Below are 72089 nucleotides of genomic sequence, written 5' to 3' on the forward strand. Positions count from 1 at the left end.
TCTTCACAACTAGAAAAATAAAACTAGTAGAGAAAGTAGAATCAAAAAATATTACAAAAAATATACAAAATACTTTTCATATAGAAGAATTGTTGTGTCAATCTGTGTTTAAAGAATTTTACTTATTCCAACAAACTTTGCAGAAACTCGAAGTCACCAATGTTTGATGAACTAGTGAAGAACAAAAGAAAAAAATTTAATTCACAAATCTAAAATCTGTAACACATACCCAAATCTTAAAAAACAAAAACAAAATCAAGATCAGTAATGCACAATGTCCCCGTAAGAAAATTATGTCCCTCTTGTATGAGAGGTTTGATTCAGAATATGTCCTCCCAAGATAGAATGATCTAAGTCACCACTGTATTGATATCAAAAACGTTGGTGTTAACGAGTAACTCAACGACAGTATAATACACTTAGAATACTAGATTTAGTAGTAGTAGTAGAAGTCCACAAATTGGTTCTTAAAATGAGAGGAAATCACTCAATTTATAGAAAAAAAAGGGTATTATGAAAAGGTTCTTATTGTGCCTTACCGGAAAGGTCACAAACCTTTGGAAAAGTCACAATCTTCAGGAAGGATCACAATCTTTCATAAAAATCGCAACTTTTCGTAAAAGTCGCAACTCTTCATAAAATTCACATTTCTTCATTTTTCATTCACACCTTTTAAAACTCAACAACCCCCGCATGAATAGTGAATGACTCCAAGAAAAAGAAACGGAAAAGTATGTGTACTCTACAAGCAAGAATTTGTTGCATCTAGATAAGTAGGTTCCCCTTAGGCTTTTTGTAGTGAGCATATGTCGGATATACTCGTTGAATCGGTAAATGTTTTATCTTTGTACCGTCGAGCATGGGTCTATACCTAGACAACCATATGTCACCATATTCAAACTTCCTCTCTAGTTTGTTCTTTTTTTGTACGTGGATCTGACACATTATTCTTTGACTTTACATAGTCAATTATGATAATTCCACTAGAGAGTAGTTTTCTAACGGTACCATGTCTATGTCCTGTACTACAAGAATTTCTTTTATACATCATGCTTCATGCGCTACCTATTGAATCTTGAGTATCAAAGTGTATGCATTCTAATATCAATGGTTTGTGTCACGACACGAGTCGACACCCTAAACATAGAAGGCACTCGAAGACCAATAGTTGATACTCAAGCAAACCCTTATCCAGGCTAACTACAAGTGAAAGACTAACTTAAGCATACAAAAGATTTAAAACTAAAAAATTCATGAAACTGAGATAGAAATCTTTAAGTAAATTGAAAATCATTGAATAAAATAATGTATTCAACCTGTCATATAATAAAAAAAACGTAAGTCTTTAAAATTATTTAATCAAACAAAAGAATAATATAGACTCCTCAACTGCAATGACTATTTATGAATCCTCTAACTTACAAGGATTGAAGTTAGGACAAGACCCACGACATCTTGATTAAACTGAAAAGTAAATGATATCCTCGGGAGGAAAGCAGACTTATCATAACTAACTCTAATTCTCGGATGTATCAAAGAAGCTCTTGTTGATGATCCTGAATATTTGTGTCTGCATTATCAATATATGCATTCTAAATGGCTCAGTACATGGAATTTACGAGCATGAGGGACATTCTAAAGCATAACATAAGCTTGAACTTGATAAAAATGGAAACATACTTACTCTTTTCAAAATTACTCAACTCAAAGAATACTCAAGGATGTTCAAAACTATTCAAACTTCCTCAACTCAAACATAGTTTGTTAATGAAAATGCAATAACGAACTCAAATTTACTTATATAATAAAGTAATATAATTTGTGTGGGAGATTCTCTAGTCGACAATAATCATTTAAGAGCTATAGTGATGATACAACACTTGACCTCACGCTACCAAGGACCATCCTATACCTTGCCATCAGTGTAGTACCTAATTTAACTTAGTGGATCCACTAGTCTATTGTGAAAAGTATTCATATAAAAAGTATTACCCTTTCTACCCATTGTGGCTACATGGTTTTATGGAGATAGAGTTACTGAACTCATGCTTACCCCCAATTCGGTGCTCAATACTACTCCAAAAGTATACTATCTCTTATGTATTGAAAAATATACTTCTTCTGTAATTTGAGATTGGTGCTCAAAAACGTAGGCAATCTTGGAAAGCTTAGTTTCACATCTAGTATCATTAAGAAAGCTAGTACTCTTCTCTGAAAATAAGCTTGAAGGCTCTTTGGGTTTCTAAGTTTCTGTTCTTATTTAAATGTTAAAACATTTTAAATATCTTTGGGAATACTTAGTCCCCCTATACTTTTGAAGAAATGAACTTCAACTTTACTCTTTCTCAACACATTGCTTAAGTATTTAACTCAAGTTTTCAAACAATTTTTAAAAAGAGTTCTTAAAACAAGGTTCATGTAGAATTATGAATATAAACGACTCAATTCAAGGTTTTCAATAACAATGCATAGAACTCAACACTTAGAACTTAACAATTCTAGAATTCAAGGATTCAATGATACTATTCATCTCAAGAATGCTCGACTCTGAGGTATTTATACAAAATTATGGGCATGAACAACTTAACTCAAGTATTTAAATTCCACTCATAGGGTTCATGCGGAATTATGGACATGAACTACTTAACTCAAGGACTCAAGTTCGACTAATAGGGTTCATGCGGAACAATGGGCTTGAAATACTCAACTCAAGGACTTAATAGGTAATATGTAATAGTCACATGGCTAAGACTTAATCTCAAAGAGAGATTAGGAAGTCGACACTTAAAGGCTTAGAACTTGAAGACACCACTTCTTTGTAAGATGCTCAACTTACGAAGTTCATGTTAAGTTATGGGCATGAAACAAATCGACTTAAAGGTCTACCAAACTAAATGGAGCTCATGTATACGACTATTCTTATTCTTTTACTTACATCCTCAAAACATAGCTCAAATTGATAGTTGATCTCAAAGGATTCACAATTGAACTCAAAGACTTTCTTGAAATATACTCTTTAACTCTCTCTTGAATGTGAATTATAAATTCAAGAGTTATGGTTTATATTATTAAGGATCTCAATAATAATAAAGCAATTTAATAATTAGGGATAGAACTTTTAAAAGAAACATGAACTCAAGAACTCAAAATGAACTTATCTCAACGATACTCAAATTTTGAAATATAATCCTAAATTATTCTTTATTGATCTTAAAGGAGTTGTACGCCGTGATGACGAATTAGTCCAACCTTATGATAGACTTAAATACCTAGAAGAACAATATTCTTGAAGAATCCTTAAAAATCTTGAAGAAGAACTCGATTAGAAGCCTTGAAACCCTAGTTTAAAGGTAAACAATAAAGAAAACCTTTTTTGAGATTCTTGAATTAGTTTCTTGAATTCTCTATGACCAAGGCTTACGAGTTTAATAAGCGATCAAGAAAATCTTATTGTTTTTATACTTTTATTAGTCAAGAGATTTGTTTATGGTTTTCTTGAACGTAAAAAACCAAAAACAGCTATTTTAAATATTTTTCCGTTGGCTAATTCATAACAACACTGTATACTATAATAGTCATAACATTTTAGTCAGAAATTGAATTGACGCAAAATTGATGACGTTGCAAAGTAGATTCAATTACCTTTAATTGTATAGGATTTGGTGCACGTAATTCTTAATATTCTAAGAGATATGGTCACTTAAAGTTGACCCAAATAAAATCTTACACCAAAACTTAATAAAACTCTAAGAACACTTATCCAGAACTTATCAACAACTTAAATCATTAAATTCCAAGAACGAAATTAATCTGAATATATCATGATTGAGTTGTTAGTGAACGAACCCAACACTATGGAAGCTTACTTACCTCAAAAACTAGGTTTCTGGCGAAATCTTGAATTTCTTGAACGAATGCTTTGATCCTTTCCTCCTTTGTCCTCTTTTCTCTTCTTTTATCTTCTTGAACTCTCAACTAAAACTCTATGCGTATATTAGGATTATAAATCTAAACCTAAAATTATTATACTCTTAAAACCTTACGAAAAACTAATTAAATCGGATTGGGTAAGGAAAAGACCAAAATACCTCTCACTATTTTTGACTAACTTTCCTTAACTGGACAGCCTAACTTGAAAATGTCATATCTCACTTATCTAAACTTGAAACTTAGTAAAATTGGTGGTGTTGGAAAGATAACTCAACAATCGTTCCAATGGTATCTTGTATTACACATAACTCATCCTGTTCTAGGAGTTATGGTTGTTTCAAGTTGACCTAAAAGTCATACTTAGCTTAACCCTCAAAAATTTCAGATGTCACTATTTCCAATTTAGTTCTTCTAGAACTCATGGTGCTACATCTAGTGACCTTAACACTTCTGAAATTTTTAATTCCTTGGTAAAATATCACTCATTACGAAGAACGGTTCGATTCTTAGCTCAAAAAATTTCTAGGGTGTTACAGTTTAGGACAAAAAATAATGTCTATCGAAAAATTCTAAAGTCTTTCAACTTATTCACCAACCTTTCTAGAGAACCTAGCGCAAAGATCATTGTAGAGTTAGAAATTCATGTCTCGTCTGAAATATTTCGAAGAGACTACTCCTCTACCAAGTGTAAATACATATTCACTTGTGGATTTTACTTCATTTTTTTTACTAATCTAATTTGCATCAGTATATTCTTTCAATACTGTTGGATATTGTTATAATGCAAGATATAGTTTTGAGTATTTTTTAAATACTCTAAAACTCAATTTATTTCCATCTAATGAGCTGATTAGGATCACTCGTGAATCGAGTCAGTTCATTAATAGCAATTGATATATCTAATCGCGCACACTTAGTGAGATACATCATTCTTCCCAATACGCTTGCACAATCCAATGGTTAGTCACTTTCGTCTTCACTCTTGTTGAATTTAAAGCTCATATTTATTGGAGAATTGACAATATTGAAATCCAAATATTTGAACTAGTCAAGTACCTTTTCAATTCAAGAGACCGTGAAAATGCTATACATTATGGAGTTCTAAGGATTCTTATACCTAAGATCGCATCAGCAACTCCAAGATATTTCCAAACTTGCTTTCTAGCATATGTTTAGTAACATATATGCCATTAGTATCTTTATTGATGATCAATATATCACCAATATACAAATAAGTGATGTCCTATGTGAACACATTGATCACATCCATCATTCTTAAATCCATTTGCGAACATGGTTTATTCAAATTTCTTATGTCATTGTTTAGGTGCTCGTTTTTGTCCATAATGTGACTTACCAAGTTTACACATTTTCTTTTATTTACCCGGAACTATAAAACCCTCGGGTTGTTCCATGTAAATTTCTTCCTCCAATTCTCTATTTAAAAGAGTTGTTTTTATACCCATTTGATGAATTTGGAGGTCATATACGACATCTAACACAATTAACATCCAAATGAATGTAATTCTAGCTATTGGTGAGTATGTGTCGAAAAGATCAAGACCTTGTTTTTTTTCTAAAACCTTTGACAAAAAGTCTTGTTTTATGTTTGTTATTAGTTTCATTGAATTTCATTTTCCTTTTGAGGATTCACTTTGAACCCAAAGGTTTCTTTCTTGAGGAAGATCAACCAACTTCAAATAGAATTGCTCGAGATTGAAACAATCTCACCATTGATGATGTGAGGCTAAAACTATATAGTTTTAATCATTATTTGTCTCACATTTATCCTTTATATTTTTCCTTTTAGAATAAATTTTATGAATTTTTCTAAATTGTATTTTATTTGTAGGATTAAATTGATAAAAAAAAATTAGAGAAGTTTGAAGCTAAACAGAATTAAAGACGAAAAGTTGAAGAAGGAAATCAAGTAGGTAGCTTAATGAAAATAAGTTAATATAATATCAATATAATTTATATTCAAATAAGGAAAGAAAAACATACCTGCTGGTCCTCGTGCCAGGCAGCGATATATAGAGTTTCTCCCCCAAAATTAAAAGCTACACGTGCAAACAAAAAAGGAACCCAATTCCTTTTGATTTTGGATTCCTAATTTATTTGGACTCAATTATTTTATTTAGGGGTTTACTACATTTATAGATAGTGCATATAAATAATTATTAGGGAGGAGGCCAAGAATCAAGAAACAAGACACAAATAAAAATTTCCTCTAGCTTTGGAACTTTGAAAGAGTCGTCGTGAAGGCCGGAGAATTGTGGTTCATTCTTTCTTCTCCTTTATTATTTATTTGTATTCGTTATTAATAAAAGATAGTTTAGCTATTGTTCTTAATTTTGTATCATTACACAAGTGTATTAATTTTAATAAATTTTGATTCTGTTTTTGAGTAATGAGTAGCTAAATTTCATAACTATGGTGGGAACCATAGGCAATTAACAAAATATGAATAGTAACTAAGCAATTCTCAAATAGGTTTTTGCATGAATTGATAATTCTTTCGTTCAGAAGTCTTTTAACAAGTGCACGTGTTAGAACTTGCTTTGTTGCTACTTTTCGGACCAAGGAGGTAATTAATAAGAAAAGAAATATCAACATAGATCTAATGTGTTACTATTTAATAGACTACTGTCGATTGATTCAAACTAATAACTAAGACATACATCGATTATCATGTCTAACATGAGGTAATGGAAAGGGTTAATAAATAATACACACGTAGTCGGACCAAGGTGCGGGGTGAAATTCTCTAGTTGCCGGACCAAGGAATTAGATATACCTAACTTATCACTCTGTATGTATGGACATAGAGACAACTAAAGGAACCCGAAAAAGAAGTCCCTTTAGCTGTCGGGTCTGTTCAAACAGACCTCGCCAAGAGAATTTTTCTGTTCTTTCAACCGCACTAAAAAAATGCATTATTGTTTTCATAATAGTGTTGTAATTTTCTTTAATGCTAACATCGTAAAACACCATCATGTTTTTTATAGCCCTATCTCTCTTATCCCTAGAGGGTCTTCCTCCACTAGCAGTTTTTTTCGGAAAACTCTATTTATTCTGGTGTGGATGGCAGGCAGGCCTATATTTCTTGGTTTTAATAGGACTCCTTACAAGCGTTGTTTCTATCTACTATTATATGAAAATAATCAAGTTATAAATGACTGGACGAAACCAAGAAATAACCCCTCACGTGCGAAATTATAGAAGATCCCCTTTAAGATCAAACAATTCCATCGAATTGAGTATGATTGTATGTGTGATAACATCTACTATACCAGGAATATCAATGAACCCGATTATTGCAATTGCTCAGGATACACTAGAAAACAATTGTTATTACTAGAATTACCGCGTTATGATATTATGGACACATTCCTAGTTATTTTTATTAATTTGGATATAAAAAATACTTAGTTCAAAGCTATTTTTATTGCTTTTATTTTTATTTCAATTTAAATCCCCCCATTTTTATATGACAACTATCGAGTTAAATATTTTCTATTGATAATATTCTACCATATTCTTTGTGGGATCGACCCCGACTCATAGTTGGGTAAATATATTGCATACAATCGTTTATATTTCTTTTCAAGAAGTATATTTGAACGTTATTAAGAATAACACCATTGCAAGGGAATATGGCTTAGAAATTGTCTTTAGTATTTATTTTAACTTGTAGTTTATTTTTTTAGGATTAATTTTGAATTTATTTTTTTTAGTATTGTTATTATTATTATTATTATTATCATCATATTTCATCTACTCTTCTGGAGATGTCATTTGAAAAAGGTATGTAGTGATGAGTCTCCTAGCTATTCCTTCCCAACAAATTTTATGTGTTCTCGTAGGGTAAATTTTTTTTCTCACCTAGATAAGTTGTATGGGGACATGGAAGATTCATTAACACTATACATTAGATCAATATAGGCGCCTTAGTGAATATGTCTTTGAATTTGACCTATATTATTTAGATATTGAGTTGAGTACACAGATTAAATCATATGACACCCAACAATTTGGTAATAATATGTGTGAGAAATAAAAAAAGTTATAAATCAACTTGAAGAGCTAAAAATTGAGGGTCAATTGCTTGATCATACTTTTATTGATGTTGTCCCTGTTGAGAGGTGTGCACTAAAGTTATGTTATGAAGTAGATAATATTATTTTAAAAAACTCTAGTATGTGTAAATAAGAGGATGTAAATAACCAAATAACTCATGAGTAAGGACGCATTGACCTCATTGAAAACACTTTTCCAGATGAAGTTTAGATGATGAGAAATTCATTAAGTCATCTGAGCCTATAGAAGAGTGTATGGAGGAGGAAAATTGTGTCCATATTTATTAATTTATTTTTCTAGCATCAGAAAATTGCATACCTCACATAGGATTCAAGAAGTGTGTAATACGATATCTGTTATTCGGAACCTTTATTTTTGTACCACCACCCCTTGAGCGTAATAGAAAAATTGATTCAAAATTGGGGGTGCAATTCATATCTTCAAAGTGGAAGGAAATATAGTAAAATTGATTGTGTCGTGCCGCAACGTTAAAGTAAGTGCTTATTGGAAGACAACCCAATTAGTAGGGTAACTTCTTTTTTATAATTATTATTTTTTTATTCTAGTAAAACTTTATTTTCTTGTTTTTGCTAATTAGGGGAAGACTGAGTGCAAAAAAAAAAGGAACATGTTTCAGCTTAAGTGTGGGGTGATGACCCTTGATATAAATTTAGATAACATGCTACTAGGTCGGCGTAAAGACCGCATGGAGTTTTACTAACCCTTGTTTTTATATTTTATTTAATGTTATGGGGACATAGAATCTTTTAAGTATGGGGTGGAGGAATGAATTCCTAGTTATTACTATTCTTTTAAGTCCTTTTTTTTAGGATGGGTTCCTTGACTTTTATTTTCGGTTCTTTTCCTGAGGATAGTCCCTTTGAATCGAGTTTCTTTTCTTAATTTTTTTAAGGAATAAATTTTATTTCTTTTATAATTATTATCATTTTGGAGAGAAAATAAAAGACCCTTTGGAAGTATGTGATACTTACTATTTCGGCCTACTTTCTTGTAAATGCTAGATTGCTAGTGAAATAGCTAACTTTTTGACATCTATGTTAAGAGTTGTGACTCTGTATATAGTTTATTTATTTTATAGTTTGTTATGATCATGTCTCTCTTAGAAACATAATTGATCCATCTTGATTGATACTTTTGTCATGGACGGTGAGATTTTATTTATTCCATGTTTTGTATCTTAGTCTGGAGATTTCCCTACATATTATTGAAGCGAAATAAAAAGTGTTACTTTTTTTAGAGATGATAATAGGTTTTTGTTATTTGTCTTGTAAGTTTTAGCCCTTTCATATATTTTATCATTAGTTATCTCGTTTGAGCCTGTAACCTTTTGTTGGTAGTCATATGTTTCCCTATCCTATTTTGTTGAATCCCTAGTTTTTGCACCTTACTTCCTTGAGCATCATAGCATAGGCTTATTCGATTTATCAATTTTGAGAAAAAGGGGATGGATGAGTGAAAAAGTAATCAATGATAACTACAAGTGCTTAAAAGTCCTCTTTGAAAGAATGTGACATGAAAAAAGAAGGAATGCGACATGAAAAGTAAAAAAGAAAAAAAAAGAATGATGACATTGGTCCTTCCAAGGACACCGTGCACAATAACGCATGTAAAATACGTAAGTTGAGGGTGACTATTATGAAGGAAAACCAAAAAAAAGAGAAAAAAAATAATTACTGAAACATTCTTGAGATAATGAGAATTACTTGTGAAATAATTGTTGAAGAGAGGGATAACAATAAAGAGAAGAAAATATGGGTGATGAAGTCTAAAAATTGACAAGTGCTTATATAGTTTTCCTACCCGTCCCATATCCTGCACTACAACCCATTAAAGTCCTATTTGATTCTATTCAAGCATGATTAATTAGTGGAGATGTACATAATGGGCAAGCATTTGGTTCTTTGTGCATACATGTGAATTTTATTTGTAAGTGTGAGAATTGTTCTAGATATGAAGTCTTTAATTTTATATTTTGTCTTTTGAATTGACTTTGTGGACTATTTCTTTTTGTGACAGTTGTTTCAAGATAGATAGGTTATTTTATTAACTTTCTTTGATGAGAGTAGGTGAGCAAGTTTAAATTTGATGAGTTCAAAGTCCTTCCTTGAGGTTAGGAAGTTAGAGGTTTGTTGTTTATTTGGATGTCTTGCATAATGATTGAGAAGTCTACTTGATGTTATGAAATTGATATATGACCTAATTGTTTGCATATATCAAAGTGATGACATTGCTAGTTGCATTTTCTTGAGATGAGCTTCAATGCTTGCTCGAGGACGAGCTAAAGTTTTCTGTGTGAGGTGTTGATGTTAGGCTAAAAACTATATATTTTTGATCATTATTTGTCTCAAATTTATCATTTATATTTTTCTTTTTTAGCATAAATTTTATGTTTTATTTTGTAGGATTTGACGAAAAATTGGAGAAGTTTGGAGCTACAACAAATTAAAGATGGAAAGAATAAAAAGGAAATCAAGCAGGCACCTTAATGGAAATAAGTTAATATAAAAATATAATATTAATATAATTTATATGCAAATAAGGAAATGAAAACTTACCTGCTGGTCTACGTGACAGGCAGTAATATAGAGAGTTTCTTGCCCAAAATTAAAAGCTACACGCGCAAAAATAAAAAAAAATTAATCCAATTCCTTTTGGTTTTGGATTCCTAATTTGTTTGGATTCAATTATTTTATTTTGGGGTTCACTACATTTATAAATAGTTCATAGAAATAATTATTAGGCAGGAGGCCAAAAATCAAGAAACAAGACACAAATATAAATTTTCTTCTAGCTTTCGAACATTGAAAGAGCGGCCGTGAGGGCCAGAGAGTTGTGGTTCATTCTTTCTTCTCCTTTATTACTTATTTGTATTCGTGATTAATAAAAGGTATTCTAGCTATTGTTCTTAACTTTTTATCATTAACACAAGAATATTTATTATAATAAATTTTGATTGTGTTTTTGAGATAATGAGTAGCTAAATTTCGTAATTATGGTTGTGGGAACCATAGGCGATTGACAAAGTATGAATATTTACTAAGCAATTCTCAAATAGGTTTTTGCATGAATTGGTAACTCTTTCTTTTAGAATTCTTTTTAACGAATGCATGCATTATCAACATAGATTTAGTGTGATACTATCTAATAGACTAGTGTCGATTGGTGCGAAGTAATAACTAATACATACATCGATAATGATGTCTAATATAAAGTAATTGTAAGGTTTAGTAAACTATATACACGTAGCCATACCAAGGTGCTGGGTGAAACTCTCTAGTTGCCGGATCAAGGATTGAGAGATACCTAACTTATTACTTTGCATGTAATAAACTAGGAAAGAGTTGTTATTACTAGGATTACCGCCGTTATGAGCTTATGGGAAACACATTTCTAGTTATTTTTATTAATTGGGATATAAAAAATACTTAGTTCAAAGTTATTTTTGTAGTTTTTATTTTTATTTCAATTTAAATCCTCCCATTTTTATGTGACAACTATCGAGTTAAATATTTACTATTGATAATATTCTTTCATATTCTCTGTGGGATCGACCCCGACTCATAGTTGGGTAAATATATTACAGACGATCGTTTATATTTATTTTCAAGAAGTATATTTGAATGTTATTAATTGATACCATCTGTCCAAAAGTATTAGTCTACAAAAGACACAAGAAATGTTACAAAATCATATTAGAAGGAAGTATATATCCTTTGACATATACAACGCCTCTGAATATCGTTATTAAGTACAATCTCCTCTTTTTCTTCCCAAGGTCGTTTACACCTTTCACTAGACTATTCAAACCTAAGTTTATTGTAAACAGTCCTATGTCATATTTTAATCATTTAAGAAATTTGAACTTGGACTTTGGACAGTTTGAAATATTTTGAACAAAATTGCTTTCTAAAAAGACAAATTTTTTTGTTGTTCCCTTTTTCAGTAAGGATTGTCCTCCACACAAGTTTTGTGGTAAACTCGAGCTTATAAATAATGCATCTATAATTTCTTTCAAAGATCGTTTTTTCACTAGATTGAGGTGAATAAAGCAGAAGTTTGATGGATGATTCCACTTTCGAAACATATTTATGCACAAGGAGATTTATACTCTCCATTATTATCACTTCTTATCTTTTTTCCAACTAATTTTCAACATCGATATTATATTTTCTAGACATTTCTATTGCTTCATCTTTCCTATTCAGCAAATAGACATAGTAATTTTAATTCAATTGTCAATGAAAATTATGAGATAATTTTTCCCATCAACGAGATGGTGTTGACTTCATATCACAAATGATAGTGCAAATAAACTATAAGGGATTATAATTTCTTTCAACAAATATATAAGAACACTCAGCATACATAGATTCCTCACAAACATGACATTTTTATTATTGCACTCAAAGTTAGACAAACTTTTAAGTTGATTAGTTTTTCATACAAGGTTTTGTAATTGACATGCCCCAAGTGTTCATGTCACAAACTTTGACTCAAGAAAATAAGAACAAATAAAAATATTGAGTTTGAAAAGCTCTTCGCGAGGAAGTCTTTTTTCACTTATATTTTATTCCTATTTCTTACAATGTTTTGTGATACAACCATTGTTTAGAGTAATCACCTTGTCAAACATATTTTCCAGAAGGACCTTTCAATAGCTTTCAATTTGATTTTTATAGAACACCAATGAATAAAGTTTCATCTGTTACAATAAATGCAATATAGTCAAAATGTTTTTTTTACTAAACATAACAAATGACTATTCACCAATATTTACGTATAGGCAAATACTTCTATTATAATCGACATATCTTTTCACGAAAAATCACAACATTTTAAGTGACCCTTTTGCATAAAAGAACACAAATATTTTGAACAAGTATATATATAATTTGATAGTTGCATACTAGTCACGACATATACTGGTAATAGAGAAACTCAACAACCACAATACTGAATATAGTCCAAGAATTTTGTTGTCTAACATAATACAAAAGTATCACTGAATTTCATATCTTTTGCTCCATAATTAAATTAGACACCAAGTTTAATTTTATCTTTATCATAAGCGAAGAACCCCCATATTTTCAATGTAATCTCAATAATATTTTTCATGTATTTGAAAATAGTTTTCCACATATTTTCCGAGACTATTAAAATGTCATTGGCTTTATGAAATAAGTTTTGGAAATATTATTCGACAAAAGAATTATATTGCTTCAATCCCCTTTGACAATCTTAACATAGTGTCAAAGTGCATTCCATAGAGGCACAAAATCACAAAGTCTAAGTCATTGGTATTTTTTTATTTATCAAAAATAGACATACCACTTAGTATTTATAATATTAACAATAAAGACAAAAAAATTTGTACAATTTGTTTCTATATAACAATGAAGTTTATAGTACTCAAAAGTGCAACATTGACTTACTATGTGAAGATTTCATATTTTTCAAACCAATTGCATAGTATGGTTTATTTAGAGACGAAACTACAATGGTTTTAAGTCTAAAAAAATCAATCACAATTAAATTTCACATGGAGTGCAAAATTACAAAAGTTTTGTAGTCTCCAAAAAGGATTAAACATATTTTTTATCACATAGAAATATTTTTTTTCAATAGTCTTCCAACTATAACATTTTGATATACTATTGTATCAAACAATAATACGCATCTCTCTTTTGTAAACAAAAGAATTTTAAAGGCCATACTATTTGCCAAGCGAAATTCATTCCACAACATATGATTTGCAAAAAAAAATATCCAAAGGTAAACATGATAAAAATCAAAGTTGTTAACTTTTATAAACTATTTTCCTCCTTAAACAAAATATTAAGAAGGTTACCTGATGTAATCTGTAACCGGAATACAACAAAAAAATGTTTTCTGTAAATCCTCACTTCGACCTTGCCAAGCAAATCACCGAATTATGGAGAGATAATTCATTGATCTTCTACTTCCACAATCTGTTTCTCTCAATCAGTAAAATACAATAAATACCAATAGTATAATAATTTCCTTAAGATTGTTGTTCATCTTGTATTCCTAATATACATTGAACAAAACTTTGAAGAACTTGGTAAGACACAACAAAGTTTAAGAGTCACAACTAGAAAATTAAAACTATAGAGAAACTAGAATCAGAAATAAATTAGAAAAAATAAAAGAAATATTTTTCTTAAAGAAGAACTGTTGTCAATCTGTGTCTAAAGAATCTTAATAATTCCAAATAACTTTGCAGAAAAATGAAGTTACCATATTTTAATGAACAAGTGAAGAACACAAGAACAAAAGAGTAATAATTAATTTACAAATCTAGAATCTGTAGCACATACCATAATTTGAAAAGATAAAAAAAAAGATCAAGCACAGTGAATGCATAGTGTCCCTTAAGGAAATTATTCCCCTCCAGTATCCGAGTTTTGATTTGGAATATGTACTCTCAGGATAGAATGATTTCTATCACCAGTGTATTGATATACAAAATGACGGTGTCAGTGAGCCACTAAACGACAATAAAGTAAACTTAGAATACTAGATTTAGTAGTAGAAGTCCAGATATTGGTTCTTAAAATGAGAAGAAATCCCTCAATTCATAGAAAACAAAGGGTACTGTGAGAATGTTCTTATTATGCCTTACTGGAAAGGTCACAAACCTTTGAAAAACTCACAATCTTAAGGAAAGATCACAAGCTATCATAAAAGTCGCAACTCTTCCTTTTCCATTCACACCTTTTAAAATTCAACACATTGTCTCTTTCTTTAAACTTGAAACACAACATAAACTTCTACACTCTAGTTTTGGTTATCTTGTCTTTAAAATGAGAAACACCTCCATATATTTTATGCAATGGTTTTCTCTCGACTGCACGAAGTATAGTGACATCTAAAAATGATTGAGTGTCCTTAATTAGTTCGAGTACACAGACATCACTTGTTTTTTTAACTTATTGTCCAACACTAACGACCTCCAAGTAAAGAGAATTGTCCCTTTAATATCCCAAGGTCATATTTGACAAACCAAGATTCCATACTATTAGACCCGTAAACTACTTGATCTAACTATGTGCAGACATGTCAAGGACTTGGGCATTTGTCTTGACATGGATGGGGGGAAAACAGTGCAACACAGGTTCAAGGTTCTTGGGTGTTGTCAAGGCAGCTTGAACATGCAAGGCTTACGTGTAGGCTAGAGTCATTAGCAAAGCAGCGTGTTGGGTTGACAAGGCAAAGCTGTGAAGACTTGACGATGGCAAGAAGAAAGGCAGTTCACGTGAATTGTTGAAATTAAACTAAGTGTTGGAGGATAGCTAAAATATTCTAAGTGTTGGAAGCTGGCTGAAATATTCTAAGTGTTGGAATGTAGCTTGAAATACTCAAAGTGTTAGAATATTAGAATTTCGTATGGATAAGGATGTAATTTGAATTAGATTCTATCTGTTGGAAATATAGCTGTTGGAAACTTAGTTTGAATCCTGTGATGACAAGTGTCAGACAGGTGTCATTTGTAACTGCCGCATTTAACTGCCATGTACAAAAATTTTATTAAGGGTGGAAATTTTGTCTAAGGCTTGGATAGTGTTTTCTGGCCTTAGACAAATTCGTGAAGCCTTCCTTTGTATTAATTATAAGATTAATAAAGGTTGGGATGAGTTCCTGTAAATGTTGTTTGTTGTTTAACTTTGTTGTTTAAGTATTGCTATACTTAGTTAAATTTTTTAGTGTAAGATAGACTGAGTGTTGCAGGCGTTTGCAAGATTGTCGAGGGTGGTGTTCGATAAAAATAAATCGACCCTCTTTCAATTGGTATCAGATCATGGTTGAACGATGGTGAAAAATGCAGAACTGTGGGAACTGGAACCAAAAATTAAAGCATTCATTGGGCTTACAGATGATATTTTGGGAGACCCTTCGTTTATGGATTTATTTACACAAGTCATTGATTTGAGACTTAACGCTGAGAAAGTTCAAGGGGAGATTGGTGTATATCGACAGTATGTTGATAATCATAGCACTGAAATCTTAGATTTTTGTACAGCAACTACGCAACAACTTGAGGGACTGCAGAAGGAAAATGAGAACCTTCTGGCAGAGATCGTTGTATTGTGTCGAGCTATGGCTACGTTGAGTTCAAATCATATTGAATCATCTAAGGTTAAAATTCCAGAACGTAAAGCCTTTAGTGGTGCAAGAAGTGCTAAAGAACTGGAAAACTTCATTTGGGATATGGAACAATATTTACTGCTGCAAGGGTGCCTGACGCCGATAAGTTAAACATTACCATAATGTACTTGAGGGGTGATGCTAAAATTTGGTGGAGAACATGAAATGCAGATGATGTAAGTATTGGTTGTCCTAGAATTGATTCATGGGATAAGTTAATAAAAGAAATTTGTGATCAATTTCTTCCTAGCAACGCATCATGGCTTGCAAGGGATAAGTTGAAAAGGCTAAGGCAGACGGGTTCGGTGAGGGAATACATTGAAGAATTCACCTCTGTGATGTTAGACATTCAAAATATGTCGGATAAGGATAAATTACACAACTTTGGAGGCAGAATGTTAAAAGATCTGCCTGGCGCAATTGCTGCTACATATTCGTTGGTTGATTTCCGGACGACTCGTCCTTTGACGGATGTTCCCTCCAATTCAACAACTAAGAAAAAGAATGATAAGAACGGGGAATGGAAAAAAGATAGTCGTAAGGACTGTACAAATGACAAAGGAAAGACACAAATAAAGGATGCAAAAGACAAACCATAGAACAAAGATGGTAATTCTAAGGGCTGTTGGACTTGTGGCGGTCCACGTTTGGCCAAATCTTGTCCGAACCGAGAAAAGGAAAATGCTTTGCTTGCTGGAAATATGAATCAAAGGGAGGAGGATGAGGAAATCGTGGCTACAATGGCAAACCCATTAGGATTGTTCTTCAACCATATTACGGGGATTAATAATGTTGGAGAAACATCTAGTACTTCAAATCCTCATGATTCCCTAATTCATATAGAAATGACAGTGAAAGAACAACGTGTGATGACAATGGTTGATACAGGAGACACTCATACGTTTGTAGATGAGAGAATTGCTACAAAATTGGGGTTGAAGTTGTCTAAAACCCCTTTATACGTCAAAACAGTCAATGCTAAGGCAAAAACCATTGTGTGTATGGCTTATGGTGTGTCTATGTCGATTGGATTTTGGGTGGGAAAACATAATTTGATGGTGATGCCGCTTGGTGAATTTGAGATCATACTTGGGATTGATTTTCTAAGAAAATTCCAGTTTGTTCCGTTTCCTCACTTAGATGGAGTGATGTTCATGAATAGAAGCAATGCTGGATTTCTTAAAGGAGTTCATCCATTTGGGAACATTAATAAAGTTGCAAAGAAGAAAGGCAAGGGAATGTTCTTTTATGATATGTCAATCGACAAAGGGCTGAAGAATGGTGCTGACACCATACTTGCTGCCTTGGTTGAAGTGAAACAAGATTATAAGATGGAAGTGCCTAATTGTGTTGCTGAATTGCTTAAACAGTATGCTGATGTTATGCCGCCTGAATTACCAATGAAATTACCACTAAGGAGGGATATCGATCACAAAATTGAACTGCTACCTGGTACGATTGCTCCTGCACAAGATCCTTATCATATGGCTCCTAAGGAATTCGATGAATTGCGCAAATAATTGAACGAGTTGTTGGATGATGGATTGATTCAGCCATCTAAATCTCCATATAGTGCCCCTGTTTTATTTCAAAAGAAACAGGATGGGACGATGCGAATGTGTATAGACTACAGGGCGCTGAACAAGGCAACTGTAATGAACAAGTATCCGGTTCCATTGGTGCAGGATTTGATGGACAGGTTGAGTAAGGCATGCTGGTTCACAAAACATGATCTCAGGGCAGGCTAATGCTAGGTTAGGATAGCAGAAGGTGATGAACCAAAAACAACATGTGTAACGAGATATGGTTCATATGAATTTCTTGTAATGCCATTTCGGCTGACTAATGCTCCGGAAACATTTTGCAACTTAATGAATAATGTACTGTTTGACTATCTTGATGACTTTGTAGTTGTCTATCTATATGATATTGTCATTTATAATCGAACATTGGAGGAACATGTTAATCACTTAAGTTTGGTTCTGTCTCAGTTGAGAAAATACACACTTTATGTTAAGATGGAAAAGTGTGAGTTAGCTCAACAGGAGATAAAATTTTTGGGGCATCTTGTTAGTAAAAACCATGTTCTAATGGATCCTAAGAAAGTGCAAGCCATTGTTGATTGGTAGGCACCTCATCATGTGAAGGATTTGAGGTCATTTTTTGGCTTGGCTAACTATTACAAAAAATTCATTGCTAGTTACTCAAAGAGGGCAACGACTTTGATAGACTTGTTGAAGAAGGATACAAAATGGGTTTGGTCTGAACGATGTGATGAAGCATTTGAGAATTTGAAGAATGCTATTGCATCTGAACCTATACTCAAATTACCTAATTTTGAGTTACCATTAGAAGTGCACACTGATGCATCAGACAAAACATTTGGTGGCGTATAAGTGCAGAAAGGTCATCTAGTGGCCTTTGAATGTAGGAAATTGAATGATGCTGAACAACGATACTCAACACATGAAAAAGACATGGTTGCAGTGGTACACTATTTGCAGATTTGGAGAGTTTATCTCCTGGGTACTCGATTTGTAGTAAGATTTGATAATGTAGCAAATACATTTTTCAAGACACAGAAAAAGTTGAGTCCTAAACAAGCATGGTGGCAAGAATTCCTGGCAGAATATGATTTCGTGTGGGAACATAAACCAGGAAAACACAACCAGGTTGCTGATGCGTTGAGTAGAAAAGAACTGTTTGTTGCAGTATATTTAATTTCAAAACTAGAAACTGATTTCTATGATATAATTAGGTTGTGTGCTGCAAATGATTCATTGTATGTTAAATGGATGGGTCAAGTGCAAGATGGCAAAATGAGACGGTATTGGATCGAGGACGATCTGCTCAATTTTAAAGAGGGGAGAATCGTTGTACCAAATCAGGGTGGACTACACAAAGACTTAATGAAAGAGGCGCATGATTATGCTTAGGCTGGACATCCAGGTGTTGCAAGGATGTTAGCCTTACTGTCTCGTGTTTATTTTTGGCTAAAGATGGAAGATGATATAGAGGCATACGTCAAGACTTGTCATGTTTGTCAAGTTGACAAGACTGAACATAAATAGGAAGCAGGTTTGTTGCAACCTTTGCCTGATCCTAAAAGGTTGTGGCTATCAGTAAGCATGGATTTCATTTTTGGATTCCGCAAAGTGGACGACAAAGCATCCATCATTGTGGTAGTTGAAAGATTTTTAAAATATTCTGTTTTTGTTGCTGCAACTAAACTATGTAATCTGAAATTACTGCTGATTTGGTCTACAAATATGTGGTTAAGTATTTTGGTGTTCCTGCTGATAGCGTGAGTGATAGAGATACAAGGTTTACTAGTAGATTTTGGACAACTTTGTTCAATGTGATGGGAGCTGAGTTAAAATTTTCTACTGCGAATCAACCACAAACATATGGACAGACTGAAACAACTAATCATTTGTTGGAAGAATACTTGAGGCACTATGTGACAGCATGTCAACGGAATTAGGTGACATTGTTAGACACTGCGTAGTTCTATTATAATCTGCACAAGTCGTCTGCAACAAAAATGACCCCTTTTGAAATTATTTTAGGCAAACAACCTATGACGCCACTAGATGTTGCCAAATCTAAAAATCAGAAAAAGTGTCCAGCAGCTTACAAGGTTACAAGGGATAGACTTGAAATGTTATCTGAGGCACAGTATAGGTTGCGCAAGGCTCAGCGGTGCATGAAGAAGTATGCTGATCAACATCGTCGCTCAGTTGAGTTCAATGTGAGTGACAAAGTGTTATTGAAACTTACTGCACAAATCTGGAAAAGATTGTAAGTAAGAATAGATCGGGGTTTGATTCCTAAATATGATGGTCCATTCGAAGTGGTGAGAGACGAGTCGGCGAAGTTGCTTATAGATTAAATTAGCGATAAAGGTTAAAAATCCATCCCACTTTCCACGTGAGTTTCTTGAAACTTACTTTGCAGATGCAGATGATCTGGATAGAAACAGATCAAAGAGGGCTCCTCAAGAGTGCAACTGATGCAGTTTGGGAGAAGGCAAAAAACTTATGGCAGTTTGATGCTCAAATCGAGGACTATCTTAAAACAGTCTCGATCAGGACATCGAGTTCAAGTGGTGCGGGTGGTCTGTTAGACTCGTAAAATAATTTATCTAACTACGTGTAGACATGTCAAGGACTTGGGTATTGGTCTTGACATGGATGGGGGCAAAACAGTGCAACACAAGTTGAAGGTGCTTGGGTGTTGGCAAGGCATCTTGAACATGCAAGGATTACGTGCGGGCTAGAGTCATTGGCAAGGAAGAGTGTTGGATGGACAAGGCAAAGCTGTGAAGACTTGACGATGGCAAGAATAAAGGCAGCTTACGTGAATTGCTGAAATAAAACTAACTTTTGGAAGACAACTAAAATATTCTAAGTGTTTGGATATTAGTATTTCATATGGATAAGGATGTAATTTGAATTAGATTATATCTGTTAAAAAATAGTTGTAGGAAACTTAGTTTGAATCCTGTGATGACAAGTGTCGGAGATGTGTCATTTGTAAATGCCGCATGTAACTGCCATGTGCAGAAATTTTATTAAGGGTTGAAATTTTGTCTAAGGCTTGGAGAGTGTTTTCTGGCCTTAGACAAATTCGTGAAGCCTTCCTTTGTATTAATTATCAGATAAATAAATGTTGGGATGAGTTCCTATAAATGTTGTTTGTTGTTTAACTTTGTTGTTTAACTTTGTTGTTTAAGTATTTCTATACTTCGTCAAATTTGTGAGTGTAAGATAGGCTAAGTGTTGCAGGCGTCTGCAAGACTGCCTAGGGTGGTGTTCGGTAAAAATAAATCGACCTTCTTTCACCTACCAAGAACATGAAGCACTAAATCGCCAAACTTCCTTCGAAAATATTCCCAAATTTGATATATAATTGTCCTATCTTTCTCCAGTATTATCATTCTCTTAGCATAAGTCATCTCAGTTGGTTGTGTGTGCATCTTGAAACTTTCTGGGCTTTCTTCAAATAGAAACTCCAAATCAATATATTGCTACAAAAAAATTTTGGAAGCAGATGATTTAATCTGTTACTAAGCCAGAGTATATATACTTTTCAGTTTTTTGAGAAAGACGCTGAAGCTCCATCCTCTTGTAACTTTTCCACCTTGATACTTTTGGTGTGAACGATAATTGTAACATCATCCATTGCCTCCTTTTGTAGTTTCATTTTTTTGCTTTCACGTCCCAACCGACAATGGCCCAAAATCTTAACAAAATGCTCAATCTCAGTATCTTCACCAGGTTATTCTAAAAAAAATTCAAAGCCAACATAACTTTAAATAAAATGATCAAGAAAATTAATAGTTCAATAAAAATTCTATACTCGAGACTATCTTATAAAGAGATTTAAGTGATATAGTGCCTATTTTTCCATTACTATGTTGTTCTTATTATAAACAACCTTTGATTGTTGCTTGTACATTCCATAATTTCCTCCGCTTTCTTCAAAATAAAAAACAATATCAATGTATTACTACTAAGTTGTCATGTAAGTATGTTATATTCTAGGTGTTTTGATGATCCTCACAAATGCACGGACTTGGTCCTTGGCAGAGTGCTCTCATCCAAATTCAAATGGGTACACTGTAAAGATGTCATGTCAGGTGGTAGGTGACAAATGTAGTGTACTGCACCAACAAAAATAGAAGATGAGACTGTTTGTTTCAGTGTCTGAGTTCTCTCGCCCAGATCTATAATGGGGTAGAATTTTAATGTTTTCTTGTCAGAGGCTGGTGATGTGTCAACGTACTACACCAATCAGAATGGACGAAGTTGTTTGTCCAACGATCAATAACTCTTTACCTTGACTTAATCAATATAACAACCAACAAATTACTTCATTTGTTGAAAAGTAGAGAGAGCTAGCACGTCTTCTCAAGAACTTACTAAGAAATGTTTGCAAGGGACCTAGTCCTGCAAGACAGCATATGTGAAAACACGATAACATAGCTTTAAGAAAAGGTTCACAACTTTTCTGAACAGCAGACTCTCAGCTAATGGGCGATCCCAAGGAGTTGTGTTGATTTTATATAGTCTCTCTCTAAACACACAACTCAAGATTTTGCAAAATAAATTCAGAAGAGTAAAAATACAATTTATCTTTAAGGAAGAACTCAAGCACAAGAATACATATATCAAGGACTTGATAAACTTAAGGAGTGCTTTATGTACATGTTGTTGTTCTTGATTGTATTTGTTCTTACCTTGTAGGATTCGTTTCACTTGTGTTAGAAATGTTTCAAAACTAGTGTGGATCTTTATAAGAACATAGTTAGGAGTAACTTTTTGTCTAACTGTAAAAGTCTATATTAATCAGTTGGGTTAGCATAGTAGGCAGTGTTGTATCTGCTTAGGCTCGGTTAAGTAATCATTGTATTACATAGTTTGGAGATTAGGAGCTTAATCTCTTTTTGTGGTTTGTAAACTAGTTTTTACTTTTTCTTTGAGAAGATTAGTGAAAATAGTTTGAAAAGTCATGTTTGAAAGCTCATGATTTTACTCCCTTGAGCAAGGAGGTTTCCACGTAAAATTCTTGTGCACATCTTACTACCAACTGTTTACATTCTGCACATATCTTAGGAACTGTTCTTGCTGAGTCGAGGGACCTGGTCCCAACATCACAGGTTTTCGTATACATTCGAACAAAGTAAAATATCAATGTATTTCTCCACTTTCTTACTTTTTGTATTTCTTGTTAAAGAAGGAAAATCTATATATTCTCGTGAGTTTCCCACAACATCATTCTCTTCATCATTTTTTGATCTTCTTCTTTTGCTTCCATTTCCTAATGGACAATGACCTAAAATCTCAGCAGAATGCTTAATCTCAGTGCCTTTACCATGTTCTTCTGAAAATTCAAGCGAATATAACCTTAATGAAATGATCAAAATATTACTAGTATTACGAAAGTTGCATACTTCAGACTATCTTATAGAGAAAATTCATCTTTATCTATCACCTTTACTTTTTGAGTTGAGATCATATGAACCTCATGTATGGTTCTTTAGTTCCTTGGGTTGGACTACTTCGGGTTGAGAACATGGAACAAAATTATCTTTTGACAACTTTGCTTTTACTATGAGAAACTCCTGGAACATCTTCAACTATATTGTGCATTGGTGTGATCCTAGCTGCGTGAAATATTATGACATCTACAAAGACCTAGTCGTCCTTAAGCACTTCAAATATACAAACATCACCAACTTTTAACTTAATGTCTAGAATGATGCCTTCCTACAAGACGTAACTTTAGAATTCCATAGTCCGATAGTGCATTTGACAGGCCAAGATCCACTTCGTGAAACACGATGTAAAAGATTGTCATTGTTCTAAGGAAATACTTCCTAGAAACTTTCAATGATATGGACTATCAAAGGAGAGGGCTAAGTAAATAGATTTTGATATAGTGAAAAATGGAACAAAGAAATATTAGAGCACTGCAAAGTCCATAAAGACTGTAGCCTGTAGCTCACCAGACTTATTGAAGTAGAGACATATGATGGTTGCATAAAAGATATAAGTACCATATAGACTTATGAGCTAATAAGTGTCTGATTGTGTAATAGGTTTGCAATGTTAGTGCATAGAACATAAACTCATGGTATTAATTATTAGGTAACAAGATGGATATTGAATTTAGGTCATAGCCAATAAGATCCTCACTTTGGCCTTTTTTTGTGAAAGAAGGTAAAGCTACATCATGTTCATCTCTTTTCCTTTTGCTGGACTTTCTATCGCCTAGATTTTAAATGGATGATCAACCATATCAGGAAAAATTCATTCAATTTCTGGCTTCTTGAATATCCACTAGGATTTCTACAGAATAATCCGACTCTGAAATGTCACTTTTTAGTACAAGGTATGTTTCATGATAATGAAAGGTGCGTAAACTATATGGATATTCGATTTTTGCTTCACCCAAACCAAATAAAGTGGCAACAAAATGGGAATGAGCATTGTATCCAAACATCAAAAAGTTCCACAACTTATTTAATAATAGTTACAGAAATACTCTCATCCTTTGGTTACTCAAATTTAACGTTCAAAATTTTTCACTTCAACCTCCCATACTCAGGGGCCGCTCTTGTCTTTAAAAAATAAGGCTTATGCCTTAGTTTGGGGGCCCCTAATTATCCTTAAGAACAAATTATGTGCTAATTTTTTATAGAAAAAAATTGAGTAATTATAATAAAAAATACATACTATTTTATCCACTTTAACATTTTTTATACTTTGTTAAAAACAAAAATTAATAGTGATAAGTGTTGAATAAAGTAACTTACTAATTCGCATTTTATTTCTTTTTATATTTTAGTTTCAAACATTACAACAAGCATATTAGAATGGTGTATACCAAGTTATCTACTTCTTGAATTAGATTCTATGGTTCTAACTCTTATCTTTATTTAATATTTGTCAATTCATTACTTATAAAATTATGTTAACAATTCATATACTAATTGCCTCCTTGAAGGGATGTTGTCCAATGTTGAGTTCATAAAATCTTACCTAAAATTAGTAACTGAAAAACAATATTAGATACTAATATTTTTCTTCTAATAGAGTAAGAAAAAATTAATAAATATGTATATAAAGTTTGTTTATATTTTAAGCCTCAAATTAAAATTTCACTTTCGGCCTCCAAGTATGTTGAGTCGCCCCTGCCCACACTTGTCCATTGGGAACCTCAAGATACACATAACAGACCAATACTAGATAAACTTTTATCGATATCAGGCACATAAAGAACAATTAAAATCATTTTTCTACATAAATTTGTTTCAATTAAAACAAACCATTTTCCTTTTAAAGGAATACAATCACCATTTTAGATTCTGACTCTCTTATTTTCCATAGAAATGAACTCTTTAAAATGATTTCTTTCATATGTCATATGGTTTTAACAACAACTACCAATTATCCAAAAATCAGATTTTTTTGGTTGAACTATAAACTGCCACAAATAAGTGGTCTTCTTCTTCTTGAGTAGTTACTTGGGCAGCTGTTTCTATTGGAAAACTGGAATGAAATTAAAATAAACACAAAAGAGTTTGGGAGGTGGTTGAACTTGTCACTAAATAAAAACGACGAACAACCTTTATAAAGGCAATACACATCCTACATTATCTAAACCACTAAGCCGTAAAAGAAATAAAAACTAACCTAATAAGTCACACGTTTCCAGTAACTTGAAAATATAAAACATATTACCCTGAAATCTAGGAAAGAAGAAACTTACATAGTTAATTAAAACATCTAACTAAGACTCCCTTAAAATGATAAGTATACGACTTAAGCTTAATAACATTATTCACCGTATCTTTCCCATAAAGTGAAAACTCCAAGTGCCTTCCTTAACTTTCTGAACGTTGCCACCTTGAGGGACTTAGTGAAGTTATCAAAAACTTGGTCTTACATTCTACAGTAGACAACATCAGTAACTTTCTCCTTCGTGAGATCTCTCACAAAGTGAAAGTTAACATCTATGTGTTTGCCCCGTCCATGAAACACTAAATTCTTTGTAATCTTAATCGTTAAGCCATTATCGAAGTGAATAAGAATTAGTTATTGTTCTCGATCATGAAGCTCAGCCAATATCTTATTCAACCAAATTTCATGGGTTACCGCTCACAGTTGCAACTACAAACTATGCTTCTGTAGTGGACAATGTAACAATTTGTTGCTACTAGGAGAACCAAGAAACAAATCAAGATCCAAGCATAAACACATAACCTGAAGTGTTTTTCCTGTCTTCTTTATCTCCACCAAAATCACTATCTATAAAGCTAATCAACTCTGACTTGCCTTCTTTTTTTTACAGAATAGCATAGTCAATGGTACATTGCAAATTCCTAAGAATTCTTTTAGTAACCAACAAATATATCTTTTTTTGGTGATCCATGTACCTTATAAAAAGACTAAAAGATTACATTATGTCAGGCCTGGTGACGGTTAGATTCGTTAGACATCCCACGAGTTATTTTAAAAGAGTTTTGTCGATCTTCATTCTAATAGGATTCTTTTCCAACTTAAGTCTAAACTCTGTTGGTGTTGTGACATAAATATCTGCATTCCAAACCTCTAAAATATTTCCTAGACATATTTTTCTGTGAAATAAAAATTTCACTACTTGATTTCATTACTTCAATGGCCAGAAAGTAATGCATCAAGCCAAGATCAGACATATCAGACTCAGTATCATGGATAGCTTAAATTTTTGAAGAAATATCAGATTACTCCCATCATAAATTAAATTTTCTACATATAATCATACAATCACAAGTTTCCCATTTTCATGTTTGTATAAACTATATGCTCATATGAATATTTTCTAAAATTTCCTATACTAAAATATGCATCAATGTGATTATACCAAGCTCGGGGAGCTTCATTTAGCCCGTATAAATCCCTTTTCAATCTACAAACTTTATGGTCAATTTCAAGCATCACATAACCAAGAGTTTGATCAACATATACTTGTTGTTGCAACTCTCTATGCAGAAAGGTTAATTTTACATCAAGTTGATAAACCGGCCAATTGTTTTGTGTTGCCAATGTCAAGACCAATTGGATGGTATCAAGTATGACTATCTGGGCAAATACCTACTTCTAATCCACATCATACTCTTGTTTGTATGATTTCACCACCAAGCGCACCTTGTACTTATAATCTTAACCAGAATCATTTTACTCCAATGGATCTTTGGCCTTTTGGAATACTCGTAAGCTCCCTAGTTTTCTTCTTTTCAAATGTTGCAATCTAATCGTCCATTGATTTATTCCAGTTAACATATTTTTAGGCATCCTAAAATCTTACGGGATCACAACCAAGAAATAAAGCCAAATATGTAGATGAATCTATAATTTCATATTGAGCATTTCCACTCAGCACATAATCTGTCATCCATGTTGTCCTTCTTCCATTTTGTTGTGGTCGGATGCTGGTTCCTTCTTGATGTACCAAGGTAAAAGCACCTTCATCGGCTACTGGTTGCTCATGCTCCTTATCTCCCTCTTCAAGATCCAAAGGAACTTGTTGCTTGTTTCGATTTTCTCCCCATGACTAGAAATTATTTTCATCAAACAGCACATTACGATTGATAATCACAATATTAGTGATAGGATTGTACAGTTTGAAAGATTTGGACTCCTTCCTAGCACCCATGTAAACACACTTATTGGCTTTTCCTTCAAGATTTGTCCTTTTCTGATCCGGAAGATGACAAAATGCAATTCAGCCAAACATTCTTAACTATTGAAAATCTGGCTGTTGTCCACTCAAAGTTTATTATGGTTTCATATTCTTAATAACAGGAGAAGGACTTCAATTCAACTCTCAAATCCTCCAGCACACTGCTTCAGGACAAAAAGCTTTTGGAACATGGCTGTTTTGTAAAAGGATTCACACAATGTTTATTATTGTTCGGTTCTTCCTTTCGCATACTCCATTTTTTTGAGGAGTATAAGGTATAGTAAGTTGTCTTTATATCCCACGAAACTCACAAAAACTTATAAATCCTTGTGAAATATACTCCCCTCGAAAATCAGTACGAAGAATCTTATTGGAACATCCTATCTCCTTCTCTACAAGAGCGTTGAAGCGTTTGAAAATGGTAAAAGCTTCAGAATTTTCTTGCAGAAAACAAGACCATGTCTTTCGGCTAAAATCATCAATAAACTTTATAAATTAACGTTTTCTTCCGTTGGATATTGTCTTTATTGGTCCACAACTATAGTCAACCAACTCTAGCTGCCTTTTTGCTCTCCATGCTTTTCCTTTTGGAAATCTATAGCGAGATTGATTTCCAATGACACAATCTTCACAAATATCTAAAGGCATATCAAAATTAGGAAGACCCTCAATCATCTTCTTTTTCTGTACATTTCCTGTCCTCCAAATTCAAACGCCCATATTTATGGTGTCAAAGCAATGCTTGAATATTCAACTATTTTGAAATACAAAAATTGGTACAGCCAATAATATGAATTTCAAGTGGGAAAATCTTATTAGCCGTCATCTTAGCTTCAGCGATATATCAAACATTAGAATCTCGGATCCTACAAATTCCATGTTTAATAGACACCTCGTAGCCGTTCACTTGATGTTGACCCACACAGATAAGATTTGTTTTCAGGTTTGTTGAAAAGAAAACATTAGAGATAATCTACATAGATGAAGTCTTTGTTTGGATTTTTACCTTCCGTTTCCCTTTGAAAGCAATATGGGAATCATCCCCAAACTTGACTGTTGTGTGAAACTTTTCATCTAGATCAGAAAATACAGATTTTTCTTCAGAAAAATGGTTTCTACAACCCGTTTCTAAATACCATAAAATTTTATGGTATTGTTTTGAGGATTGGCTCACCATTTACAAAGGGATCTCTTCCTCCTCAGTTTCTTCTGCAAAATTAGAGTTCTCCCCACATATATCTTTCAGATTCGTACGACATTCAGAATTGTAATGACCTTACTTGTGACATCTATAAAACTCGATATGAGACTTGCAATCCTTGCCTTCCCATTGGACGATTGTTGTTGATCACGATCATGCTGACCATTTTGTTTTTGGTTTCTCTCTTCAGTTTTATCTGAGTTTCTTCCCTTCCACTTGCTCCTTTTTTGCCCGGAATCTTTGGAGGTTGTGGTTCCTTTTAATGCTTGCTCTTCTTCATCCTGTTGAAGAATCTTCTGCTCAAGAACCATCAAAGAAATTTGTAATTAATCAAGTGAAAGAGTAACAAAGTCTTTGGACTCTTCAATATAGCAGATAACAAAATTTGAATTTCTGCAACATGGACCACAAGATATTCCAATGGTGACACCTTCAAGACTCTCTCATTGATTCCTCATCTTGTTTGCAGTTGTAATAGTCCGTGAGAAGTACACTGATACCGACTATCCCAACCTCATCAGCAACGTCTCAAACTCTCCTCGTATGGTTGGAATCTTTGTTCGCTTTGCCGTTCCATTTCCCTGATACTTCTTCTACATGGAGTCCCGAATATGATTTGACGTATCCTTGCAAGGAATTGTTTCCAATATTGAACGATCAATGTCTTGGAAAATATAATCTTCCCCTTCAAATTATTCAACTACAGTGCTTCAAGCTCTGTCTGTTGAGCATATATTTGAACAGCACGAGCCGCAGGTTCATGAAATCCACCATCAACTACTTCCCATAACACTTTGGACCTCAAAAAGTGTTCCATAAACATGATCCAATGGTCACAATTACAACAAAGCATGGGATAGAAGGTTAAACAAAAATCACTAAAGACATGGTGCACTCACAATTAAAGAATGGTCACACTCACTGGCTATTGATACCACTATTAGAAAACTCGAAATAAATAAAAATAAACGTAGAAGAGTTTGGAAGGTGGTGAAGTTCTCATTAAACTTAAAGAAACAACAACCTTAGAGGCAATCCACATCATACATTATGAAAACCAATAAGCCATAAAAGAAAATAAAATTGACCTACTAATTCACACGTTTCCAGTAACTTTGAAATAGCAACCATATACCATTAAAACTAGGAAAGAAGGAACTTACATAATTAATTAAAACATCTAACACTTTTGTCTTTTTTAAATTTTCTTTTGCAAATAAGAGCTTCATGACCAAGTTGGTTGAAGATTTATAACTGTGCATATAGTCTTTTCCAACATTTATATGGAGGATGTCCATTTTTTCCAATGCGTACAAGGTGAGTGATTTTTCAAAAATTTACCCTTTCTTTGAGTTTTCTGGCTAGATATTAATGCTCCTTTAACCATGTCATCTTTCCTTATAAGCCTCCTTTATTCCTGTGCCTGCAAAGAATATTCTTCTACTAAGGTAATTTTGTACAAATCTTGTGTGATTTCCAATGTTCTAATACATGCTTCATATCATTCAGGCACAATAACAAGAACCTTTTCAACAATCTTTGTATCCTTAAATTTAGTGCTTAATAATCTTACCTTGTTGACAATATGAAGCAATCCTCTCAGAGTATTCCTTGATTTTTTCTTACTCTTTCATTTCCTCTTACATTTTTTGTAATTCGAATTTCCTAATTAAATTTAATACTTTCATGCCTCGTATTCTTTCATTTTCAACATATTCTTTCTTCAGATAATTCTAAATATCTTTGATGATATTAGAGTCATGATTTTCGTGAAAATGGTTGTCAAAATAGTAACAAAAAAAGGTTCTTTTGCCTTCGACTTAATGGTCTTCTTTTCCTTGTGACTCTTGATTTGGGGCATGATGGGATTATTTTGCAGCAGATAGATTTCATAATCCTCTTCCATATCCCCAAATATCAAGCTCCTCCAAGTAAGTTTGTATTCTCGCAACCCATAATTGATAGTTCTAACCATCAAAAATAGGAGGAGACATTCGTGAAGAACAATTTTTTGAATACATTCTTCTACTCACATATCCCTCAAGAAGAAGGCTCTAGATACCAATTGTTGATATTTAATAAATAAATTAAGAAAATAATAGATAAAGACTTTTGAGGGCAAAAATATTGCAAAATTGTTCAAGGGAATTGTTTTATTAATAATCCAAAGATATATATTAACAAATATAGTTTCTAACTAAAAATAGAAAAATATGCTACTACCTTACATGAAAACTCAATTAACAAAAAAAATAATTAAATCCTAAATATAAGTGAAATAGGACTCTAATAACATAATTTAAATATCCTAAACTTAACTAACTAATTTGTTCCTGCAATATCCTGAATATTCTCAAAATCATTGAAAGTACTGGTAAATGATTACATAGATTAAACAACCTATCTACAACCATTAACATGAGCTTAGAATGGTACTGGTAAGTTGTAACTTAGATTAAATAACTTACCGACAACCACTACTATGAGCCTAGAATTAATACAACATCCCGCGACACATTTCTAGTGACCATCCTATATTTTTTCGGGGGTATGTGATGTTATTGTTACTATGAATACGACTATGTGCATTCTCAGACGCGGTGAGGAGTCGCATAAAGAATCAATGTTATCCTATCCTAGGCTACCTAGGTAGTTTTATGGGACTTCTGAGTTATGAAAGACTGTAACTAAATTTGGTGCTTGATACTACTCTCAAAACATTTGTTTTAACATTATTATTATTAATTTTACCCCTTTCAAAAAAGGGACTTGTAACTTGTTAAAATACTTTTCAAACCATAGCTATACTTACATTCTTGTGAACATATACTTAAATTCAAAAACTTTTTACTTTTTCTATGAAATAAAACCTTAAGATTTTTTCTCAAAACTCAGTTTGAATCAAAATGATTGGATTCCAAAGGCATTAAAGACATAGAGATCAACTCACAGGGTTGATGTAAAATTATTTACATGAACGACTCAACTTAAGGACCTCAATTATCATATGGAAACTAATGAATAAAACTCTTCTGCAGACTTGGTTCGAAACTTTAATCAATGTCAATAGAACACTCAAATTTTACTCATAAGGAGCTCTTGAACTTTTCCTATTAACGTTACTTTGATATGAAAGAGCAACAAAACATAATTTAAGGAATTTGATTAGGACATGAAGTACCTCTCAATGATTAAGGAAAACTCTGCGGGTAATTATAAAGTTTAGAGCAAAGACATGAATTGAAAGAACCCACACTGAAAACCTGAGACATGGGAGACTGTATTTTCTACGCGAGGAGGAGAGAGAACTCAAACATTGTTCGTAAAATCTCGAGGCAGAGAACTCTATATCCTTTGCGCGATGCAGAGAGGGATCCTTTGTCGTTCAACCCCAAAATCCAGAATTTCCTATGATCTTTAATCCCAATATTATTAGGACAGATTGAGTTATTTAAATTCCTTTTTGATTCAATAGCCCAACACAATTTAATAAAATTTCATGAAAGTCTAGAAAGAAATAACCCTCATTCGTAAGACCCTAACTTAAAGAATTTGAAACCACCATTATTAAAGTATAGACTTAGAACTCAAGAATTAATCAAGAACCTCTACATAAACTATTTCATGAATGAGTTTAATGGAACGAATCTATCATTGGCATGTGGAAGAATAATTCCATTACTATGTGAAAGCTCACATATCTGGAAGGACGAAGTGCTTGATAAAACTTGAAGGAAAATATTGGAATATGAATCCTAGACGTAGTATTTTCTGAATGTTCTTGAGCATAGAAATTTAGGAGTGAATGAGAGGGTTTGATTTGTGAAAAATGATTTTTCTTCACATTTAGGGTTATTTATATGACTTCATAAAGTTTTTAGGACTAAAATAACCTTAAAAAATTAAATAAAATAAGCTAGAAGTTGGAGTATTTTTCTAGCAGGCAGTAACGTCCGTATTGGCCCTATAATGTGGAGCCAGACGCGTGCATCTCTATAGTCAATCGGTCATGAGATTTTATTCAGAGCTCTGATTGAGGAAAACTTAGTGGCGCTGAAAAGGGTAACCGACGACCTTTGATTTGATAGGCTACGGGCAACCTAGATATTTATTTTCTAAAAGATATCATCATTTGAAGTTGACCCAAAGCTTAAGAAAATTGAAGGGTGACTTGAGTAAATTTCTTTTAAGTTATTTTTGAAACTTGAGGCGTTTCATCTGGTGACCTTAACAACTAAGAAAATTTAAATTCACTCGGCAACATATGGTTTACAAATAAAGAATGGTTGGAGTCTTAACTTAAAATTTTTCGGGGTTGTACAGTAGATTTCTTTACTTTGTTTTTGCATATTTTTGGTTTTTTTTTGTAACTGATCGAATATGAATATTTATCATTAAGTTTGAAATCCAACTTAAAACTTGTTTAGTAAACAATGGATTACCTTCATCTTGATATAATATATTATTTTAATGTAGTATTTATGTAATTTTATGTTGTCCTAAGAAATCAGTCAACTCTATTTTAAGATCAACTTCAAAAAATTAAACATATTTCTATTACAAGTACCTATTCTATTACAAGTACCTATTCTTGTTTCAACTTTAAATCAAATAAAACATATTTTTCTTTTAAAGAAAATTAAACGTAATTTCGACATCTATTTTTGGCTTAAACTGAAATTTCTATTCATAGATGTAACACCTCAGACTTCGGAAAAACGTTAAAAAGGGGTTCGTACAAGTCACCTGTCAACTCTATTTTAAGATCAACTTCAAAAAATTATATCATTCAACACATATATAAATACGTGGATAATTACCTAGTGAAGGTCCATGAGTCAAATTCCCCATTTAACCAAGTCCGCTTCATTTCATATTCGAGTAAAAAGATAGGCATGTTTTAGTGAAGCCTCTTTTTGTAAGGCACCTCAACAATTTTTTGAGGGGTTGTTTTGTATTTTCCCATACCTTCTAGACCTAAAACACATTTTTTCAAAACTAACTAAGGGTCTAAACAATGTTAAAAGATTTTGCACGTTCTTTAACACCTACAAGAATTAGAGCAAGGTTCGTAGTGGAGAAAAACTAGGCTTCAAGAGTTCTTCAAATTTCCATTGATTTCACCAAGAACGTTTGTTGTTTCCTTTTGTGTAACGCTATTCATATTGTTGGACTAGTTTTCATCATTCTTTATATCTCAATTTAGTCATAAATCATCACACCTAAAGTATCTACTCTTTGTTATTGATATTGAATTTTGTTCTTTAACAATTGAGGTTTTGATTTCCTTTATTTTTTAGAATCATGTAATATTGTTAAAGCTTAGTATAACATGAACAGTATTAATTTTTTAAAGTTTTTTGAAATGGACTTATACGAAACTTTTTCATGTATTGGTTTTTGGTTTGAATATCAATAGAGTTAAGAAAAATTCCCAAATCCAAACTAATTTGGAGACTTGAGTTCGTTCGGAATTCTGGGGAGGGACATGGGGTGGCGCAACTGTAGGCACCAAGTCTGACCTACAGTTTTTCAGGGCCTTGTGGCCTGGTCCAGAAGTACCCCACATGTCGTTTATCTGATTCTTTTCTTTGTTTAACCTGACGAGTGCTCCTTTAAGTTGTGGCTACATTCATCATCACTGTATATTAGCTCCTATTGATTCCATTTACCTTTGAAAGATTCTGAATAACCTGATAACATGTTTTAGTGCACATTCATAAATAAATTGAGATAACAGGAAAGTTAAAATCATTAATTTAGAAAGGGTTTAAAAAACATAAACGATTAAGAATGTATCATTATTCTATTATAAGAAAGCACTATTTTAAGAAAAGTACAAGACTTTTCTATTTTTATATTTCAATCTTGGACTTGAAAGATAAACCCATAATCATATGTTTTAAATGCATGTTTTAAACTGCATCCTTGAAAGGAAATTCAATTTTTTTTTCATATTTGCCGTCAAACAGTTGAAAAACAGCATAATCGATGTACTAAGTTTTTTTTTTATAAAAGTAAAGTGACATGTAAAGAATAGTCCTTTTCATTGTAAGGGTGAATTGAACGTAATTTATATATATTATTATTTTGGGAGTAGTATCAATCACCAAATTTTATAAGAGTCTATTACAACTCAAAAGTCCCTATAAAGTACATAGCCAGAAGGTTCATCAAGGGTTTTTTGTCTATTTCGTCCTCATTGACTAAGTTGACCTACAAAACCAGTATGTTTCAATGGTGTCAAGATTGTCACAAAAGCTTTAAGCATTTAAAAACTCTGTTAAACATTGCTCCTGTATTAACCCTATTGCAGGGTAAATATGGTTTTGTTTTTTATTGCGATGTGTCCTATGTTAGTCTTCGTTGTGTATTGATGCAGAAGGGTTAGTTTATAGACTATGCCACCAAAAAACTTAAGATTTACAAAAGAAACTACCTTACTCATGATCTCGAGTTTCCAATACTGGTTATTACTTTCAAAATATTGTGTTATTATCTCTATATTATTCATGTGGATGTGTTTACTGACCACAAGAGACTCAATCATGTTTTAGTCGGAAGGACCTTAATCTAAAACAATGGAGGTGAACGGGGCTAAATCATCTTAACGTCATAAGTAAAGCACAAACAAGACAAAGACACCATCTTACTTTAACTAAAGGAAAATCTTCTTGAGTATAAGGCATTGTGTTGCCACGATCTCGCATGCAACATAATTCCATTTGGATGATTATAGATAAAATAATTAAATTAGCCATTGCTTACCAGTATATCGTACAAATTATTTAAAAGATTATGCCTGATTATACATTTGAGAGATAATCCAACTTCATGAAGTCCTTGTCTCTATCATTTCCGATATGGTTGCGAATTTACCACTATGTTTTGATGCACTTTAAAAGATGTTTGTGTTCGAAGGGAAACATTAGTATTGTTTTTCATCCTTAAAGAGATGTCCAAGAAGAGATCAAAATTTACACCCTAGAGGATATTTTGATGGCATGTGTTATGAATTTCAAAATTAATTAGGATGGCCACTTAACTCTTATATAGTTTATGTACAATAATAGTTATCACTCCAGTATCCATATAGCTCCTTATAATGTTCTTCATGGGTGAAGATGTAGATATACTATTGGTTAGTTTGAGGTTGGTACAATTGCGTTGATAGGGCCAGACTTGGTTCATCAAGCCATGAAGTAGGTTAAATTATTCAGGAGAGGTTAAAAATAGTGCAAATCAAAGTTGTCAGAAATCCTTTACACATGTTAGAACGAGAGAATTAAAGTTTGAGACTAGTGATTGGGTCTATTTCAAGGTCACACCAATGAAGTGTGTTGTGATATTTTGTATGAAGAGAAAACTCAATCCTCATACATTGGTCCTTGTAGTATATCCAAAAGATTTGACAATGTCTTTTATGAGTGGAGGTACCATCAGAGTTAGCAGCAACCCATCTGGTATTTCAAAATTCTATGCTAAAGAAATATTTGTGTGATCCTTCACTTATTGTTCCTACCGATAATATTGGTAATGTAGAAAAACTACGTTATGAGAATATTCCAGTTCAAATTCTTGATCGCCAAGTTTGCAAGATGAGAACCAAAGAGGTTGTATCAATCAAGGACTTATGGAGAAATTTGTTTGTTTTGGAAGCAACATGAGAAGGTGAGGAGGGCATGAAGAGTAGATACCCTTGCCTCTTTCCCCTCTAAATCAATTCACATGAAGGTACTTAATCTTTTTGAATTAATCTTTAAGTTAATATGTTGAGTATCTGCTAATTGCATTCGAGGAAGAATTTTCCCAAATAGGAGATATTGTAACACCTCGGTCTTCGAAAAAGAGTGGGATAAAGAGGGGTTTGTACAAGTGACTCATCAATTTAATTTTTGTGTCAACTTCTAATGATTATATCTCTCAGAACATAAAGTATTATACAGCCAATGAACTATAGGTATTTGTGTCTTCTTTTCATCTCACCAAGTTTGCTCATTATGAATTTGGAGTAAAAAAATATGCCTATTTTAGTGAAGCCTCCTTTGTAAGGCGCCTTAACCATTTTTAGAGGGGTAATTTTGTATTTTATCATTACTAAACTTAAGAAAATTTTTTTAAACCTAATTAAGGGTCTTACTGGTCTTAAATTTTCACGTTCTTTAACACTTAGCAGAATTAGAGCAAGGTTCCAAGAGGAGAAATGTCTAGGGTTCAAGCGTTCGTCAAGTTCTCATTGATTTATTCTTTCAAGGTATGTAAGACTACTCATAGTTTTTAATAGGTTTTCCTCACGTCGTACATCTCAATTAAGTCAAATAGTGTCACATCTAAAGGAACCATTCATAGTTCTTGATATTGAATTTTGTTCTTTAACAATTGAGTTTTGATTTCCATTGTTTATGAAACATTATATGATTGTTTATTCATAGTATCACTTGAACAATCTTTATTTAGTAAAATAATGTTTCCAAAAGGAATAGTATGAACATTTCTTATGTATTTATTTTGGGTTTGCAAGATAAGTAGATTTATGGTAAATTTCCCAAATCCAAACTAATTTGTGGTCCTGATTTAACTTGAGTTTGTCTGAGAGGCTACGCAAGGGCCAGGGGCAGCGCACTAGTAAAGCACCAAGGTGGCCTTCAGCAATTCATATCCGTGTGTCTGGCGCCCTGCGCTAGCTGTGAACCGAGGCTTGACTTCTGAAGTTAAACGCCTCACTTTTTGTGCCAGTAGTGTGCCTAGGGTTGTTGGGTGAATTCTTTCTTTATTTCATCCGGTGTGTGCTTCATTTTGTTGTGGACACATTCCCCTTCTTATTATTAGATCTTATAGACTCCATTTACCTTTTAATCATCCTGCATAACCAAATAACTTATCTGAGTGTACATTCAAAATTAAAGTGAGTTAAGAGGAATGTTAAAAACATTATTTTTAAATTTAGTTTAACAAAATATAAAGATTTCCAAATGTATCAATATTATATTGAAAGAGAGAACTAATTTAATAAAAGTTCAAGAATTTTTAGTTTTAATATATCGATCTTGGACTACAAAGATAAGTTCATGAGCATATGTTTTAATTCCAAGCTCTGAACATAATCCTCGAAGGAATAATCATTTGTTTTCATATGTGTTGTATGACGGTTGAGGAAGAACATAATTGTCCTGAATTTTTTTTCAGAAAAGTAATTGATATGTAAAGAAATATTTGCTTTTTTGTAAAGGTGAATTGAGCATAATTGAGATTTATTATTATTTTTGGAGTAGTATCGACCATCTAATTGAATAAGAGTCTGTTATAACATAAAAGTCTCAATAAAATACATAGTCAACATACTATAGGATAGCACAGATTCTTCATGAGAATGCTCACTACGTGTGAGAAGGCCTATTGAATGGATCCATATTTACAATATTATCATATACACCATCAAAGAATAGGATGGCCTTGGCAATATGTGCAAAATGTTGTATCATTGTTAGACTCATAGTAATAGTTTTTAGATAGTGAAACTCCCCTCAAGTAAAGTATATTATATTCATATTGCTTTTCTTGCATAACGTACTATAAAACTTAAAGGGTTTTTATTTCATATTCACATATTGATTTAGTGTAGAGTTACTTTTAGTCCCTCTATTCAGTTATTGTTTTATTCAACAATTTACATACTCGTCAACTCAAATGTACTAATGTTATTCAAAATGCATCTTATATGAAGCATATATAGACATCAAGATCATTAACATGCATTTCATTGAAATCACTTTGTTCTTTAGATAGCTTTGGTGAGCCTCCTTACTTTCTGGAGGATTTCACATTTATTTTAATGTTATTGTAAACTTTTTTTGGTTTTTCCCTACGTATATCCTAGTATTAGAGGCTTCAAAGATAGTTATGGTTGAGGAATTTCTAAGTACTTTCTTTACTTTAAAGATGGTTTTGAAATGTATTATTATTATTTGAATTAAATATTTTCAGACATTCCAATTGAGTATATATTGAGAGAAATGTATGTTTTAAACCTATTGTTGCTTAATTATTTCGTTAAGTAGTCAGTCCGATCAAGGGTTCACTTTAGGGTAAAAAATGATTCTTAAGTTTCATAGAGATATTAGTTTATCTAGAAAAGTATCGAAATTGCACCAATAATATTTCATAAAGTTCGGATATATTCTTCATCCATCAATTTCTTTTAGAAATACCCCAGTGACTACATTTTTGGCTTAGGCATATAACATGTTGACATTTAACATTGAATTGAACTTATAAAAAATTTTCATGCCATTTAATTATTGGTCTTATTTGTTTACTCCTACCCAAATTATATAAATTCACTCCTGATTTTTTGACTTACTCGACCGACACTTCTACTGAAAATTTTTGGAAAAAATTATATTCTTAAATGTATTTTAAGTTCAAAAAACCCAACATCGAGAGGTCAAATTTTAAAAAACACATTACAAAAAATAAGTTAAACCCAACCTACAAAATTCTTTAATTTTTTTTTTAAATGAAGTTAATTTTCTTAGTAGTGCTTTTGTATTTGTCGGGCAAGTTAGTGTTTTGGTCAGGTAAGAAAGAAAATTGGGTGGGGGATTTATTTAATTGATCGGTAGAATTTAAAATTTGAGGTGTACTATAATGACAAAGGAAACAACAAAAAACTAGGTTTATAAGTGAAACATAATAATAGATGATAATATAAATCAAATAAAAAACACAACAAGCACAAGGCTAATAGTATGATAAATGATTAAAAAACCTAACCTCCAATTTTTTTTAGGGAACCTCCATTTTAAGATGAAAACCTAAATAGGTGAAGTTCGTCTTTGCTTGATCCTCTAGCACAGTGGCTATCTGATTGTGAATAACCATTCAAAAGCATTAGTAATCCTTTCTATCAAGTCTATTAAATAGTTGATCAATGAAGCAAACTCTGTAATGATCTCTTCTCGAGTTCTCATTAAATTTTCTATTGTTCATGCATATTTTATGCATCAAGGAATTATCTCACTTTTCTCAATTGTCATCACCGTATTTCCTCCTTTCATAGGAATATATTGCATATGTCAAACCTATTTGTTGCGAAAAATTAGGTAAAAGATATTTGTATCAAGCCACTGTTTCACCTCTTTCTTTAACACATATTTCATGAATTTATTTAGCATTCTTTTATGTTGAATAATATCCTTCTTAGATATAGAAGTTGTGCAGAAAAATTTGATCTTGGTCCATAGATATCAAATGTTTTCCAACCTAGACTTCATTTGCGGTGTTTCAAAACTGTTAGGGCTTCTTAACGTAAACATTATATCAAAAAAAAGTATCCAAAATATTAGTAAAATGTCATCCTCCTCACCAATCCAGAATAGAGGTGCAGGATGATTTTTCAACTCTATGTTTTGAGCTTTCTCAATAGACAACATGGAAAAGGGCCTAGAGGTGTCTTATAAAAATTCCTACTTCTTATGAACACACAAGAAAACATATAAAACAAACCATGTAATGAATTGCTATGTTTTCAATGAAATTTTTTTACATGAGATCTCATTCTATAAAATATTTAGACTAAAGAGGTAGCATTACAAAATTCAGATGTAATATTGTGATAGACGACAACTCCTTATAGAAGGCATATGGTTTTATTGCTTTATCAACATTAAAGACCTTCACATTGTCATGCACTATCATAGTCACATTCCTAAGTGATACATCAATCAAAGATTTTCGATGTCCAAAAATGCACGTACCAAAGAAAATAGTGCTTTTAGATCCGCCCAAAAGTTTAGAATACCAAAATTCATTCGAAAGGTAAGAGAACCAACATGCATTAAGAAATTTTCATTAATAACATCTAATATTTGAAGCATTTATGCAGAGGTTTCATAGAAATAGGTATTGTCACAATTCGATTCCTTGAGTAATGATGAGCCCGACTATAACCCACAATTCTGTGATCCAAACTATAAAACGATCCAAAAATAGATGTGATGAAAATCAACTACGTCTTAAAATACTGGACAAACCTCTGCGTTATCACACCCCAATCCTATACCCTAGATGTGGGGGGAACTCGAGAACAATTGCTGGCTACAAGCGAACTCTTCGTTTTGATCAATAGTTAGTGGAAGGCTTACATAAATATCTCAAAACAATCTTAACACATAAGATGTCATAAATAAAATAGTTTTTTAAGTACACAAATGAACATAAGTGTTCAACGGTCTTTAAATAACCAACAAGGGAATGAAAAAAGACACTTTAACTACAATTGTTTATCTATGGAGCATCTAAATAATGAAGATGGAGTTCGGGAGGAGTCCTATCAAATTCTAAAATAACTAAAAAGTAAATGGAATCCTCTTGAAGCAAGGAGGACTTCCAAAGATAATTCGATCTACAAGTTATATAAACGAAGTGCATGTTGATGATCCTGGTTACCTTTATATACAACATGAAAGATGCATGTCAAATGGCGTCAGCACATGGAATATATGAGAATGTAAGGGGAACTATAAACCACATGCATAAGCTTGAACTTTTAAAAAGGAAGAAAATACTCACCTCATCTAGATTCAACTCAACTCCACTAAAAGTACTCAACTAAATTAAAAATAAAAGTGACAACAAAGATGCATTATACAGAATTCTTTTAAAAATTAGATAATAACTTAATGTAATTAAAAATAATATAATAACTCTTTTACTCTTAGGGATATTTTATAACACACAAACATGACTATGGGATATTTTATAACCTACAACCATAACTATGAATTATGTGATAATACATCATCTTGTCTACGCTGTCAAAACTGTCATATACCTTGCCGGTGTTTAATACATCCTCAACTATGTTAATCTACTAAGATATTCTTAGAAAGCAATCAGTAATAGTATAAAAAGTGTGACCTTTTAAACCCACATTGGCATACATAATTTATGTGTATCACGACCCAGGGGCACCCCCTGGATGTAACATGGACTATGGGATCCCAAGTACCCTATACAAGCCACTTAGCATTCATAACATAAGAAATATAACAATATAAGTAAAACAACATTTCAAGTCGAATAGTTTTCTAAAAGAAAAGAAGAAGTCTAAAACACTTAGTCTAAATAACCATGTAATACTATAGACTGAAATCGGGCTTAGCCCATACATCAATATCAACCACTAGTCACGAAACTAAAAAAAGCATACATTCGGACCCCACATTCAGGGAAATATAGGCAAGAGTATGCGTTAATATAAAACAATGTACAAAGAATGATAGCTATCCATAAAACATTTAAATCATGCTAAAAGGGGAAATATTATTACATGTAATTGACCAAGCTAAAGCTTGACATAAAATGGCTAAAAAACATAAGTCATAAAACATGGTCAATGAAATGTTATCATCATTTAATGACTTTGAAAACATATGTGATACTTTTGGAGTAACCTTAGTTTATTATTAATCAGGGAAGTAACGTTAACCGCCATAGAGACCATGTGAGCTATAACATAATCCCACGGTGTTTCCCATGCCAAAAAGGATTTTCCTACCTGTCAAGGTAAGAACCATAAACTTATAACTCATGTGGATGCACATGCTAATATCTATATATACAATCATCCTATAGGGGCACATAGATAAGCGATAAGGATATTGCTTCTAGAAACATGGTCCCTACTTACAGGAGACCTTCCATCTAAATATCCTCTCAGTACTAAGCATAAATCCTGTACATGTCATTTCTTACATGTTTTTATTATCCATGGAAGGGCACGTCATCCGTTAATGAAATCTAAAACATCATCAATGCAAATGTATCATATAATAACCAATTCAAGCTATTTTCCATTAAGATATCTCTTAATCATTTATTAAATTAAGAAAAATTTCAACATTACAACCCTTTATTATGTGAAAAAACCTTTCAAATAATGAATTAATGTACTTCATGAGAAATCCTTTCATCAATAGAATAATAACACCATGAATGATACTTTACCCTCAAAGCATGATTAAAACATTTTCATAGATTTTACAAGAACATGCATAATTCCATAATTTACTTTCAAGCTTCAAAACCCACTTTTGATCATCAACCTATAGAAAACATGGACTATATATGGCTTTCATTATAAATTCATGTAATTTGATCAATACATTATTAATTTCATAAAACTTTTCCCTTATAATACAAAAGTAAGACAATATGATCAAATCTTGAAAACATGGGGATTACATGGGTTCATAGGGAAATCACATAAAATTATACTATTTAATCAGTTCGTGTATAAGATATCAAAAATGAATCATTTAAATCAATAATAAAAAGTACCATGACAATTGAAGAAATCCCTACTCACTTCGCGATTTCTAGCTTTGAAATAGAGGAATTTGGAAACTCCATAAAGGAAAATTGTCATACCTCAAATCAAATTGCTTATCTTCAATGTAGGAATTGAGACTTTACTTGAAACCCTAGTTGAATCCTTCTTGTTTAAGCTTGTTGGAGAGATAAATATTTGGGAGTTTTTATTTTTGGTAAATTTGAAGTTAATAAAATATATGAACTAATTTTGGGGTTGGAATAACTTATATATGGGTCTTCGTGAAGGGTAAAATGAAGTAGTATAGAGACAAAATAATTAGGAAAATACCAGACTACCCCAATTCTTAACTATCGATCAACCATCAACGACCACAATCGACTAACTGTGGTCAGGACGATGGGCTGTCCTGCACGACTGTCGTTCCTGGTAAGAACCTGTTTTTTGGGCTTGTAAACCACGGCATCCCAATAATGAACCGTGGTCTGAATGACGATGTATTGGTATTTTCTTCGTCCTATCCATTATAACTTTCATAGGAAGTGTCTTCAACGGACCACACCTACAGTTCATATCCCCATCTACGAACCGTGGGTGATCCTTGTAGGTTGGGGCCTCCAACTTCTTAAGAGTGCTATATTACTCTCTTTTTGATCTGGGGTGTTACAATATAACCCCCTTGGCATCATTCGGCCTTGAATGAGATTCAAGCCAGTAAGAAAAGAGTAAGTGAGGAACTAACAACCCAACAAATAGTGGAACATCATCTAAATTCATATAACAAAGGAGGACCTATCAACTCAAAGCTAGGACATAACCAAAACATCATAAGAGGTTTGGTGAACTAAAGCTAACAGCCCATCTTGCATGCAATACTCATACCCTATCAATAAACATCAAATCCATGTTAATATCCGAGGAGGAAACATCAACTCCTAGCTAACAACATGCTCAAATGTGCATATCCCAGGAGGAAAAGTCAACTCTAAGATTAAGACATGCTCACTGCATCATACGAAATAGTCTATAAGTAATTCATAGTACATAAACATGTAAGAGTTAATTAAATAAATCACTTTTCGAAATACTTGAGCTTTTCACAAATCATGCATAGTAAAAAATTATGGAAACATATAAGACACGTGACTCCACAACAAAGAACAAACCATGAAGAACTCATTACCTCATGATAGAATAGGAGTAGATAGAGAGAGATGAGGATAGAGAGACATCATATCATCCTCGATCTCCTAAGTAGCCCCCTAAAATAATTGATTCATCCGCAACACTTTCATGGAAGCTACATAAGAAAGATTATCCTAACTTTTGACCCTTCTAATGAAACTATGGATGTTGGATCACAAACACTTTTCTTCAACAAAGAGATATGAAATATTTGCTGCATCGATGCATATTCATGTGGAAAATCTAGCTCATCAGCAATCCTACCAATACGTCTCCAAATCTGATATGTGCCTACATAATCGAGACTAAGCCTCCCTTTTTACCAAACCTAATTACACCCTTCATAGGTTAAATTTTCATGTAAAACCAATATTGAACATAAAACTCAAGATCCTTTCTTCTTTCATCGACATATGATTTTTTCGACTTTGAGAAATTTATAAAACATCCACTAATAAGTAAAACTTTCTTGATGGCCTCATGAACCAACTCAGGACCTATTAGGGCTACTTCACCCACCATAAACTAACCTATAGAAGATCGACACCTCCCAACATATAGTGCTTCAAATGGATCCATACAAATACTGTAGTGATAGTTGTTGTAATAAAACTCAATCAATGTCAAATGATCATCCCAATTACAGTTAAAATCAATCACACACGTTCTCCACATATCCTACAATGTTTGGATAGTACACTCTTGTTTCCCATAGGGTTGGGGATGAAAGGATGTACTAATGTTAACACCAGTATCAAAACCCTTTTGGAAAGACTTCAAAAAGGGAGAATTCAATACTATAAAAAAATTATAAATAATGGGCATAGGCACTTTGTTCAACTTTACAATTTCTCTGAAGTAAAAATTTGTCACAGTCCTTCATCGAATGTGAAACCTTGAAGGGACGAAAATGAGCAGATTTCATCATCCGATCTTCTATGACCCAAATCAAGTAATGTTGTCGTCTAATGAGTGGCAAATTAACAATAAAGTCCTTATTCACATGTTCCTACTTCCATGTAGGAATACTAATATCTTTTGACAAACATACCTTTTTCTAATGTTCAAATTTCACTTATTGATAATTAGAATACTTAGTCATAAATTCCGTAATATCCTTCTCAATCTCATTTCCTAAATACAACCTCCCTTCCCCCGTGAATCACTATTGATATTGGTGGCCCCAGGTGAATAGAATATCGTGAACTATGGACTTCTAACAGTATTTGTTCCCTCAAATAATCAATATTTTGAACATATAAACGATCTTGATATCTAAGTATGTTGACCAAAATTGGTTCAACAAGTTTCTTGGATTTCACATCTACCACTAAAGTCAATTATGAACCACAACATCACCCATGATAGATTCCATTAATAGAACACCTAATTGGGACAATCTATGAACATCTTGAACTAACTTTTTCTTTTAATCATCAATATGAACAACAATGCCCAAGGACAACTGACTAAGAGAATGTGCTACCATATTTGCCTTTAATAGAATAGAGAACACAATGTCATAATCCTTCAATGACTCAAGCCATCTTCTTTTGTCTACATTCAAATCATTTTGATTAAACACATATTGCAAACTCTTGTGGTCGGTAAACACATTTGTATAAACACCATATAAGTAATGCCTCCAAATTTTTAAGGAAAACAATCGCCGCTAGTTTAAGCTCATGGGTGAAATAATTCTTCTCATGAATCATAAGTTACCTTGAGGCATATGCAATAACTTTCCCATTTTTCATAAGCACAAACCCTAACCCAATTTGGGGGTGGGGGTGGGGGTGAGAGGGATCACAATAAGCTAGAAAACCATTTGTCCCTTTTGGTGAAACACAAGAGCTGAATTAAGCCACTCTTTCAAATCTTGGAAATTCTTTTCATATGCTTCCAACCATACAAACATAGCATGATTTTGAGTCAAAGTTGTTAAAGGAGAGGTAATTGAAGAGAATATATAAACAAACCTTCTATAGTAACCGTCTAAGCCCAAGAAACTTCTAATATCCAAAGGGGATAGAGGTCTAGGACAACTCTTGACTGCATCAGTCTTCTTATGATCTACATCAATGCCCTTACTTGAAACAATGTGACAAAGAAAAGATACATACTTTAACCAAAACTAACACTTCCTAAACTTGCAAAAAGGTGTTGGTCCCTAAGAATTTTCAACAATATCCTCAAATGATCAAAATTCTCATTCTCAGTTCTCTAATAATTCAATATATCATCAATGAACACAATCACAAACTTGTCATTGTATTTTCTAAATATCCTATTCATTAAATCCACAAACCCCGTCATAGCATTAGTCAACCAAAATGACATTGTAAAAAATCTCATAATGACCATACCGAGTTCAAAAAATTGTATTCAAAATATCATCTTCTTTTATTCCTGAATGTATGATAATCAAATCAAAGATTAATCCTGGAAAAGTAACTCACCCCTTGAAGTTGGTCAAACAAGTCATAAATCGTTGGAAGGGGATATTATTTTTTATGCTCACCTTCTTCGACTCACGATAGTCAATACACATAGGAAGAGAACTATGTTTCTTTCTAACATACAAAACTACAACACCCAATGGAGATACACTCAGTCGGATGAAACCCTTTTCAAACAAGTCTTTTATTGTCCTTTCAACTCCATTAGTATTGCGAAAGCCATACGATAATGACAAATAGAAATAGGTCATGTATCTGGGTGAAGGTCAATACAAAAGTCTATTTTTCTTTTGAGAAAAATACCTGGTAAATTTTATCTAGAAACACATTAACAATAGTGACCGAATGAAGAGTTTGGGTTTTAGAATCAACATGCTCACTGTAACAAGATTGTAAAATGAACCCTTAGAAATAATCTTTATAGCTTTATAACAAGAGACAAGCTAACCCTTAGGCATATAATTTCCTTCTTTCTCTCTAAGACACGCTCATTTGGGAACTGAAACTTGACTACACGAGTTATACAATCGGTAGAAACATAAAATGAGTGTAGACAATACATGATGAGGATAACATAAAAATATAGTATATCAAGCTCTACCAAGTCAACAAGAGTAACTCTATGTGATAAAGAAACGTGACACTTTCTAACAATCCTTTTAACAACAATAGAGTAACCAACATGAATAGAGACAAAAAAAAGATCTAACAAACTCATTAGGAAGAATATTAAACCTCCTAGGCACATATGGCTTCACAAAATATAAGGTATCATTTAGATCAAGTAGAGCATAAACATTAAGTTAGAAAAATTACAACATATCGCTAACAACAATGGGAGAAAGTTTTTGTTTAAAACGATTCAGAAGTGAATATAATCGATTTTGCTTAAGAGAATTGGGACACAAAACATTATTATGAGATTGCTTTCCTTCTCTTCCTTTATCCATTAGCATCGGGCGGTTCCTCTTTGTATTACCATTGTGACTGAAGCAACCATTTGTGTTGGATAGGCACTTATATTCGTGCTTCTTTCCCTAACTAGTAAAATTACACATGAGCAATGAAGATTCACTAACATTACCTCCTAGAGGCTTAGAGTTAGACACCCTATCATTCTTCAACTTAGAAGGAATATTGGAGCCTTGATCGGAAAACTTTGATAGAAATTTAGAATGATTATGCCTATTCTTGAGTGAGAGAAATTACTATTACCGGTTTTATCATATTTGTTTCCCTAGAATTTTCCTTAGGTTTATCCTCTTCAATGTGTTTTGCATGAACCATGAGACGAGAGATGTCCATGTGATTAATTATAATGGTAGTACGAACTGTTCAACAACCATTTCAGACACTGCCAAAATTAACTTTCTCATCCTTGCCCTTTAATGGGCAACCATTGTTGGAGAATATTTAGAAAATTTTGTGAACTTTGGAGCATATTCCATCTTACTCATACTCCTTTGTAAAATGTTGATTAACTCATGCACCTTGGATTTCCTCATCTCAAAGGGAAAAACCCTGTCTAGAAAAGCATTATTAAACTTCTCCAAATCAAAAGGACATGTATATCTCTTCGCCTTTCTTTGCATTGGTTGTACCCTATTTGAGCCACACTTTTAAGTTAATAAGAGGCCAACTCTGCTTTTCCACCGACGTCACACCCATGAATGTCAAAACATTATAGACCTCAATGAAATCTTGAGGTTCTTTCTAAGCCTCGAACCCATAAAACTCTTGAGGATTCATCCTAATGAAGTCCCTTATTCTAGATGCCGCCTTACCCACATTTGGGTTCATAGGAACCGCAACCTCACTATTGGATTGGGTGATCATGGCTTGAGCAAACACTTGAAAATCATCCCTTAACTCTGCATTAGTCACTTTCTTTGCTAAATTAAGGATTGATCAAAACTTGAGGATCTTGTGGAGGATCTTCTTGTTCCATATTCTCCCTCACATTCCTCCCTGAATAACCTTTTGAGTATACATGTTATGTAGAGCATCAAATAAGGATTAAGAAAGAGACCTTACAAAGTTAAATTCAAACTCACGAATTTAGAGTAATGAAAAAATGGAGTTTCCTAAACATCTTGTAGCCTTTCATTAATGAATGTCACACGTTTCACGCTTATGAACAAGACTCTACACTTCACTTATGAGAACTCCTAGGACCATTCTAAACATTGTTCTCTCATACCAAGTTTGTCAAGACCAAAGGGTACCCCCTTTATATTTAACATGGCGTGTAGGACCACGAGGGACCCCATACAATCCACTTAGCAACATAGCATAAGAAATGGAACATTAAAGGTAAAACAACATTTCAAGTTCAGTAATTTTATAAAAGAGAAGTGGAAGTCTAAAACACTTTGTCTCTATAGCCTTCTAATACTATAGAATGAATTTTTGCCTAGACTATAAATAATTTCCAACATGAAAATGCAATAAGTAAACTAGTATAATTAAAATCAATCCTCAAAGCATAAAAAAACACCATATCTTAAGAACCTTGAAATCAACCACTATCCACGAAACCGAGAAACCTTATTTTCGGGCCATACAATTGGGGAAATGTAGGCAATAAAATATTTTAGTACAAAACAATGCACCAAATGTGATAGCTATGCATATAACATGTAAATGATGCTAAAAGGGGAGATTTAATGATATAAAATTGACAAAGAAAATATATGATATAAAGGGGTAAGAAAACATAAGTCACAAAACATGGTCAATGCAAGAAAATCATCATTTAAAGCCTTTAAATTCATATGTGATACTCTTTGAGTAACATTAGTTCATTATTAATATGCGCAGTAGCCTTTACCGACATAGACACAATGTGGGCTATAACACGATCCCTTAGTGTCTGCCACATAAAAAGGGTTGTCTAAACTTCCAAGGTAAGGACCATAAATTTCTATCCTAGGTGGATCCAATAGCTAATGTCTATTTAGACAATCATCCTATGGGGACACATAGGTAAGGGATAGGAAGATTACTTATAGGAACTCTTCCACTACTAACTAAAGAGAATTCATATTAATATCATCTCAAATCTATGAATAAATCCTAGTGAATAGACATTTATTAATTGTTCCTATTATCTATAAAAAGTGAACATTATCTTTCCAATCCAAGCTAAGTCATTATCCATGGACAGGTATCATACAATAACCAATTAAAGCTAGGTTCCATTCGGATAGCTCATAATCTTTGATTCAATTAGGTGAGAGGACCTTTAAACCTTTTAACTCTTTATTATGTGAGAAAACCTTTCACATCCTGCTTTCATCTGTTTCGTGAGAATCCTTTCAACAACACAATTATACCATCATAATTGATACTTTACTTTCAAGTCATCCTTAAAATAGTTGCATATATTTAAGAAGAATATGCATAATTTCATAATTTACTTTTTAAGTTTCAAAACACACTTTCAATCATCAGCCTTTATAAAACATTTGTTAGATATGAATTTCATCATAAATTCGTGTGTTCTATTAAAGAATGTTTAATATCATAAAACTCTTCCTTTGTAATAAAAATCCCATATCATATGATCATAACTTGAAGACATTGGAATTACATAGGTTCATCGAGAAATAATTAATTCATGGATAAAAGATCATAATCAATTCATTTAAATCAATAATCAAGAGAATCCATGACCATTGAAGAAAACCTTACTCACTTGGGGATTTCTAACTTTGATAAAAGAGGGATTTGGAAACTCCATGAATGGAAAGAATAGATGAATGAAAACCATCATATATCAAAGATAATTGGTTATAATGAATGGAGGAATTGAGACTTGACTTGAAATTCTCGTTGCAACCTACTTCTTCAAGATTGTAGAGAGATAAACATTTGGGATTTCTTGTTGGTGAATTTGAAAAGAATGAAGTGAATGAACTAATATGGGGTTTGAATCACTTATATAGGGGTCTTAGTGAATGGTAAAATGACGTCATGTAGAGATAACATAATTAGGAAAAGACCCAACCTCCCTTACACTTAACTGTGGACCCACCATCCATTGGCACAATCGATGGAACGTGCTAAGGACGACGATATGTCCTTCACGATTGCTATTTCGTGGTCTGAACGCTAGAGTTTTGGCAAGTTAAACACATTCCCCCAACCATGGACCAGGGTCAGACTGTTGGTCTATTGGTCAGGCTGTGATTATGAGAATTCACAACATTCTTAAGTAGTGCCACCCACACCTATGGTCTGTGGACCGATCCATGGGTCGTGGGTGGTGAAGTAGATTGGCACATACAATTTCTTAAAAGTGAAATCTTATTCTCTTTCGGATCCAAGGTGTTACAATGAGGACTTTGAGTTATGAAATTGTTCCTATATCAGCACTCAATACTACTCCCAATAATATAACTCATGATCATATGTTTAAAAACATTTTGTTATCCTTAAACTTTTAGATTATTAGCTAGAAGGTTCTCTTAAAAGATATAGTTCTCAAAAACTCCTCATGAACTCATTTATAAATTGAAGTTTCCTTTCATTTAAATGCAAAGACATTTATTCATTGTATTAATTAGTTTCCATACATTTATTTTTAACAATGAAACTCAACTCTCCTCATTCTCATACTCAAATACAAAAGTCACTCTGAAAAAGACGCGAAAGACTTTCTTACTTGACTCTTATTATTTTCTTGAATTTTAAATGTGAATTCAATATTTATGATTCATGATATAAATTATATCTTAATAATTAGTTGTATTTTATATTAGTTATAATTAATAAGAGAGTGAAGATAGTTTTTAAAAGAACTCAAACGGGATGAATAACGTCAAAGGACATGGGAAGGCCACCCTGGCGCACTGAGTGGCACGGAATACAAACACCTAAAGTAGAGATAATAATTTATGGCACACTGTTGCCAAAGTGTGCAAGCCCCTTGGCACATTAGTTTTCCGTCACCCCATGCTCCACCCAGAAAACCGATGAATTATCCTCTTCGATTTTTTGTCATAATTCACCTAGAATCAAACATTTTCTTTTAAACTCTCTTAGATTCAAAACCCATCATAAGCACATGAAAATATATGAAATACCATCAAAACCATAACATTAATCTCAAGTACTCATCGAAACCCATCATTTAATACGTAAGCGCAAAACTTTAAGAAACTTATCAAGAACTTCAATACATGGATTTTCATTGGCAAAATTAACTCAAGGAACTCGTGATTGGCATGATGGTGAATGAACCCATAATTATGAAAGCTTACATACCTCGTTAGGTTCAAATTTTTTGGTGATATTCATCCACCATTGCAAGAAAATCTTAAACCCTTGAATTTATTCTCCCTTTATCTGTTCTAGAACTGTTCCCAAAAACACTAAGCGTATCTGGGAATTATGTAAAAAACTAAGTCATTTTAGGCATCTGAAATTTTACTAGAGATGAGTTAAAATACTGGAAAAAGAAAAATACCAAAATACCCCTCCTTAATTTTGATAAATTCCTTAATCGGACAGGCTGAACTCTAACGGGCATATCTCCCTACCCCAAAATCAAAATTTAGAAAACTCAATGGAGTTTGAAATGTGACTAACAAATATTTCACTTTATACCTTATAGGAAACCTAAGTTATCATGTTCTTAATAGTCATTTGAAGTTGACCTAAAACTCATAATTTTAGACTAACTTGTAAAATTCTCAATTTAACTCTTTCAAAATTTGTTCTTGTGGAAATTATTTCTTTCTAAGACCAGGATTAGTTCTTTGTAATCGCGGGGATAAGTTATCCTTGTATTAATATAACACCATTGGGGAGGTATAACTTACTGCGGTAGTAATTTGTAATCCCAGGATAAGTTATCCCATATTTTTCAAACAAATAACAAATTAAGTGGTACTATAATTTGATCCCATAACTACTTGGTATTATCCCTCATACTGAGTGACCCCTAAGTCTCTTCTGCTGACATCGTTATAGGATTTTTGATGACTTTGAATTATTTTTCGACCCTTCATGAATGATCTTTACTTTGTCCATAGCTTGATAAACAAAGTCTATACCAATCACCTAGTTTCACCATCCTCAAACCAATAAATAGATCTACATGTTCTCTCGTAAAGAGCCTCATAAGGAGCCATTTAAATGTAAGAGTGATATCAATTTATGTAAACAAACTTAATTAGATGTAAGTGATTATCCCAATTACCCATTAAAATCAACCACACATGCCCTCAACAGATCCTCTATACTTTGAATCGTATGCTATGCTTGACCATCATTCTAGGGATAAAAGGCAGTACTTAAATTTACCTTCGAACCCAAACCATTCCGAAAAGACTTCCAATATTATGTTATGAATTACGCATCTCTATTAGAAATGATGGATATTGAAACTCTATAAAGTCTGAATACCTCTTAAATACAAGATCTGCACAATATTCTGCTGAGTAGGTAGTATTTATCGCCAATAAATAGCCCGATATAGTCGTTGTTTCTACAATCACCTGAATCGAATCATACCACCTGGAAGACCTCGGCAAACCAGTAATGAAATCTATATTTGTCATCTCCCACTTCCATTCCAAACCTCTATGTTCTGAGCCATACCCACCGGGCTTCTGTTTCTCTCTCTTTACTTGTTGGAAATTCGGGCACTTAACAATGAAATTTCAAACGCACCTCTTCACGTGAGTCCTTCAGTATACTTCTCTTAAGTCATAATACATTTTTTTCGAACCGGGATGGATATAGTATCTGCAATTATGAGCTTCCTCCATGATCCTGCCTTGGAGATCATGCACCATCGGTAAACACATTTTACCTTGATATATCAACACACCATCTCCCCCCTTGTTCAAAAGCCATAACTTTCAGCTTATGAACATTTTCATTCAATTGAAGAAAAATATGGTCATGGTCTTGTTTCTCTTTCACTTCGGACACTAGTAATAGTTCATCCCTATTAACCAAGTCGCGCGTGGCATGCCATCATCTCCATAGGAAAATAGAAACGATCAGATGGTGTCTGGCATGGCATGATAACATCGCCCTTGGACAACACACACAGACAAACGACGTCGGGTATGGAATGTCATCATCGCCCTTGGACAACACACACTGTTATATGACGTCGAGCATGGCATAAAAACATGGTCCTTGGACAGAACACATGGTCGAACGATGATGAGTGTGGCATGCCATCATCTCCCTTGGAAAGCACACCCCATTCCACTACGTCGGGTGTGTCATGCCATCATCGCCCTTGGAAAGTATACATGACCGGACAATGTTGTGTGTGACATGTTATCATCGCCCTGTGAAATCATACACGATCTGACCACATCTGGCGTGAGATGCCCTCATTGTCCTTGGGTAGCACATACGGTCGGACGTTATCGTGTTTTACATGTCATCATCACCATTTTGATAGAACACATGGTCGGATGACATTGAGCATGGCATTTCATCATTGCCCTTGGCCTGCACACAGCATCGTACGACGTCTGGTATGGAATTCCATCATCACCCTTATGGAGCAAACTCAGTAGGACAACGTCAGGCATTAGATGCCATTACTGCCCTTGGGTAGCACACACGGTCAGACGACATCAGACGTGGCATGCCATCATTGCCCTTATATAACACAGATGGTTGGACAATGGGTGTCGTATGCTAGCATAGTCCTTGGGCAACACACACGGTCGGATGACGTCGAGCGTGGCATGCCATGATTTCCCTAGGATAAAACACACGATTGGACTACGTCGGGCGTCGCATGCCAGTATCTCCCACGGGCATTACACATGGTCAGCTCACGTCGGGCGTGCCCTGACATCATCTCCCTTGGAAATCATACACTGTAGAAAGTGGCATGCCCGCATGGCCCCTGTGTAGCACAAATGGTCGGATGACGTCGGTGTGGCAAGACATCATTGTCATCGGACAGCACACACGGATGGGTGACGTTGAGAGTGGCATGTAGTCATTGCCCTCGGACTACACATACAGTTGGACGCCATCGGGCATACAGTGCCCACATGTCCTTTGAGCGGCATACACAGTCCGAAGATGTCAGGCAATATATGTTATCTTCACACTTGGTAGAACACAGGTCGGACGACGTCGGGTGTGGCATACAATCTCTCCCTAGGACAACACACACGGTCGGACTGTGTCGAGGTTGGCATGCCATCATCGCCCTTAGATAGAACACACGATCGTACTACGTCGAGCATAACATGCCTTAATCGCCCTTGGGCAGAACACATGGTTGGACGACGTCGGGCATGGCATGCCATCATCGCGTTTAGAAAGAATACACAATCGGATGATGTTGGGCGTGGCATGTTATCATCACCCTTGGACTAAATACATTATTTGACTTCTAAGGCCAAGTACTTCTCCATGGAGTACTCCGATTTTGTTTGTGAAGAAGAAGGATGGGTCCTTGAGAATGTGTATTGATTACCGCCAACTCAACAAGGTCATGATTAAGAACAAGTACCCTCTCACTCGGATTGATGACTTATTTTATCAACTCAAAGGGGAGAGCTATTTGTTAAAGATAGACTTGAGGTCGGGGTATCACCAATTTGGGATGAGAGGTGAGGATATACCAAAAATGGCTTTTAGGACTCGGTATGGGCACTATGAGTTCTTGGTAATGTCTTTTGGTCTCAGTTATGCTCCGAAAAACATTTATTGACCTAATGAATAGAGTGCTCAGAAATTACCCAGATTCATTTGTCATTGCCATCATTGATGATATCTTGGTACATTCAAAGAATGAGGGGATCATACGGGTTAGTTTAGGGTACTATTGATAACCCTTAAAGAACATCAATTGTTTACAAAATATAGAAAGTGTGAGTTTTTGTTGAGTTCGGTGACATTTCTTGGGAACATCATCTCTAGTGAGGAGGTTGACGTCGGCCCAAGGAAAATGGAGGTGGTGAAGAATTGTCCTAGACATTTGACTCAAACCGACATTAGATGTTGCTTGGATCTAGCGGGTTATTATCGGAGGTTTGCGGATGGTTTTGCATTCATTGAATCACCTTTGAGCTCATGATAATGTTCAGAAGGAAATTCCTCACTATGTGTTATGAATATGGAGCTCTTATTTGTTGTGCATTATAAATTGAGTGCTATCTGTAATGTTGTGATATGTGTTGAATGGAGTTGTGAAGTACTCCTACGAGATGTGACTCATTACGATTTTATGTTGTTGTTGGTTTGGCTGCCAGTATTGAGTCTATCCTTACCCTCCAAAACATTTTAGTGTCATTCGGGGACGATGTTACTTGGGGGGGGGGGATAATGTAACACTACGGAAATGACATGAATTAGACTAGAGCATAATCTATCAAATAATGTTAAAAATTATATTTTGAAACCTATCAAAATGTAAAAATCTCATTTGGAAAAGGTTAGAGCCAAAACGACAAAGAAAGACCCTAACATCCAGGAACTAGCTAAATTGAATTAGTTGACGTCCCTATGTTTGGTGAAGGTTTGGAAGTTTCAAATGATGTATAAAAATAGTAAAAATACTTCGGATGGATAGTATGTAGTACAAAGGGTCCAAACGTCCAGTAACGACACTCCAAGTACCAACGCAAGAGTCATAGGGGAGGACCGCAACATGGGTAGGCAGGCTACCAAAGCAGCCTGCATGAGCAAGAACCAAGAACCAAGGGGATGCTGTGCGACGCGCAGCCCACACATAGTTTACTTCCCGAAGATTTGGGAGGCAGCATCTCGACGCAAGGATGTCACGAGGCATGCTGCCTCGACAAACAATTTCAGAAAAAATGGGAATTGGCCGTATGACGCGCAGCCACATCCCAAATTCGTTAAAGTCGTATTATTTGTAATTTAACTTCATAAAATGACACATTTGAGTGAAGGGTTTTTTGGGTATTATATAGGACGAATATATATAGAATTTAGATCAGTTTTAGATCACCTTTTTCAAACTTAAACCAAACCAACAAATTACTCTCATCTCTCTCAGGAATGCTTTCTTTTCCAAACTCCATTGAAGTCAAGAAAAGTTTATGAAAGAAGACGAAGACTTCAAGTTTCTCAATCCAAATTCGTGGATTATTCTTTAATAAGGTATTTATCGTGGGATTCCTTTACCAAAGACGTCCTTTCAAAGATGATTTTTTCAAGAATTTAACTCCTAGGGGTTTTCACTACAAAACGGGTTTTCTTCCTTACTCTAAATTTATGATTATCGATGGAAAATAATAGTTTTCTATTGTTGGTTTAGTATATATTGTCGAATGTTTGAATTTTAATAGTTGATTTTAGTGTGAAGAATGTCCCCCATAAAATTAATGGAATCGAATGGGGTATACCTACTAATTGATAACAAGTAATTGTTGGGATTGGGACTATGACTTGAATGAACTCCTAAATCACTCTTTCCCTTATTCTACTTTACGAATTATTCTTGTTTATGTGTTGAAGAGTTGATTGATTATGCTATTTAGTATTTCACTATGTTGTTGGATGGTTGTTGTATATGGATTGGTTGCATTCTTTCTTTGCCTCTATAGATTTTACAATAAGGGTGATCTCAAAATGGTGTTTATACCACATAGTAAGAGTCCAAGATTTAGAATCCGCAATTGTCTAAGGTGCATCATTTGTCCCCTTAAGATATCTTATATAACGCACATGAGTTAGAAGAGACTACAAAAGGAATCATGTATTATCAGTCAGATATATGAATTTCAACAATGAGTAATTCGAGAACATTTGAATATGCAGATATAAAATTTAATGATTTTGACTAGACAAGGTCTAGTCCTACATTAAGGTTGGGCAACTATAGGTTGTCTCTGATATATGGGATGACATGCCTACGTTTTATGCATCGATTAGAAAAATTTTGTCTCCTGCATTTAAATTACTCATAACATGGTTTAATCTAGATAAGCTAAATATAAAAATTAAAGCAATTGTCTATTTGAGGTTTTTCTAGCTTCTTGTGCTAGGTTCAAACTAGAAAACTCAAAGGACATTGCATATCATCCTATTTGCACACATTAGGTATGCGAGACAAATGGAAACTTCTATAATGCAATAAATATCTTTCAAAAAGGAAGGAGAGACTTGTGCCCTCTTTAAATATTGATATATAAATCGATGTCCACATATATGGAGCAATAGAATTTTTAACTATGAGTTTGTTGAGATCTTATAAGACTATGTTGTTGCGATTGAATAAATTAAAAGCTTTACTTGTCTTTCCCATCTAGTAGGAGATCCATTTAAGTTCTGCCAAAGGATATATTTAAATTTTGTCATATAACTCCATTTATGAAGATGACAGGGATGGATAGGAATGATGTTCCTGAAGGATTCTCCGAACTATATTCATATGCTCAAATTACACCTCCCTAAAGAAGTATAAGTGAATGTTATCAAGTAGAGAACCTTACTAGTAGGTTGGGGTCGATCCCAGAAGGAAAATAGTTTAAACTTAACTTATTATCACTATTATGACTATTTCGACAAGGTTTTTCCAAAAGCAAGTTATTAAGGGGGGAGGGGCTTATAAAACAATTCCTTAAACAATCTATATTAACAAATATGTAGAAGTAAATATTGAGTCTATCAAGTTTAGAAATTAACTAGGGTATATGTGTTCCCATAGGTTCATAACGATGTATTCCTAGGAACAAAATTACTTGCCAACCGTTTTGCACATAAAGTTTTAAGTTATGTATCTCGAAATCCTTGGTACGACATGTAAAGAATTTCAACTTATACCTTGGTCTTGGTACGTGTGTATAAACTACTAACCCTTAACTTTAACTTATTTTAGACATCATAATTTATGTATGAATTAGTTATTACTTCGCACCAATCGACACTAGCCTATTAGATAGTATCACCCTAAATCTATGTTGATAATTCTTTTCTTATTAACTACCTCCTTGGTCAGGCCATTAGCAACAGGTCTAGGTGAAATCGTGCACTCGTTAAAAAGACTTCTAAATGAAATAATTATGAATACATGCAAGAACATATTTGAGAAATGCTAATTCACTAGGTTTACTTTGTTAATCACCCATGGTTCCCAAAACCCTTGTTGTGAAATTAGTTACACATGCAAGTAAATTCACAATTCGTAGTTTCTAATAAATAAATCATGAACTTACTCAACAGTTAGAAGAAACCAAGAAAATCAACTTCAAATTTCATATTAAACCATGAAATCAAATCCGGAATTAATTGATTGCTAAAGTTTGCAAAACCATTCTCCAAACACAAAGTAAAACAATAATAAAATTTCTAATAAAAGTAAAAAAATAATAAGTGTCTAATAAAACAATAATAAATGTTTTAGTGTGTTAATATATATTAGCAAAAACTTTGTTAATGCATTTGTAATTACTCCCTTCGAAGGGCATACTGTTATGTATATATGTTTGTTTCTCCTTTTCCTTTCAGTTTTATATCCTAGCTTCATAATCCTCATGTGACTTACATATATGATTAGTTTTTTCCTTAATTTTTGAAATAAGTTTGTTAATGCAGTTGGAATGCCCCCCTTCTAAGGGCATACATTTATGCATGTATATGTTGCTCTCCGTTCTTTGTTGTTTATATCCTAGCTTTTGAATCGTCATGTGTCTTAATCTGCTTAGTTTTTATGTTGATGTGTGGAATATGTACTTTTTGATTAGAAATGATGTGTTTTCAAGTTGTTGATAACGCAATGAAATTTCTGAATTCTTGCATGCATGTGTTACAAATAGTTTGCTAGATTTTCTTGAACTATTAAAGAAGTTGATATAAGTATGTACCCAATCTTTAAAATTGATTTTTTTTCTCCTTATTATTTTTTCAATTTGGTAATAAATTTTCCCCTTTTAATATTTTTATATGTTGTGATACAATATTTGAATTAAATAAATTGACATCGTTCCATAGATTCTTCAGAACTCGTAGTAGAACTTGTAAGAAAATACCAAGAGATAAAATAAAAGAGAAAGGTGATGTTTAAATTATAAACCTTGACAAATAATTAAATGAAAATAAAAGTACCTCTACATATAAAATAAGGAGTAATAATTTATGTACAATGAAGGCATATACACTTCAAATGACAGTCCATTTCAAAGAAGATTTGATGGCCATACATAAGTGAAAATAATAATAATTTTAAAATTAAAATAATCTTATTTATATTTGATCGTGTGTGCTTTCCAAGAGCGATGATGGCATGCCACGCTCAATGCTGTTCGACCATGTGTGTTGTCCAAGGACCATGTTATCATGCCACGCTCGACGTCATCTAATGTGTGTGCTATCCAAGAGCGATGATGACATTCTATACCCGACGTCGTCTGTCAGTGTGTGCTGTCCAAGGGCGATGTTCGCATACCACGCCTGAAACCTGATCATTTGTGCTTTCACACGGCGATGATGGCATGCCAAGCCCGATATAGTCCGATTTTGCGTGCTTTCCAAGGGCGATGATGGCATGCAACGATCGACGTCGTTCGAACGTATGTGCTTCCCCAGGACCATGCACGATGTTATCCGACCGTGTGTGTTGTCAAAGGGACATGATAGCATGAAACGCACGACGTAGTCCGATATGTGTATTGTCCAATGGGGATTATTGCATGCCACACTCGATGTCATCCGACCGTGCCTGCAAAACAAGGGGAAATGTAAAATTTAATGGGATAAAAGCTATTAATCATAAAATTGATTATCTAAAATTAAAATTTACATTTTCAGACGTCGTCCAACCGTATGTTTAGTCCAGGGGCGATGAGGACATGCCACACACGATGTCATCTTACCATGTATGTTTTCCAAGGGTGGTGATATCATGCCACGCCTGACGACGTCCGACCATGTGTGCTGTCAAAGTTGCTCATGGCATGCCACACCCGACGTAGTCCGACCGTGTGTGCTGCCCAAGGGTGATGATGGCATGTAACGCCCGACGTCGTCCAACCATGTGTGCTACCAAAGGGCGATGATGTCATGGCACGCTCTACATCGTCTAACCGTGTGTGCAGTCTAAGGGCGATGATGGCATGCCACGCCTGACGTTGTCAGTCCTTATGTGTTGTCCAAAGGCGAAAATGACGTGCCAAGCTGGGCATCATCCGACCGTGTGTGCTTCACAATGTCTGTGTGGGATTCCACGCTGACGTAGTGCGGCCGTGTATGGTGCCAAATAGAGTTGGTGGCATGTCACGCCCAACGTTGTTCGATCATGCGCAAGGGCTTTGATGGCATGCAATGCCCAACATCGTGCGATCGTGTGTGTTGCCAAAGGTCCATGCGGACATGCCACGCATGACGTTATCCGACCGTGTGTGCTGACATAGTGCAATGATAACATGCCACATTCGACGTAGTCTGAATGTGTATGGTGTCCAAGGGCAATGGTGGCTTTTAATGCTCGACTTTGTCTTAGCGTGTATGCTGCCCAAGGGCCATGCGAGCATGCCACGCTTGACTTCATCGGACCGTGTGTGTTATCCAAGGGCGATGATAATATGCCAAGCCCTACGTAATCTGACCGTGTGTGTTGTCAAAGGGAAATGATGGCATTTAACGACTGACGTCATCTGACCGTGTTTGTTTCTCAAAGGCAATGATGGCATGCCACACCCAACAATGTGCAACAGTATGTGCAGTCCAAGGGAGATGGTAGCATTGCCACGCCCACAATCGTCTGACCGTGTGTGCCGTCCAAGGGCGATGATAACATGCCATGCTTGAGGTCGTACGACCGTGTATGTTGCCAACGGCGATGATGGCATGCCACGTTTTTTCAACGTCATCCAACCTTGTGTATGCTATCCAAGGGAGACGATGGTGTGCCACACACGACGCAGTCCAACTGTAACAAGGGAGATGATGGCATTTCCATGGCCAACATGGTTCGACCGTGTGTGCTTCCCAAGGAACATGATGGCATGCCACACCTGATTTTGTCAGATTGTGTGTTTTCCAAGGGAGATGATGGCATGCCATGCTCGACATCATCTGATCGTGTATGCTTTCCAAGGGGGATGATGCGATTTGATGTCCGACATCGTCTGTCTGTGTGTGCTACCCATGAACAATGATGCCATCTATTGCCCGACGTTGTTTCATTGTATGTGTTACACAAGGGCGATTTTTGCATGCCACTCTCGACTTTATCTGTCTGTGTGTGTAGTACAAGGGCGATGATGGCATGCCAAGCTGGACGTCGTCCGACTGTGTGTGTTGGCCAAAGGACATGATGACATGCCACGCCCAACGTAGGTCGATCGTGTATTCTGTCCAAGAGTGATGATGGCATGCCACGCCTGATGCCATCCGATTGTATGTGCTGCCTAAGGACCAAGGGGGGCATGCCACGCCCTATGTGGTTCGATCGTGTGTTTTGTCCATGGGAAATGATAACATGCCACGCCTAACATCGTCCGATCTTGTATGCTTTCCAAGGGCGATGATGACATGCCACGCCCGACGTCATTTGACCGTGTGTGCTTCCCAAGGCAATGATGGAATGTCACACCCGACATATTCCGATCGTGTGTGCTTCCCAAGGAAGATGATGGCATACCACCCTCGACGTCATCCGACCGTATATTCTGTCTATGTGCAATAATAGCATGTAACGCCCTAAGTCGTTCGACTATATATGTTGCCCAAGGGCCATATGGGAATGCAACACTCGATGTCATCCTACTGTATGTGTAGTCAAAGGGCAATAATAGCATGTCACTCCCAACATCGTCTGACCGTGTGTACTGCCCAAGGGAATTAATGGCATATAATGCCCGACGTTGTCCAACCGTTTGTGCTACCCAAGGGCAAAGATGGCATGGAACGCTCGACGTCGTCCGAACGTGTGTGCTGTACAAGGGAGATGATAGCATGCTAAGCTCGACGTCGTTTATCCTTGTGTGTTATCAAAATGCGATGATGGCATGCCAAGCTGGACTTAATCCGACCATGTGTGCTGCCTAAGGTCCATGTGGCATGCCACGCCGACGTAGTTCGACCCTGTGTGATGCCCAAGGGCAATGATGGTATGTTACACCCAACGTCTTTTGACAGTGTGAGCTGCCCAAGGGCCGTGATGGCATACCACGCCCGACATCGTGCGACCGTGTGTGTTACCTAAGGTTCATGCGAGCGTTCCACACATAACGTCATCTGACCATGTCTATTGACATAGCGCAATGATAACATGCCACTTTCAAAGTAGTTCGGCCATGTATGTTGTCCAAGGGCAATAGTGGCATTTAATGATCAACATCCTCTTAGTGTGTGAGCTTCCCAAGGGAAATGATAGCATTGCCATGCCCGATGTTGTGCCACCGTGTGTGCTGCCCAAGGGCCATGGGGGCATGCCACACTTAACGTCATCCGACCATGTGTGTTGTCCAAGAGCGATGATAACATGCCATGCCTGACGTAGTCCGACCGTGTATGCTTTCCTTGGACAATTATGCCACTTAATGCTCGACGTCGTCCGACCATGTGTGTTGTCCAAAGGCGATGATGGCATGCCACGCCTGACGTCATCCGACCATATTTGTTGTCCAAGGGATAGATGGCTTGCCACGCCCGACGTATTCTTCTGTGTGTGTTGTCCAAGGGCAATGATAACATCTAAAGCCTGACGTCGTCTGATAGTGTGTGCTGCACAAGGGCGATGATGGCATGCAATGCCCGACGTCTTCCGTCCTTGTGTGTAGTCCAAATGGAATAAGGCATGCCGCGTCAATATCGTCTGATCGTGTGTGCTGTCCAAATGTGATGATGGCATGCCATGCTCGACGTTGTTTGACTGGTGTGTTGCCCGGAGGCCATGAGGGCATGCCACGCCCGACGTCTTTTGACCGTGTAAGCTGTCCAAGGGAGATTATGGCATGCCACACCCGACATCGTCAGATCGTGTATTATGTCAAAGGGAGATGATGGGATTCCATGTCCGACAACGTCTGACCGTGTATTCTTTCAAAGGGTGATGATGGGATGCCATGTACGACATCATCTGGCCGTGAGTTCTTCCCTAGGGTAATGATGCCATCTATTGCCCGACGTCCTCCAACCGTGTGCGCTGCACAAGGGCTATTTTGGAATGCCACGCCCAACTTTATCCATTCCTGTGCAGTCCAACGGCGATGATGGCATGCCACACTAGATGTCATCCGACCATGTGTGCTGTCCATGGGCCATGACGTCATGCCACGCCCGATGTAGTATAACCGTGAATGCCATCCAAAAGCAATGAAGGCATGCCACACCCGACGTCATTCGTTAATTGGGCTGCTCAAGGGCCATGTGGGCATGCCACTCCCTACGCTGTCCGTACGTGTGTGCTATCCAAGGGTGATGATAACATGTCACGCCAGACGTTGTTCGATTGTATTTTATTTCCAAGGGCGATGATGACAATCCATGCTTGACGTTGTCCGACCGTGTGTTCTGCCCAAGGGCGATGATGACATGCCATGCCCAACGTGTTCCGATCATGTGTACTATTTAAGGGTGATGATAGCATCCAACACTCGATGTTGTCCAAGCGAGTGTTCATTCCAATGGAAAGATGACATGCCACGTCTGACGTCATTTGAACGTGTGTTCTACCCAAGTGCAATGATGGCATGTAACACCCGACGTCATCCGATTGCATATGCTGCTGAAGGGCCATATTGTCATGCTACACCCGATTGTGTCCAACCGTATGTGTAGTCCAACGGCGATGATAACATGCAATGCCCGACTTTGTCCAACTATGTATGGTTTCCAAAAGAGATGATGGCATGCCACACCCGACATCGTCCAACCGTGTGTGCTTTCCAAGTTCAATGATGGCATGCAGCGCCCGGCATTCTCCAATCGTGTATGTTTCCCAATGGCAATGATGGCATGTAACGACCTACGTCGTCCTACCGTGTGTGGTGCCCAAGGGCGAAGATGGCATGGCATGCCTGACGTCGTTTGACTGTGTTTGCAGTCCAAGGGCGATGATGGCATGACACGCCCGATGTCGTCTGTCCTTGTTTGCTGTCCAAAGGCGATGATGGCATGCCAAGCGAGACGTCATCCTACCGTGTGTGCTTTCCAAAGGCCATGTTGCATGCTAGGCCGACGTAGTCCCACCATGTGTGCTACCCAAAGGAAATGTTGGCATGCCGCGCCCGACATCGTGTGACAGTGTGTTTTTCCCAAAGGCCATGCGAGCATGCCATGCATGACGTAATCCTACCATGTGCGCTGACATGGGTAATGATAACATGCAACACCTGACATAATGTGACCGTGTATGCTGTGAAAGGGCAATGAGGGCATCTTGACGTCATCCCAAAGTGTGTGCTATCCAAGGGCAATAATAACATGCCACGCCTGACATAGTCCGACCGTGTTTGTTGTCCAAGGGAAATGATTTAACGCCTGATGTCATCAGACCGTGTGTGTTGTCCAAAGGCTATGGTAGTACGCCATACCCGACACTGTCTGACAATGTGTGTAGTCCAAGGGAGATGATAGCATTGCCACGCCCAAGGGCGATGACAACATGCCATGCCCGAGGTCGTCCAAAGGCGATGATAACATACCATGCCCGAGGTCGTTTGACCGTATATGTTGTCCAAGGGCGATGATGGCATGCCACTCCCGACGTCTTTCAACCCTGTGTATTCTATCCAAGGGCGATGAAGGTATGCCACTTACTTCTTATTTGAGAAGTAAGTTTGAGCGTATCAGCATCCTACGTAGTGACTCTCCAATCACAGATAGATAGGCAGGCTGCGCCCACTAGAGCATGTCCGAGTACGTGGCGTGCAGGTTGACATTTCTCTGCCTGTCATTCGCCGGTTTCTATAGGGCGAGGGTGTTGATGCTACTCGGACCCCTCTCACTGCCGAGTTTGACTACCGATGGCAGTTTGTTAAAGATGGCAAGTTCAAGCGCAAGCCAATGTTGAGAGAGACCACCAAGAGGTGGATGGCCCTGCACCTGTCAGTTGATGGAGAGGGTGCTGAGTGGGTGACCGAGCAAAAGGGGGCCATCAAGAAAGCTAACCTAACTTTCACGGCAAAGTTCTTGTGTCTGATTGTCCGCCACTGACTTTCCCCCAAAGCTGCCGATAATATCATTACGTGGGATCGAGCAGTGTTGATGGCAGCGATGATAGCCAGGTTCGAGGTTGATTTCACGTGGCTTCTACAGGCAGTCATGCACGAGAGGGCTTTCAAGGTCACTACTACTTACCCTTTCCCATGCATGATCTTTTCTCTCTGCAAGTCCACAGGTGTTCCTATATGGCATGTAGATCAGCTCAAGACCCCACAGGGCACTGTTGCGGTCGACAACCTTCGCGCTGATATTGACACGATTTTTGAGGCTAGGGTGCCTGAGTGTTAGGCCGTTTCTGTCGAGCCTGTTGAAGACACAGTGTTGGCGGCCCTATTCCCCACCTAAGAGATTCCACCACCTCCCCCTCGAGAGCATGCCAAGAGGCATAGGGGTTGAGCAGAGGACGAGACGCGAGCACGGAAGAAGGAGCGCCGAGAGATGGAGGCTGTGAGGAGAACCTCGCTTGTCTGAGGAGGCGCACCAGATGATAGCATCAGAGTTAGCGGCTGAGGCATCTAGCTCCCGAACAGTGGAGATATCATGAGGCACTACTTATAGTGCGGTTGATGTTGAGGAAACCACTGAGGGTATCCAGATTTCAAAGGACGTGGGTTCCGAGGAACCGGACCCACAGGTTGCCGATCGACGGCGCTTTGCGCCACAGGTTTGCTTTACCTACCACTCTAGTATTTATATTTTTATGCATTGGGGACAATTGCATATTTTTTTGTTGGGAGTGGGGTAAATGGAAAGTGAGTGTTAGGGTGAAGTCTGAGTAGCCCAATTAACTATCCTCTTTTGGGGTTATCTTGCCTGTGTTCTTTTTCCCAAAAGACTGATATCTTTTCCTATTGAACCGGCATGTCTATAAGTTTTATACATAGTTTAATTCTGGAGAATAATGGCTAAAATGATATCCTAATAAATTGGAAAATGAAGCACGACTAGGCATAGTAACTGATAATTGTGTGGCTCAAAGCATGACATAGAGGTACACCATTTCATAACCTTAAGTCTAAAATTCGAACTAAATGTCTGATAATCTGGTATAGTGATGAGATGTCAAGTGAGTGTGAGGAAAATTCGAATAAGTCCATTATTAATAATGAGCTAGAACTTGCCTGGTTAGTTGTGCTAAAAGTAAGCTAAATAGACAATTAGGAAAGGATCATACGCCTCAATATAGACCATTTTAAGCCTAGATAAAAGAAAACCAAATGAAATTTATCCTTCTTTGATCCAAATGATCAGAGTTTAAATTAGACCTTTCATTTTCACTCCAACTGATCTTTTCTGGGAACAATGTGTTCGCCCTGGTCCCTCCTTGGACATTTGCACCTCATCTTATGCCAAAAGCATAATTTGAGGGTGGCTAATGCAGTAAACAACCTTCGTTATGGCCCTGACCCATCTTTGGGTATTGTGTACCTTGACTCATGGCAAAGCCATGAGTTGAGGGTGGCTATTATGAGGAATCCTCTTGAAAGTGGGGTTGAAAGAACAAAGAGAGAGAAAGAACAAAAGTAAAGTGACTCAAGAATTAGTTGAAATAAAAGTAAAGAAAAAGAAAAATATACAATAAATACAAGCAAGAAAAGTAGAGAGTCACTTACACAAATGAAGAAAGAAGAGAAAATAGCAAGGTGAAAGAATATGAGAAAGTGGGCGAGATAAAATGATAGAAAGTGGAAGGTTTAGCTGATATGTCAAGGAGCACAAAAAGTCACTAAAGTATACCTTAATATACCCTACCTGACCCTGAGCCTATGTTTCAAGCTAAGAAAGTCCTATCGTGATCCTAAGGTTTGTATAGCGAACATAAGGCAGTGAAAATAAGGGCAAGCTTATGGCAATAGGTAAGAATGAATGTGACTTTGTTCTGAGAGTGAGTGTTGAAAAGTAATACTTATACTCAAACTGAAATCATTGTGTGAAAAATGAGGATTTTATTTTAAAGTGAGGACACTAGTTGCAATACCGGAATTGTTAGCACCTCGGTGAGAAATTGAAGAGGATAGGTGTTAGTGCTTGGTGAGTCTGTGTCATGTTCTTATCCCACATAATTCAAGCCTACTAGTGATAGCATGCATAGATTTGATGAGATTAATGTGGATTGATAGCCAAATGATTGCAAAGGATGAAACATGGATACTATTGTACAAAGACTTTGTATTGAGTCATAATGCGTCGCTTGAGGACAAACAACAAATTTAAGTTAAGGGTATCGATATACCGTGGTTTCAGGGTATTATAAATACTTTTTCCTTAAGTTTAGTGTATCCAAAAGACTTTTTGTGCTAATTTTTATATAAGTTTCTTTTTATTTTGCAGGAAATCTGTCCAAAGCTGAATGCATAGATTTTGAGCGAAGAAATGCAGAAGAGGCCACCTACGGAGCTTATAACGGTCCATCGTGCTTGTGACGGTCCATAGGTGGCAGCATAGTGCAGCTGCTGAAGGAAGATGGGGAATTTTTACCATGTGTGGGGTTACGGAGTCCATGACGGTCCATCCTGTCTATGACGCTCCATTCTGCAGGTTCATCACGATGTTTAGAGAAGTAATCCTAGTATCCAGATTCCAAGAGTTTAAGTGTTTTAGAACGAAGACCCTCGATGGACCGTAGTGCTTATGACGGTCCGTCATACTTGCCATAGAGGGTATGAATAGAGAAGCAGAATAAATTGCACAAGTATGGGAGGACGGAGTTTATGACGGTCTGTTGTGACCACGATGATCCGTCGCGAGGTCCGTCGACCCAGCCACGTTTTGATAGAATTCCAGCAATTAGAATCCTTGTTTAATTAGGTTTTTATTTTCTATAAATAGTTTGAAAAACCTCGTTTTTGAGGTTGGACTCCGGATAGTTAGACTCTATTAGGTGAGACTCTGTTTTGTTAGACTCTGTATTGTTAGACACCATATTAGAAAACATTGTATTGTTAGACTTTTGATTATCATTTATTGTTGGTGATTTTTGGTGATAAATCAAGCAAACTTTGGGATTTTACTCTTTCTAATTGAAGTAAATACATGAATTCTTATTTAATATATTTGAATATTGTGATTATGACTATGAGTTACTAAACTCCATAACTAGGGTGGTGGGAACCATAGGAAAATAATGAGATAAAACCTAACTAAAATAACAATTCTAGAATGGTGTCTTTCATGTATTAATAATTCTTTCGCTTAGAAGTCTTTTTAACGGATGACCAACGTTAGAACTTGCCTTAATGCTACTTGACGGATCAAGGAGGTAGATAATAGGAAAAGAATTATCAATATACATTTAGTATATACTACCTAATAGGCTAGTATTGATTGGTACGAGGTAATAACTTAGTCAAATATCGAATACGATGCTTAATTAGAGGTAAAGATAAGGATACGAAAGCAACACACGTAGCCGGACCAAGGTGCGGAGTGAGATTTTTTAAATACATAACTTATCACTTGCATGCAACATACTAGGAAATAATTGTTATAGTTAGAATTATTAAGTTATGAACTTGTGGGGAACACGTAAACCCTAGTTACTTTGATTAATTGATTAAAATGCAACATTCAAAGTTGTTAAGTGTCTCTTTCAATTGCGTTAGTTATTTTTATTCATTTAGAATTAGAAACCCCCCTTTTATTATTTTAACTTTCCAAGGAAGTCATTGACCAAACAATTGTAATAACACGTTGAAGTTAAGTCTAGACTATTTTCCTCGTGGTAACGATCCCAACCTCACTAGTTGGGTTATTTACTTGACACGACCGCTTTACTTCTTATTTGAGAAGTAGGTTTGAGTGTATCAACATCCTACGTAGTGACTCTCCGATCACAGATAGATAGGCGGGCTGCCCCCGCCAAACAGGCCCCACTGGAGCAGGTCCGAGTACGGGGCGTACAGGTTGACATTTCCCTGCCTGCCATCTGCCAGTTTCTATATGGCGAGGGTGTTGATGCTACTCAGACCCCTCTCACTGCCGAGTTTGACTACCGATGGTAGATTGTTAAAGATGGACAGTTCCTGCGCGAGCCAACGCTGAGAGAGACCACCAAGAGGTGGATGGCCCAACACCTGTTAGTTGATGAAGAGGGTGCCGACTGGGTGACCGAGCAAAAGAGGGCCATAAGGAAGGCCAACCTAACTTTCACGGCAAAGTTCTTGTGGCTGATTCTCCGCCACAACATTTCCCCCACAGCCGCTGATAATATTGTTACATGGGATCGAGCAGTGTTGATGGCCGCGATGATAGCCGGGTTCGAGGTGGATTTCGTGTGGCTTCTACAAGCCGTCATGCATGAGAGGGATTTTAAGGTCACTACTACTTACCCATTCCCGTGAATGATCTTTTCTCTCTAGAGGTCTTCAGGTGTGCCTATATGGCACGTAGATCTGCTCAAGAACCCCCAGGGCATTGTTGACCTCGGCCTCATCAGAGATGAGGCCACTGAGTTGGCTCCACGTAGAGGGCCCCGTCAAGAGCTGCCCTCACTTGCTGATGATCTTGCTGATACGGTAGCCAAGGCATGCATGGCTACACAGGCGGCGTCTACTGACACTACCCTTGTTGAGTCTACCCTGGGTAGTACCACTGCCCCGAGTTCCTCTCGCACAGCCCCTCTACTGGCGCTGGTCCTGCTTGCTAGGGTCTAAAAATTAGAGGCGCAAATGGATACACTTCTACATTATATCCAGCCGTGGATGCAGAAGTCTATTACTGTGTCAGAATAGCCCTAGAGTGGAAAATGGTCAAGTATACATAGCGGAAGATCGCTGAGTTTCACAAGTGCTTTGACGCCTTTGAGTTGAGGGTGCTAGCCCGGCCATCCCCTCCGGTGGATGTGTCGACTCTTCAGGATGCGGTCGACAGCCTTCACGCAGATATTAACACGATCTTAGAGGCTAGGGTGCCTGAGTCTAAGGCCCCTTCTGTCGAGCCTGCTGAAGACACAGTGTTGGCGGCCCTATTCACCACCTCAGAGATTCTACCACCTCCCCCTCGAGAGCATGCCAAGTGGCGTAGGGGTCGAGAAGAGAACGAGGCGCGAGCACAGAAAAAGGAGCGCCGAGAGATGGAGGCTGCGAGTAGAGCCTCACTGGCTGAGGAGGAGGCGCACTAGATGAAAACATCAGAGTTAGTGGCTGGGGCGTCTAGGTCTTGAACTCTAGGGATAGCAGGAGGCACTGCTGATAGTGCGGTTGTTGCTGAGGACACAACTGAGGGTGTCCAGATTGCAGAGGATGTGGGTTCCGGGAAACCGCACCCACTAGCTTGCTTATCGACGGCGCTTTGCACAACAGGTTTTCTTCATCTACAACTCTAGTATTTATATTTTTATGCATTGGGGACAATTGCATGTTTTTTATTGGGGGTGGGGTAAATGGAAAGTGATGGTTAGGGTGAAGTCTGAGTAGCCCAATACACTATCCTCTTTTGGGGTTTTCTTGCCTGTGTTCTTTTTCCCCAAAAGACTTATTACTTTTCTAGTTGAACCGGCATGTTTATAAGTTTTGCACATAGTTTAATTCTGGAGCATGATGGGTAAAATAACATCCTGATAAATTGGAAAATGATGCATAACTAGGAATAGTAACTGATAATTGTGTTGCTCTAAGCATGATATAGAGGTACACCATTGCATTACCCTAAGTCTAAAATTCGAACTAGGTGTCTGATAATCTGGTATAGTGATGAGATGTCAAGTGAGTTTGAGATATATTCAAATAAGTCCACTATTGGTACTGAGCTAGATCTTGCCTGGTTAGTCCAGCTAAAATTAAGTTGTAATAGACAATTAGGAAAGGAGCATAGACCCTTATTTAATATAACCCATTTTTGGCCTAATTAAAAGAAAACAAATGAAATTTATCCTTCATTGATCCAAATGATCCGAGATTAAATTAGACCTTCCTTTTTCAGCCCAACTGATCTTTTCTGGGAACAATGTGATGGCCCTGGTCCCTCCTTGGACATGTGCACCTCAGCTTATCCCAAAAGCATATGCTGAGGGTGGCTAATGTAGCGAACAACCTTCGTTATGGCCCTGACCCAACATTAGGTATTGGTGATTAATCAAGCAAACTTTCGGATTTTACTCTTTCTCATTGAAGTAAGTACATGATTTCTTATTTAATATATTTTAAGATTGTGATTGTGACTATGAGTAACTAAACTCCATAACTAGGGTTGTGGGAACCATAGGCAAATAATGAGATAAAACCTAACTGAAATAACAGTTCTAGAATAGTGTCTTGCATGTATTAATAACTCTTCCGCTTAGAAGTCTTTTTAACGGATGGCGAATGTTAGAACTCGCCTTAATCATAGATTTAGTGTATACTATCTAATAGGCTAGTAT

The 72089-nt window shown here is 35.5% G+C and overlaps 1 protein-coding gene and 1 long non-coding RNA gene across 2 annotated transcripts; one reads left to right on the plus strand and one right to left on the minus strand.

Moving 5' to 3' along the window:
• Nucleotides 1–16898: 16898 nt before the first annotated feature.
• Nucleotides 16899–17717, plus strand: LOC138341912 (uncharacterized). Its single transcript, XM_069294100.1, has one exon. The coding sequence runs from the start codon at nt 16899–16901 to the stop codon at nt 17715–17717; it is 819 nt and encodes a 272-aa protein (XP_069150201.1).
• A 12020-nt stretch (nt 17718–29737) lies between these two features.
• LOC109119877 (uncharacterized) lies at nt 29738–30729 on the minus strand. Its single transcript, XR_002027446.2, has 2 exons — nt 30201–30729; nt 29738–30050 (listed from the first exon to the last, which is right to left on the minus strand). It is a non-coding gene; the product is annotated as an uncharacterized lncRNA (long non-coding RNA).
• Nucleotides 30730–72089: the final 41360 nt, after the last annotated feature.

The sequence above is a fragment of the Solanum lycopersicum genome, chromosome 1 (genome assembly GCF_036512215.1).
Source record: "Solanum lycopersicum chromosome 1, SLM_r2.1".
Lineage (NCBI taxonomy): Eukaryota > Viridiplantae > Streptophyta > Magnoliopsida > Solanales > Solanaceae > Solanum > Solanum lycopersicum.

Coding starts and splice junctions, on each gene's coding strand:
- LOC138341912 (XM_069294100.1), top strand. CDS start 16,899: ATGAATCAAAGGGAGGAGGATGAGGAAATCGTGGCTACAATGGCAAAC.